This window comes from Phodopus roborovskii, unplaced genomic scaffold (assembly GCF_943737965.1).
Source record: "Phodopus roborovskii unplaced genomic scaffold, PHOROB, whole genome shotgun sequence".
Taxonomy (NCBI): Eukaryota; Metazoa; Chordata; class Mammalia; order Rodentia; family Cricetidae; genus Phodopus; species Phodopus roborovskii.
In genome coordinates this window covers 34,024,580-34,078,141 of record NW_026126517.1, presented here as the reverse complement: position 1 = coordinate 34,078,141, position 53,562 = coordinate 34,024,580, and the positions used below count along the sequence as shown (strand labels likewise).

Genomic DNA, 53,562 nt, shown 5'->3' with positions numbered 1-53,562 from the left:
TTCTGTTTACTAGGAACCTCCCTTAATCAGCCCCAAAGGTCGGCTACCTCAGCAAGAACATCTAGTTCCCAGTCAGTCCTAATAGCTTAAAGACCTCTGCCCTATTGACTCATAAAATCTGCTTGCTTTTCCACCATTTTGCTCTCCTTTCTGACCCTACCCCATGGCCTTGGTAGCTTGATTCCCCAAGGAACCTTTCTTTCTATTCATGAAGCAGTCTAGTTCAGTGGTTTCACCGAGTCCTCACTTACACTGTATAAGTGGTAGTTACACTGTGCTTAGGGAGAACGACAATAAAGAGTTCTGTACATTTACAGTGCATATGCACACTATAGTCCTCAATATAGCTTTGTTTGGTTGTGTTTTGTTGTTCTGTTCTGAGACAGTCTCATTATGCATCCCAGATGGGCCTAAAACTCATAACTTTTAGATCTGGTGTAGAGAGCCACCGGTGCCATTTCTGAAGATGGTGCCGGTTTCCTGTCCATAAGCCAGCAAGGTGCGGATGTGCGATCCACATCATGGGGTGACTGTTACGACCGTTGCAGGCTGCAACTGTCAGTAACGGACACAGCTCCTCTGTAACTGTCAGTAATGGACACAGCTCCTCTATATAAGCAGAGCCCTTTTTCCTCCTCGGGGTCTTCCCTCAACTTGCTGTAATGAGCCGCACAATAAACATAGCTGCAGAAGAATCCTGTTGTTGAGTGTCGTTCTTGCAGGCAAGGCGATAGCGCTTGACAATCTGGGTGCTGGGATTGGCCATGTGCACTACCACACCCAGCTCCTAATTACTACATTAAAAATTGTTAAGCTGGCATGGTGGCACATGTGTTTAATCCTAGCACTTGGGAGGCAGAGGTAGGAAGGTCTCCACTAGGCCAGTGGGAGCTACACAGTGATATCTTGTTTTATTTTGTGTGTGTGTGTGTGTGTGTGTGTTATCACATGTATTTGAGTGTGCCTGTGTGTACAAATGTGGGGGCCAGAAGAAGGTGTTATGAATTCTTCCCTATTACTCTCCTTATTCCTTTGAGGCAAGGTCTCTCTCTAAACCTGGAGCTCACATTCTTTGGCTTTACTGGTAGTTAGTAAACCCTAGAGATCCTCTTGTCTATGCCCTACACAGTGTTAGAGTTAAAGATGTACAAGAGATTATACCTGGCTGGGATTGAATTTGGGTACTCATGGCTGCACAGCAAGTATTCTTAACCAGTAAGCCATCTTTTCAGCTGTTAATCTCACTGGGCAAGAATAAGGCCACGACATTTTTTTTTTTTTTTTTTGCAAAATACAAAGCAAACTTCATATTTATTTATTTATTTATTGGTTTTTTTGAGTCAGGGTTTCTCTTTGTAACTTTGGAGCCTGTCCTGGAACTCACTTTGTAGACCAGGCTGGCCTGGATTGGACTCACAAAGATCCACCTGCCTCTCACTCCCAAGTGCTAGGATTAAAAGGTGTGCACCACCACTGCCTGGCTTGCAGAAAGCTTTTAAAACACTGGTCAGGATGATGGGCACTGGCCAGGCCCATACTCAAGATTCCCAGAGAATGGTCATGAATTATATTAGTTAGAAACTTATAAGGCAACCATAAAGGCAAAACCCTTCCTGCCTCCATCCAATCAGGGGCAAGCATACATCCTGACATTCTTCCTGCCCACAACTAACAGGCACATCCTACATAGTTGGTGCAACCAATTTTGTTTACAAAAGTAAAAACGTGGTTCATTTTCTTACATGAACAGCCCCCCAGCATTCCAGGACGCTATCTGTTCTTGGGCAAGTGAGGCTTACAGGTTGCTCGATAGATCCCTTAAGCACAGTGATTTAAGCTTAAAATATAACCAGCTCTCATATAGCCCCTCAAGTTTTGATTCAATAGGCAGTTGAATCCTTGATTGCACAATTTGTAGAAATGGAAAGCCAACTTCTAGGCTGATGTCCTTTTGGCCTCAGAACTAAAGCCCAGGGCTGTCTATTAAAATCTGTCCTACCCAGGCCTGGCCACCAGATCTTCCCTGCATACCCCCAGCCCCTACACCTCTGTACTGCTCGGTTTCTGAAGGCTCTACCCAGCAGCCCAGAGTCTCAATAGCTGTTCATGGGTTATCAATCTGGTAAGGAATCAAGTAAAGGGGTGTGTGTGTGTGTGTGTGTGTGTGTGTGTGTGTGTGTGTTTTGAGACAGGATCTCACTATATAACCCTTGTTGGTCTGTGACTCAATATGTCCACCAGGCCGGCCTAGAATTTAAAGAGATATGCCTATCTCTGCCTGGGGAGTGCCAGAATTCAAGTCATGTGCCACCACGCCCAACCTTTACACAGCTGTTCATAGCTGCATTTCAACCCAATCACAGCTATCTTTTTTGTTTTCTTCCCACAAGACTACTGTCACTTCCTGCTTGGTGCACCTCCCTGTGCCTCAGCTTAGGAAATGTGCTGAGAGAGAAAGCAGGGTGAGTGTGTGCTCAGCCCTGGTGCAGGCCTCCTCCTGAGAGTCATGGTGCTGCCTTGGCTGCTGGCCAACACAATGTATCTTTGTATATACTGTACGTGTTTGCCTAGGATTCATAGTTGTTCACGTGGAAGGGGAAACCTAAAGTTGGTGACTCCATCATGACTGCAGTCAGGTCACTCACTTAGAGATTTAAGTAGGAGCCAAGTTAAAAGGGTGGGTGTGGATCGGGGAGGCCTGGCGATGTCTGGACTCTGAGGTCATGACCAGCAAGCAAAAGCTGAGGAAATGGAAACAATGAGTTTGCGGAAGCCGTGAGGAAGAGAAAAACCAAGATGCAAGGAGGGGGTGTGAGAAAAGGGAACAGATCCCCAGGAAACACATGAGGCGTCTGCTGCAAAGCTAACTGCCATGTCCTATTGTTCTGACCCCCGCAGTGCCCTACACCCAGTGCCACTCACCAGCCCAGGCTTCATGCCTGGAAAATTCAGCTGTCACTCAAAGTTCTGTGCTTGCTTCCCACACTGACCATAACACTCCCCAACTCTGCCCTGCCCCGGAGTCTAAGGGAGCTAGTGGGAGCCTTGAATTAAAATAGATTCAACTTCCCACTGCCCCGACAGGTAAAGACACCAAGGCACAGGGAGGTAAGGGCACATTCTAGGGCTACACAGTAACAGTCTTTAAAGCCAAGATGAGCATGTAGGCAGTCTAACTCCAGAGTCTGGGCTCTTAGCTGCGGCATCTCCTCTCATCCAGGGGTCTGCTACCAGACAGAACATGTACCATGCCCATCTCCTCTGGTAAGGTGCCTCCTGGACTCAGCCCCACAGGCTGTCTCTGAAAGACACAGTTTCCTAGGGGCCAAACAGGGAAGGGAGGGACCTATCTAGGTAGCAGCAGGCAGGGTTAGGATCCCTGCTCTGTTGAAGATTCACTGGGCACTCTGCTGTATTTCTTTGAGTCTTACTTTGTTCACATACCTGCAAGCCTATTGTGATTTGCTGAAAAACTAATGTGAGCAACAAGCTGGGGGTTCCAGGTGTGCAGCAGCTCAGGGCCTGCCCATTGGCATTGCCCTGGGATGATTACACAAGGGCATGGTGGTCACTAGGAGGTCCCTGGTCTACATAAGGGACAGCCAAGTGGCTTCACAGAAGCAGGGTCATGGCTGCCAAGCCTGGAGGATCCGGTGGCCAGTAAGGGCATCTATAGGTGTCTAGAAAGAAGCAAGGCAGCTGGAGGAAGATGGAGGAGATGCTGGGAGGAAGGCGGTGTACCTTCAGTTGAGCAACTAGAACCCCATATGTACCCAGGGGAGCCAGGTTCTTCAGTGTCTTTCTCACTTATTCATATTTGCATCCTTTTGCATATCATTTGTTATTTGAGTGAGGTATCATCAAAAGACAAAAATACTAAGACAATAAGAATGATACATCTCTTGGGTGAGTGATGCAAGTGTAATATTAATTCACACTGTTTTACCATCCTTGGGTTTTTTTTTTGGGGGGGGGGTTAGGTTTTTTTCTCCTTTGTCCAAAGCTGGAGATCATCTTCCAAAAAAAAAAGGGGGTGGGGAGGGGTAAAATAAGCTTAAGGATGTTCTTTTTTTTGTAATTAATTGTATTCAGAATTTTTCATTTTCCTACAGAGGTGAAAGGAGAAGACAGACATCTGGTCCCAGATTGTAGCGATGAAGGTTGAGGTGTGTGAGATAAGCAATCTCACGACTGAATTTTCCCTTCATGGTATCTGTGGTAGTTTGAATGTAATTAGCCCCCATAATCTCATAGGGAGTGGCACTGTTAGGAGGTGTGGCTTTGTTGGAATGGGTGTGGCCTTGTTAGAGGAAGTGTGTCACTGTGGGGGTGGGCTTTGAGGTTTCCTATGCTCAGGATACCGCCCAGTGTCTCAGTTGACTTCCTGTTTCCTGCAAGTGGTAGAATTCTTAGCTCTTCTCCAGCACCATGTCTGCCTGCATGCTGCCATGCTCTCTCTCATGATAATAGACTGAACCTCTGGAACTGTAAGTGAACCCCCTCAATTAAATGTTTTCCTTATAAGAATTGTCATGATCATGGTGTCTCTTCACAGCAATAAAAAGCCTAGACAGTATCATGCCTGTATTTTCTAAATCAAATACCAATTATGGCATCATGTGTGTATTTTCTAATTCAAATTCCAACCATGGTTACATACATGTATTTTCTAAATAGAAGAAGCATCCTTGAGCCAAGCCTGGTGGTCCACAACTGTAATTCTTGCTACTCAGAAGGCCGAGACAGGAAGATCCTAACTTCAAGTCCTACATGGTCTCCAGAGTGAGTTCAAGGCCAACTTGAGCAAGTTGGTATCCAAAGGATAAAGTAAAGAAAGATCTGAGGAATATAGCTCAATGGTAGAGCATTTGTCAATTGTGTGGATTTGATCCTCACCACTGGGGGAATATTAAAAATAATAATTAATTGCCCTCCATCTTCCCAGTGGATGGGGTAGGGGAGCAGGGATGTGTAGCTGGATCTTGAGATGAGGAGGCTGACCAAATCTTCATTCTTGAGACTAACTCTAGGCCCAACATACCTGCCTCCCTTCTTTGGGTCTGGAGCTCCTAAAGCTGTGGTTTTCCTCTGGGTGATGACTCAGTGCCCACAGCCTACCCAGCATGCCATTTCCCCCTATCCTGGCTAACTGCTCTGAGTAAGAGGTGGCTGTGGTTTCTCTGAAGCAATAACCACAAACTGCCAAGCCCACCTTACCCATCCTCCACTCCCCACCCTGTCTTTTAGTGTCCTAGTCCCAGCCTCAGGTTGTCAACTGAAAAAGAAATAGGGTGGTTTTTTTTTTAATGTGCGTGGACTTGGTAATTATGCACGAGAGTGGAGGAGATCCTCATTTAATAGCTAGGGAGACTGGGCTGAGGACACAGCTCAGTGAGAGCATGCCTGCAGACCTCTGCATATGTTTGATCCCTGTTACCCACCCAGTCCCTACCCACACACAGGCCAGGTATGGGAGAGGAGGGAGAGAGAGATGGAGTGAGGCAGCATATTTCCTTTGGGATAACCTATTCACTCATTTACATGTATTCCTCAAAATCTTATTAAAACCATGACAGTAGACAAGAAGACATGATACTCTGGCACCCCTCCAGTGAAGACCGGTCAATGGGGGATGTCCTCCTGTATATATGTTTCTCTTATTGGTTGATGAATAAAACACTGATTAGCCAGTTGTCAGGCAGGAAGCACAGACGGGGCTGCCAGACCAGGAGAAGGCTGGGGAGAGAAGGCAGAGAGAAGGCCCCCAGGGAGAGGCGTCATGTAGTCATTAAAGGAATAACATGCTGGAGCCTTCTCCGGTAAGATAAGGGCATGTAGAAATACATACATTAGTAGTTCTAAGTTAATAATTAAGAGAAAGCTAGCCAGTAAGAAGCCTAAGCCATTGACCAAACAGTTTATAAATTAATGTAAGTCTTTGTGTGTTTATTTGGGGGTAATCGGCTGGGGGACCAGTCAGAAAAGAAATTTTCATCTACAACTGTCCTCCTAGAAGCAAGAGTTTTACTGGCTCTTAGCCCTCTATGACTGTCTGAGTGAGGGGACCTTTCTGACTCAACTTCACACTCTTCTCTAGGGAGTATGTATCCAGGGCCTAATTGAATTGGCATGTAGAAGGTCCATGTGGGGCTATGACAGGCAAAGAGCTGGGCCTGGAGATGGCCTGACCAGGAAGCTTATGTCTCCCTCCACCTATCTTTACCTCTTCCTCTCTCCAGGCTCTGATGGCAAGAGCCTCCCTGCCTGATGAGCATCCTGCATACTAACACTGAGTGAGTTGGCTTCCCAGAGTTGGCTTGATTTCCAAAGATCTGCCAGCTCCAACTGTGGCAGAGAAGTACATAAATAATTCGTAACAGGAGAGAATGGGCCTGGGGTGACAGAGCCCACCAGAGTTTCCCAAAGAAAGCTCTGTCACATGTCGTGGGTGAGTCACAGATATTAGCACCAGGGAACAGCATCAAGGCAAGAGGCTGTGTGCCTCTTTGCACCTGAACACTGCAGGTTACCACTCTTGGCTTGGAGGAAGAACTGTCTTCCACCTGTCCATCATGATTGATTTAGACCCATTGGTTCTTACAAGTGGCCCAATGTTGCAGACCATTCTTTTACACTGTGTGAAGATATGCCATTGTGATTGGCTTAATAAAAAGCTAAAGGACCAATAGCTAGTCAGGATGTTGGGGGCAGAGAGAATGCTGGAAAGAAGGGCAGAGAAATCAGTCAGACCAAGTTGGACACACAAAATGGGATAGAGCTACATGGTAGAATGTAGATTAATAAAAATAGGGGCTAATTTAAGTTATAAGAGCTAGTTAGAAACAAAGAGGTTTCATGAAACCCCAACTCTGGCCAGGCAGTGGTGGTGCACACCTTTAATCCCAGCACTTAGGAGGCAGAGAGGCATGTGAATCTCTGTGAGTTTGAGGCCAGCCTGGTCTACAGAGTGAGTTCTAGAACAGCCAAGACTGCTTCACAGAAAACCCCTGACATGGAAAAACAACAACAACAAAAAGAAACAAGTTGAGGCTATTGGCCAAGATTTCATAATTAGTAAGAAGTCTCCATGTGGTGGTTATTTTGGAGCTGGCTAGTGAGACAGAAAAATCCGCCTACAGCCCAGCAAGGCTGTACTCTTCCTGGCTTTTTCCTAAGACTCAAATGCTGACTGGAAATGGATGCCTCTGCCTGCCAGAGGCTGCTGCAGAATTCGGTGACTCAAGGGAGTTTCTCTGGATCCAAAGACTCAGGAAGGAGTGGGCCTGTCTTGGCTACTGTCCTACTGCTGTGCTAAGATACCATGATCAAAGCATCTTACAAAACAAAGAGTTTCATTTGGGGCTCACGGTTGCAGATGGTTAGAGTCCTTAACCATCATGGTGAGGAGTATGGCAGCAGACAGGCATGGCACCAGAGCATAGCCAAGAGCTCACATCCCTATCCAAAAGTCGAAGGCAGAGACAGTGACACTGGGAATGCTGTGAGCTTTGACACCTAAAGGCTATCCCCGGTGACACACCTTCTCCAGCAAGGCCATACCCCCTCATCCCTAATGTTCCACCAACTAGAGCCATGCATTCAAGTATACAAGCCCATGGGGACCATTTTATTCAGACCACCACAGAATTATGTGAGTCTTTACTGTGAGTGACCCCACCCTCACCCCCAACTTCATACTCACCTAGGGGATCCCAGTCTCTAGCCGCAGTGGGCTGGACGTCATCCCCCTCCCAGCTCGAGTCCTCTGGGTGCCTGGAGATGAGGACACAGTGACTCTCTGCCTCTTCCACCAGGAGGTCCAGGCTGGGTATTGGGGAATTAGGAAAAGGCCTACGCTCTGTCTCCCTGGCCTGGCCTGGCCTGGAGGGTCTTCTCTGGCTCTGCACAGCCTGCTCCCATTGCCCCAATGCTATCCTTCAGCACCAAGTTCCTGGTCACTAGACCTTCCTTTTACTCCAAAGTCATTACAGGGTCTTGGGAGGGTTCCTTTGTTGGGGTCTTACTTCTGCAACCTTCTAATGGGAGGAGAGTAGGAAGGGTCTTTAAATTTCCTCCCACTCTGACATTTTAGGCCCATGAAGTGTTGGTACCATGATCCTATACCCACTCCTTACTCCCCCTTTCCACCCTTGTCCCTTCTTTGTAGCTCCGCCCTAGTACCTGCCTCTCCTGGGCTGGTGAGAGATGAGAGGTTAGATGTGAGGCTGTTCCTCTCACCTTGTGTGAGAGGCCTACCCAAAGCAGATGCTGCTCACTAAGAGCCAGTCTGGCAGTGTCTGGGGATCACACTGGCAAGCAGCAGGGGTGAAGGGTCTAGTTTGGGGAACAGCCAGGTCAATGTTATGCTTAGGTGTTTGGATTGGAAGAGTTAGTCACTGCAGCCAAGAAGCCAGAACAAGTGCCATCCACACTGACTGCTGCATTGTGAGCAAGGGGAACTCTTCACAGACAGCCTCTAGTCAGAGTGGCTAGTACCATGGGCTATAAAAACCCCTACCAGCATGAAGAAGGGTAGTGGGAGGGACAGGCATAGTCTAGGCACAGGATACAGCTTTCAGTTGCGTCCAGGATGGAGAGAAACCATGTCAGGGGGTTTGGAGAGGCTACAACTGTGCTGCCTGAGACATTGCAGCACGGGACAGCACCCAGCTGGCTACATCTGCTGGACCAGACCCAACCTGTGTTCAATTGTGTTAAGGAGTTGGTAGTAAGAGGTTGAGGATCAGCCAATAATCAAGTTCATCGCTGTTCATCCAGGAACAAAACCAGTGCTCAGTCCAGCTCACATTAATGATCACTCTTTGTGTGAGGACCATGCATTAGGTTTGTTCTTACAAATACCCATGAGAAACAATTTAAAGGCAACAAGATTTATTCTGGCTAGTGGCTTCAGGGGTTTTAGTCCACAGTAAATTCCATTGTTTTTAGGGCTGTGGCAAGGCTAAAACATGGAAGAAAAGGACCACTCTGCCGTCACCTCATGGCAGCCAGGAAGCAGAGAGGATAACAGGAAGGGGTCAGGGTCAAAGGCACAGCCACAGTGACCCACTTAATGCAGCCAGACCTCCCACAGTTTCACACGAATCTCACAGGTATCTCTCAATCCAATCAAGTGAACAGTCGGGATTAAGCATTATAAGCATGGACAAGGAGACTGAAAACAGCATGAAGCAGGGTGGGGCCAGCAAGGGAGAGCCAAGGGACACATGGAAGCTGAGCAGATTACAGGTCTGAAGCTGGCCAAGTGGAGGCAAGACAGGAAGTGTGAGCTCCAGCTCTATCATTAACTGCCTGTGTATAAAATGAGAATATTGACTTGCTCCCTCCTGATGACAACTGTACCACAACATCCAACTTCATATTTTATAACTTACCATGTCTTTGTCCCTCACAAAACCCCACCACAATAGGGTTTCATGTAATCCATGCTGTCCTTGAACTCCTCCTGATCTGAGATTATAGGAGTACAACATCATGCTTGGCATATGAAGTTTATCTCAGAAAGTTTGATAAGCTGAGTGCCACATGCCTATAATGCCAGCACTTGAGAATACAGACTTGAGGATCGGAGGTTCAGAGTCAGCCTCTGCTGCATATGGAGCTTGAGGTAAACTGAGAATACAAGAGATCCTGTCCCAAAACAAACAAACAAAAACTCTAGGTATAGGGTTAGAGAGAAGACTCATGGGTGTGATGGCTCATCTTGGTTTGTTGTGGAGTATTCACCACAGAAGACTGCTTGGACATGGGCTTAAGCCAATAGAAAATCTTCATTAGGGAGCTGTTGACTACTAGGTGTTTGGAATCCTAGTGTAGCTCAAGCCGTTCTCAGGGTGAGCTTTTAAGCACAAAAACCATGTTCTGGGTGGACATACTTCAGTAAACAAGAACAGTTAGCTAGAAGCAGAACTGCAGAAGCTGAAAAACAAGGTTAGGACATTTAGAGACTTTCCCAGAACTATGGACTTTGATGGATTAGGCCTTTGTCTTAGTTTTTGGCAGGTGGTATGTGCTGAGTTTTACAGCCTGAATGGTATTTCCATCATGGAGTCCATTGTGGTAAGGTCTAGGGCCCTGATATAGGTTGTTGACTTTATTAAATATGGAATCAACTAACAGGCAAGATGCTGGGCACACCTGTGAAACATTTTCTTCATTTTATTTTTTTTACTGAAACAGGTTTTCACTATTTAGCCTTGAACTGGCCATGTAGACCTGGGTATCCTGAGCTTATGGGATCCACCTGCTTCCTGAGTGCAGGGATTAGAGGCATGCACCATCACATCTGGCTGTGAAGTATTTTCTTGATTAACTGAATTGAACGGGGAAGACCCCTCCCCACCCCCCAAACGCTGGTGGCATTCTCTCCGTGGCTGTCTATAAAAGGACTGCCAACCAAAAACATTTTGCCAGCTTGCCTTCATTCATACTGCACTGGCAATTTCATCTACTCTGTGTCTTTCTTTCTTTTCTTTTCTTTTTTTTTTCTTTCTTTTTTTTTTTTTAACAGGGCTTCTCTGTCCTGGCTGTCCTGGAACTCACTCTATAGACCAGGCTGACCTCAAACTTGGCGATCTGCCTGCTTCTGCCTCCCAAGTGCTGGGACTAAAGGTGTATGCCACTGCCCTGCCCTGTCTGTGTTTTGCTATTGAATTCCTCTGAGCTGTTGCTGCCTATGCCGATGCTTGACACCATTTTCTGTTAACATTAGGTCCCAGATTCTCTGGCCTTCCACATGGATTGAGGACCAGTGGCTCTCCAGAAATCTGCCAGGTTTTTAAGTGCTAGGAGATGAACCTAGAAACTGAACTTTCTAAAAGAGCAGCCAGTGCTTTTAACTGTGGAACTAAACCTCTAGTCTCAATTTTTGATTAAAAATATTTATTTTTATTTTTAATTTATGCTCATTCCACATGAATGCCTGCTGAGTCCAGAAGAGGGAATTGGATCTGTTGTGGTTGTGAGCTGCCTGACGTGGGTTCTGGGAACTGAATTCTGGTCCTCTGGAGGAGCCGCAAGTACTCTGAACAGCTGAGCCATCTCTATAATCCCAGACATATTTTTACTTTTTTAAACCTTGTATATGCATTTAGGAATGGACTTGCAGGCTAGCAGGTAACTCAATGTTAAACCTTTTGAGGAAAAGTGAGATTGTTTTCCAAAGCAAGTGTACCATTACATTTCCAGCCTTGAGGTGTGAGGGTTTCTGTTTCTCCATATTTTCACAATCATTTATTATGGCTATGATCTGCCATTGATTATAGATACCCAAGTGGAAGTGTACTGGTTTCTCACTGTGGTTTGGATTTGGATTTTCCACTTTTTCTTGCTGTTTGAGTTCCTGTCCTGGCTTCCATCAATGATGAACAGCAATATGGACGTGTAAGCCAACAAACCACTTCCTCCCCAGCTTGCTTTTTGGTAATGGTGTTTCATTACATCAATAGAAACCCTAGCTAAGACACTACAGTGGAAGGAAAAAAATGACTCCTAAAAGTTGTCCTCTGGTCTCCACAGGCATATCACAGCATCTATCTAATGGGAGGAGAGTAGGGAGGGTCTTTAAATTTCCTCCCACTCTGACATTTTAGGCCCATGAATGTGTTGGCACCATGATCCTATACCCTATACCACAGCATATGCTGTTGTGACGATGTTCCTGGGGAGACATGAACACATGTCTACTCACCCCAGCTTGAAACAGCAACAGACCAAAGTAAGGGTATCATCAAAGTCCAACCTGGTGAACCAATGAGTTTTATTAGGGTTACTTGACAGAGCACAAATGACTCAAAGACAGCTGCATCACCAAAAGCCCACCCCTAACATGACTGATTGACAGCTCCCAAAAGCTGGAAACCTGGAACACACTGCACAGCTTGCAGGAAGCTCAGCATATTGGAGAGCATCTCTGCCAGGCAGCTTGTCTCATTTGAAAAAGTGTCTCAGCTTAGATAGATAGGCTTGGGAAGGGAGAGGCCTACTGAAGCTGGTCAGTTTCAGGGACTTCCTGAAGCTACTTTGAGCTGTTTAATTCCGGAGCTTAAGGAGGTTCCCTGTAGGATGGTCTGTTTCTTCTCCCTTAGCATGCCCTGCCCTGTTGTTTCACCTCCCTTTTAACATCTTGTGTGTGTGTTGTTTTTTTTTTCAAACCATTTTTCTTTTGTTTTTATTTTTAAGCTCCTGAACATGCATGACTTTCATGAAATGGTCTTTATTTAATGCCCTTGATTTTTCTTAACTCTCTTTTTATTTATTCTTTGTGTCTTTCACATCATACATCTCGATCCCATTCATCTCCCCGTCCCTTTGTATCCACCCTCTACCCCTCCAAATAAAAATAAAATTTAAGAGGAAAGAAAGATCTTGTTGTGGAAGCTGTAGTGTGCCACGGTCACTGCTTTTATCCATTTATCTTAACTTGCAAATGTTCAATAAAAGAGTCAGTGGTCTGGTTTGAGGCCTCTGGCTTCTGCTACACTATCAGTACTGGGCCTTCAATGGGACTCCTTGGATATCCTGTTGATGTCCTGAATCATGGAAACCCTGCAGCTTTGGATCTGCCGGACCAGGCCCTTCACATACTCCAACAGATCACAGATGGGATGGGCCAACTCAACCCTGGCTCTAGGCCTGGGTAGATGCAGGGTTTGTCAGCTCACCAACTCTTCCCTGTCCTCACCACCAGGGTGAGCCCTCGGGCAGCCTAGCTAGATCGCTCCTTGCAGCAATGAGCAAGGGTCGGGCCAGTTCTACTTTCATGCCCTCAGGGTCAGCTGACCCACACCTATGCCACCATGACCAGCTCTATTGTTTTGCCCAGGCAAGGTGCAGGGGCAGCTTTCTCAAGGGCCGCAGCTGGCGAGGGGCAGGAACAACTCTCGGTTCTCATGACCAGTTTTCCCACCCACCACAGGCAGTGAAGGGCAGGGCGGGAAATCCCCCCCTTCCCCACCACATACTACCTTGTATCAGGCTGCTGCATGACAGAGGAGTAGTGTGTGTGTGTGTGTGTGTGTGTGTGTGTGTGTGTGTGTATGGCGGGGGGGGGGGGTCCTCCCACTCGTTCAACTTCAGGGCTGGCTCACCTGTGCATCCTGTCAGCAGGCTCTGCTCCACTGTGCTGCCCAGATGAAGTGCAGGCTCTGCTCTCCTGAGTGTTCCAGCTGGTGAGGAGGAGGGTCAGCTCGCCCACCTGCCACACGTGGTGTGGGGTGAGGGGAGGAGGGCAACTTTCTGCCACCCATGCCACCACCTGGCAGATGAGAGGGGCCTTCTCTCCCAATCTCATGCCCTCAGGGCCAGCTCACCCCACTGACCTGGGTTAGCTCTATGGTGTTGCCCAGGTGAGGTGTAGAGACCTCTTTCTCTCCTGAGAGCTTCAGCCCATGAGGGGAAGGACCAGTTCTCCTTAATGTTACAGCCGGTGAGGGGCAGGGCCAACTCTATACAGCCCTATCCTCTGGGCCTTGGGTGTATCCGGAGCCATGGACATCAACACAGACCACAGCTGAAACAGGGCCATGATCCTAGACATAGGGCCTGGTGGCAGCCCAGGTCCAGCCATCACCATGGCAATACAGCCACACACCTCAGTTCACTCCTCATCACTTTCACCTCTTCAGAGATGACTCTATTCACAGGAAGTAAACCATTCTATCTCTCTCTCCTATACCTCTTCATGAATATTCATCATAATTGTGCCCGACTGCCTGGTACCACAGGGCACCAGGTAAGCCTATGTTTTCTCCTCACCAGGCATGTGTGTGGGTCTCCTTGTCCTGCTCAGTCCATCATGGCAGTGAGCAGGACTATGCTTTCTCCTTGGCATCAACATCTTGTGTCTTAATAAGCTTTCCTCCAAAATGGAAGATTTTAATCTCAGGGCATGCATACACACACACACACACACACACACACACACACACACACACACACACACCATATACATAGTAATAATAAAATTATAAATGAAAAACATGGGGTTGAGGAGATGGCTCAGTTATTAAGAGTGCTTCCTGCTCTTCCAGAGGACCAAATTCAATTTCCAGCGTCCATGTCAGGTGTCTCACAACTGCCTATAACTCCACCCTCAGGACATCTGATGCCATCTCTGGCCTCCATGAGCACCTGTATATATGGTATACAGTCATAAAGCACATACATATATACATGAATAAAAATAATTTATAAAAAACAAAAACAAACAACCCAACAAGAACGAAGGGTTGGTGAAAGAGCTCTCTTTGATAGAGCATTTTCTTACTGTGTGTAGGTCTCTAGCTTCAAATACACAGCACTGCCCAAAAGAAGAAAAAGAGGTGCTAAATAAAAGGCAATAAATCTCTGTTGAGGTCATTCAGTGTAGACAAATCCATGAGAGCTTGTTCAAAGGGTATCAAGGATTTATTAGGACACACTCTTGGATACCCAACAAGGTAGATAGCTACAGCGGCTTTCTGTTCTGCCTTGGAGGTGAATTGAACCAGTAGTTCAATCTCCAACCACTGGGGAGAGAGAGAGAGAGGGAGAGAGTGAGGAAGAGGGAGAGGAGGGAGAGGGAGAGGAGAGAGAGGGAGAGGGAAAGCACGCGCAGTCCACCCTCACCTTTTGAGAAGTCACATTGGCAGACAAGAAGCACCACCTCTACTGGGCCAGATAACCCGGGTCACGGGCGGAGTGAATACCCACTACATTTTCCCCCTTTTGTCTAAATAAGAAGGTTCTAACCCTAACACAAAACCAGATACAATAAGAACAATTATCAAGTATAGTTCAGGAGAAAGAAAGGGTATTAACATACACAAATGGAACTACAACCAACAAGGACAACATCAAGCAAGAAACACATACTAAATGTCCAGGCTATAGGTAATTGGCAAATAACAGTGATTATACCAATAGCTGCCCTATCCAGAAGAGTCTAAGTCAAGATATACCTTAGCTAAGATATGAGAGGATAGTAACTGTGGCTATCTAGAATTCAACCTCATCAAAGACCTGAGAAGGAAAATAATATTACCTGAACAAGCAGGAAGCAAGGGACTTCCAGCTGTTTTGGGGGCAATGGTATCTTTATGGGATCCTGTGTGTGTGTGTTGGGGGGGGGTTAAGTCTCAGTAGGACCAGATGTTAGGACCAGATGTAACATTTGTAGCCAGACTCTGAGTAGTGGGTGAGGCTTATGTGAAGTTCTTGTCTGAAGTTTTGGCTACAGTGTTGTAAGATGGTGGTACTGTCTCAACTAGCCTGTTGGAGTTGTCTTGAGCAGTTTGTAGTCCAAAGCTGATCTCAGAGTGATGTTTATCAGCTCAATGGCATCATCATGAACCAGGTGGAATTGTTGTGGGGCCCCATCTTCCTTCTAGAGATTTCAGAGATTGCTGTTAGGAATTTTTTTGTTCACTGTGTAAACTTAAACATTATTAATATCAAAATGGAAAGTTTAAATTTTTATATAGGTATTTAACTAAATAAAAGTACCCACATGAGACTGTTCACAGTTGCCTAAAACTGCAATTGAGGACTTCTGACTCTCTCTGGCCTCTGAGGACATTTGTACACACGTGTACACATAAATAAAAATAAAAAATTAAAAGGAAAAAATTGTCATTAACTATTACAGTTAGATCCTTGACCCATTGTAGGCTAATCTAACAGAGGACAATGAAATAGCATTCATATCATTTCAGCTGGAAAGGGTAAAAAAATTCTGGAGATGGATGATAGGGATGGTTACACAGTAAGGAAAATGCATTTAATGACACGGAATTATACCCCCCAAATGGTTGAAATGTTCATTCTTATAATCCCAATATGAAAGAGATGGAGGCAGAAGTATCTCAACGCTAGCCTGTGCAACATAAGGAGATACTCTTTCAAACAAGCAAACATATTTAAATGTTAAATGATGCAATTTTAAAATTGTGTATTTATTTATTTTGAGTCCATGAATTTTTACCTGCATGTATGTCTGGTATAGAGTATTATTTTAACTAGCAAAGATGTGTTACACTTGTTTTTGCTGTGGAGAATTATCTGTGTATCTGTGACTTTGGTTTATGATGCATTTGTTTAATTATATAAAGATGTGTTTTGTTTGTTTCATTTTGCCCGCCTACGGCATTTTATTAGTCTAATAAAGAGACGAATGGTCAATAGCTAGGCAGTAGAAAGGGTAGGCGGGGCTGGCAGGGAAATAGAATAAATAGGAGAAGAAATCTATGCTCAGAGAAGAGGGAAGAATGAGAGAAGGAGGAGAGAACAGGGAACATGCCCGGGGCAGAACCCAGACAGACGCCAGCCAGCAGATGTGAGAAGCAGTAAAAGTAAGATATACAAAAGTTAAAAAGGTAATAATCCCTGAGGCAAAAGATAGAGGAAGAGAAACAGGTTAATTTAAGTTAAAAAAGCTAGCCAGAAAAGAGCTAAGCTAAGGCCAAGCATTCATAGCTATAATAGGTCTCTGTGTCATGATTTGGGAGCTGGTTGGTGGCCCAAAGTAAAATATATCTGTTCACCATGTTCCTACCTGGTATTCACAGAGGCCAGAAGGCACTACATTCCCTTGGACTGGAGTTTAGGACTCACATAAACATATGGGTGTAGGGAATCTAACCTGGGTCCTCTAGAAGAACACCCAATGCTCTTGCTTTTTAATTGTTTGTTTGTTTATTTTTTGTTTGAAACAAGATCTCTTTCTATATAGCCCTTGCTGTCCAGGAACTCATTATATAGATGAGGTTGTCCTAGAACTCAAAGAAATCCACCTGCCTCTGTCTCCCAAGTGCTGAGATTAAGGGTGTGTGCCACCACACCAGGCCAGTCAGTGCTCCTAACTGCTGAGCCATCTCTTCAACTCCCTACTTATTTACTTATTTATTAAATTTATATTTTATTATATTGGTATTTTATGTGTATACATTTGTGTATCACTTGCATGCCTGATGCCCATGGAAACCAGAAGAGGGTATCAGATTCCCTGGAACTGGAGGTACAGATGGTTGTGAACTGCCATGTGGATTTTGGGAATTGAACCTGGCTCCTCTGGAAGAACAGCCAGTGCTCTTAACCGCTGAGCCACCTTTCCATGCCCTTATTTTTATTTTTAATTATGGACATATGCATGTGGGTTTTTGCTTATGAGAGCCATGCCCTTGGAGGCTAAAGAGGACATCAGATCTCTTGGAGATGGAATCACAGGCAATTGTAAGTTGTTGCTGGAATTTCTTGTCCCACCTGGTCCCATAGCCACCTTGCCCCAAATAAGCAAATGGACACTACATTAATTATAAAACTGTTGGCCGATGGCTAGAGCTCCTTACTGGCTAGCTCTGTCTTAATTATTAATCCATGTCTATTAATGTATGTATTTCCACATGTTCTTGGCTTACTGGAGAATGTGTGGACCTGTTTCTCCTTTGGTGGCTACATGGTGTCCCTTCTGCCTCTCTCCCCAGCGTTCTCCTCATCTCCTAGCCCCACCCGACTTCCTGCCTCTACTGGCTATTGGTCACACAGTGTTTTGTTCATCAACCAATAAGAGAAACATGCACAGAAGGACAACCCCCATCAATAAGTCATCTGACATGGGTGTTGGACACTGAATTTAGGTCCTCTGCAAGAGTAGAACACACATGCTGGCCCTGTCTGCTTCTCTTCTGAGAGCTCAATTATGTGTATATAAGTATTCAGGGTGAGGTCCCATGGATCTCGGACACTCTTCCTAGCTCTCCAGTCTCTTTCTTTTCTAGCTCTCCAGTCTCTTTCTTTTCTCTGAGTTCTTAAGACTGGATCATTTTATTAATTTATCTTCACATTCATTGTTTTGTCCTGCTATTGTAAATATCCCATTTATCCTTTAAAATGGGTCTTACATTTTCCAGTTGTTGTGCTCTTAAACTTTAGATTTTCTGTTTAACTTTCTATTTTTCTATTGATTCTATATGCTAAATTATTGTCTTCATACTTTCCTTTAGTTCTTTGAACAGCTATACCAATAGCAGCTTTAGTTTTATTGTCAACTAAATCCAACCCCTGCATCCAATCAGTCAATTTCTAGCAATTCCTTTTTTTCAGTGTTAGACATGCTTTCTTTTCTTTGTATACCTTATTTTTGATATTATGTAGAAACATGGGTTATGATTATTTTCCTCTAGTATCTTAGTTGGGGTTTTTATTGCTGTGAAGAGACACCATGACCATGACAACTCTTATAAAAACATTTATTTGGGACTGGCTTCCAGATTCAGAGGTTTTTAGTCCATTGTCATCATGGCAGGAAGCATGCAGGCATGCAGGCAGACATGGTGCTGGAGAAGGAGCTGAAAATTCTACATCCAGATCTGCAGGCAGCAGAAGAGAGAGTCCACACTGAGTCTGGCTCGAGGATCTGAACCCTCAAAGCCTGCTCCCAGTGACACACTTCCTCCAACAAGGCCACACCTCCTAATAGTGCCACTCCCTATGAGTCTATGGAGGCCATTTTTACTCAAACTACCATGTATAGTTTATTTTTGTTTGTTTCGGTTTGCAGGGGCATTGCCATTGTTGGGACTGGATCTCATGTTGCCTAGGCTGGCCTTGAACTCAGTATGTAAAGGAAATCTTGAACTTCTGCCTCTACCCTCCAAATGTTGGGATGATAGGCATGTACACTACACCTGACTATAGTTGTTGTTTTTTTGTTTGTTTTAATTGACCAAGACAAAAATGTCAGATATTGTCTTCTCTATGGCACAATCAACTAGTGTTTTGTTCTTTTTTTTTTTTTTTTTGTGAAAGAGTTCATGTATCCCTGGCTGGTCTGGAACTCAATATGTAGCCCAGGCTAGCCTTAAATTCACAGAGATCATCCTGCCTCTACCTTCTGAGTGCTGTGATTACAAATATCAGCTCCTACTGCAGGTTCTAATAAAATATTTGTCTGGGGGATACAGAGGGCTCAGCTGTTAAGAGAACTTACTGCTCTGCAGAGAACTCAGGTTTTGTTCATAGCACCCTATAGTGGCTCAAAAATCACATGCAACTCCAGTTCTAGGGGATCTGGTGCCCTCTTCTGACCTGTGAGGGCTCCTGCATGCATGTGGTGCACTTAAACTCATGAAGTTGTGTACGCACGAAACACACACACACACACACACACACACAATCTGCTTTAAAAATATGCTGGTTTGTTTGTTTTTGAAACTAAGTCTCACTGTGTAACCCAGGCTGATGTATAATCTATCTCAGTCTCTGGAGTGTTGGGTTAATAGTCATACTCTTCACTGCCTGCTTTCCTTTACTATTTTGGTTTTTAATACTAGCTTCTTGGGGAGTCCCCCTAGTCTCCATAGCTCAGTGGTCAAGTCAGTCCTTTGGGCAGAGGATGTTTTCAAAACCTTGAACTTTTAAGATGTTCACTCTTAGCAAAATGACCCGTATGTGAGCTGTCATGTTCTCTGGGGTGTGGCTTTTGTGGATCCTTCATTCTGCAGCCAGGCCTGCAGAGGAAACTGAGCCAGCCTTTTCATAGCTCCAGGTCATTTCCATCTTTTACTGATTTTGTTTTTGATTTAATTTTCAACTTCCACCCCAGTTCAAGTCAAGTTCTTGTGAACGTGCTTCTGTGTTTTACTGGGAACCTCATTCTTTATCAGTAGCCAAGGTAGTAGGTAATGATGTAAAAAGTTTGTAAATTGCCACTCTTTGTGCTCTGATTTCGAGTTCTAGTTTTTCAGAAATAGATGCTTCTCTGTGTTGTTTGTCTTTGGTTATCTTGAGAACCCTGCAAGCATGATTTCTATTCTGGTTTTCAGGCCATTAGCCAAGAAGTAGAAGAGGCCTGACCAGAAGGAAAAAGGTTCAGGTGAGGTGACCAGAGGGAACATGGAGAAGGTGGCTTGAGAGGACACATGATGTAACTGAAGCATTTTATTGCTCACAGATTCAGGAGAGCCACCAGGAAGCAGGAACAATGGAAGGTTTCCCTCTAGGAATTATAACTGGTGCCAACAGGCAGAGATTTCACAGGATCATAGCTGTGGCAGAGATGGTTACTGTATCACACGTGAATAGTCTGTACATGATTGTTTCTATCAGTGGAGCAAGTAACATAGGTTGAATGTATCTGTCCTGTGATCACTACATTCAGTTGGGTAAATCATATAAATGAATGAACCATATTGTGAAGCTAGGGAAAAGGAGAGAACAAAATATCATGTCAGCCAGGCAGTGGTGTGTATGTTCCATTAATCCCAGTGGATCTCTGTGAGTTTGAGGTCAGCCTAGTCTACAGATTGTGTTCCAGGATAGTCAAGGCTGTTTCACAAAGAGACCCTGTCTCAGAAAACAAACAAAAAAGATATTGTTCCAAGGGTGACAAACTGCAGATGAGAGAAAGTCCAACTCTATTCAAAGTACATTTGGAAACAACATAAGATGTAATTAAGCATTTGCTAGACATGGTGGCACCTGGCTTTAGACCGAGCACTAAGAGGAGGATAGATCACTAAGAGCTCAAGATCAACCTGGTCTACACAGAGAAAGGCAGGCCAGCCAGGGCTACATACTGAGACCCTTCAAAAAAAGAACCCACTATCACTGTTTTTGGAAAATGTGTCCAATTTTTTAAACCATATATTCTTTTGTTGTTAAGTCAAAATTAAATTTGTAATTAAAAGCAAATTTTACAAAGTAAGATTTAGCACTAAAGATCACCAAAGGAAGTGAAAATATAACAAGAAGCAAGACAGCTATGAATTAATGAATGCAGGAAGGACAAGAGAGAGAGAGAGAGAGAGAGAGAGAGAGAGAGAGAGAGAGAGAGAGAAGTGAGGATGTCCTGAAGGTACTTGGGAGAGGACCTGATTGTCATTTTGATTTCTAACAGTGCCTAGGTAAAGAAATAAGGGATAAGATTCATTTTTAATTAAAAACTCTATTATTGTGTGTGTGTGTGTGTGTGTGTGTGTGTGTGTGTGTGTGTGTTGTGTGTGTGTGCCCATGCCTTGTGCCCAGAAGAGGGCAGCCCCGGTTTCTTTTTCTGTCATCTTTGATCAATGCAGCTGGTTGCCCCCATCTTCATTACCATCACTCCATTGTCTCTTTCCTGAGGACAGTCATCTGTATCTGCTTCAGACCCTGCCTTCACATTGGTTTCACCTTTCTCCACAGAGGGACTGCTCTGCTTATATGTGACACCGCTCCTAGGGAGACTCACCCCAATAGGAAACTGACGATGGAACAAAGCAAGGACACCACGATAGCCCAGCTTGGTGAACCAATGCGTTTTACTGTGGTTACTTACAGGAATATGGGTAAATGGTTATTTATAGGAGCGGAAATGACTGTGAGACAGCTGTATCAGCAAAGCCCACCCCAGCACGGGTGACAGCTCACAAAAGCTGGGAACCTAGAACATATTGCACTGCCTGCAGAAGGCTCAACAGGTTGGAGCCGGTCCTTTCCAGTAGCTCAGTTGGTATTAGCCTCTCCCAGGCAGTCCCATTGGTCTCTATTGGTCTGGGAGGTTCTTAGCAGTTCTTACAGCTTCCTGTATGCTTGGGGACAGAGGGCTCTAGTGAATCCCATCCTTTTCAGGGACTCCCTCAAGCTATTTTGAGTTGTTCAGTGAGCTTAATAGTCTTCCATGCAGGGTGGAAGTTTTCATCTTCCTTTAGAACATCCTGCATTTTACCGAGCTTTGCCCAAAAAGACAGCTTTACTTTGGAGGAAATGGCTGCACAACAGCTCTTCTTTCAACTTAACTCTCCTTATCTCTACTGTGTGCTTTGTTCTTTGTCAATTTTTCCAGACTGTCCAGTAGAGAATCCATTTTATCTGAGTCAGCTCCTCCTTACTGCCTGAAGATCATGACCCAAAACTTGGTCAACTCCTGGAACTGAAGCCACTTTTGTCCCTTCATGAGGTGTTTCCTGATATGTGCTGAGGTTCAAAGAGAGTCTTACCAGCAACAGGAGGAGGAATGCATGTTGAGGAACTGTATGTCCTGGAGAACTATATGTCCTGTCATAACTGTCCCATTCAAAGTTGGTTGAGTCAAATAAGGGACTGCACATTCCTGCTGCAAATCTTTTTGTACAGCTTCCCCTCCCATCAGTACAGAGCCTTCTGACCATTGACAGGCTCAGGCCCTGAAAGTTGCCTACATCACTGCTGACACAAACACAAAGAGTGAATTAAGTATTGGGAGAAACAGACCTTAGACCTGACTATAAACCCTTAACTACTTTGTTGTTTGTTTTGTTTTGTTTGTTTCAAGACAGGGTTTCTCTGAGTAGCCCTGGGTGCCTTAGAACTCTGTAAATCAGGCTGATCCTAGAAGTGGAGATGATAAGAGGATCCTGAAGGTTGTAGTTGGAGATACTGGATATATAATTTTTTTTTGAAATTAAAATGGTGAGAGTCCTTGCTCAGTATAGGCCAGGCTGGCCTCAAACTCAGAGATCCACCTGCCTCTGCCTCCCAAGTGCTGGGATTAAAGGTGGGATTGAGATAATTATCACCAGGAAACTTTCCCCCAAAGTTGTACCATACTTAAATATGTATAAAATAAACTTCCTGAGATTTATTATAATGACTTATAGGCTGTGGTCCCGCTAATCCAACAATGGCTGGCTGTGAACAGAAAGTCTAAGAATCAAGTAGTTAGTTGTTCAGTCCATGAAGCTGGGTGTCTCAACTGGTCTCCAGTGTATGCTGGAATCCCAAAGAAGTAGGCTCTAATGCCAGGGAAGGAATGGACTTGCTAGCAAGGTGAGGTCAAGCAGACAAAGAGTAAACAAGCTTCCTTCTTCCATGTCCATATATAAGCCTCCAGCAGGTGTGGTCCAGATTAGAGGTGTGCCTTCCTGCCTCAAAGATCTGGATAGAACGGTATCTTCCGCCTTCATATGAAGCAAAAATCCCTCAAAGGTGTGCCTTCCACTTCTGAGATTTATTTAATTCCAGATGTGGTCAAGTTGACAACCAAGAGCAGCCATCGCAGCAGTAGAACAAAGACAGAAACAAACACGTCTTAGTGTAAAACACTTGACATTTTTAGGGAGAGGTTTTCTATTCATCTACTCTACAAATTATCCGATACGGGGAAATGCTATTTTCAAAACTCTTATACATGTGCTTTAATATTCTTTTTATTTTTTTTTCTTTTTAAAGAATTTTAAACTGGACAATGGTGGCACACGCCAGTACTAGGAACACAGAGGCAGGCAGATCTCTGTGAATTCAAGGCCAGAGAGAATTCCAGGACAGCCAGGGATACCCAGAGAAATCCTGTCTTGAACAACAAAACAAACAAACAAAAAATTAAGACTTATTTTATGTGAATGGGCGTTTTGCCTGCATCTGTATCTGTGGGCTACAAGCATGCAGTGCCTGTGGAGGCCAGAAGGGGGCATTAGATCTCCTGGTACTGGAGTGACAGAAGGTTGTTAGATACCACATGAGTGGTGGGAATTGAACCCAGATCCTCTAGAGGAGCAGTCAGCCTTATTAAGCATCTTTCCAACTCCTTTCAAAATTTTCTGAGTCCCTTTCAGAAGTTCCTAAAGTTCACCTTTATCCCCTGTTTTGGAAATTTAAAATAAAAAAACAAACATTTAGTCATTCATAGTGGAATCAGTAGTGACAGACCAGTTTCTGAACATCTACTTCTGTATGTCAGACTCTTGTCCTATGCTTGATTTTAGTTGGTCCTCAAGACCATCTCAGGACAGCCATTCTCGGTTACAGATGATGCAACTATGGCTTAGGAAGGTGTCTCAAGGCCACAGCATGTTTTAAGTCATTAAGCCAAGATTTAATCCAAAGCTTCCTCATTTTATATACAGTGAACTTCTTCTGGAGCTTTCCCTTCCTTCTCTCTCTCTCTCTCTCTCTCTCTCTCTCTCTCTCTCTCTCTCTCTCTCTCTCTCTCTCTCTCTCTCTCTCTCTCTCCTCTCTGGTCTTGTTTTGTTTTGAGACAGGGTTTCTCTGTGCAGCTTTGGGGCCTGTCCTGGAACTTGCTCTATAGCATAGGCTAGTCTGGAACTCACAAAGATCTGCCTGCCTCTGCCTCCAGAGTGCTGGGATTAAAAACATGCAACACCACTGCCTGGTTTCCCTCTCCTTCTTTACTCCAGCAGGGTGGTTACTGTTCCTGCTGAAACCCTTTGAAAATTGTAGGGACCCCTGCAGGAGCTGCCCCTACATTATAGCTTAGGCCACTCAGTAGGCTTTTCATTCTCTTGGGCCATGTAGGAAAAAGCAGGTTTCAGTCTGAGGGTTGAGTATTCAGAAGGTCCTGGGCCCTTTCTACTGTAAATGTATGAGGATGGGGGTCAGATTGGGGGTGGGGTTAAAGCGCATCCTCCACCACATAGTGAGTTTGAAGCCAGCCTGGGCTACAGCCAGCATCTTATCTTACTGAGGTGTGGATGATTGTAAGAGAATCAAGATTGCAATGCAGGTCTTGTTATTCTTAGTCCAAGGCCAAGTCTCTTGTGTGTTCTCTATGTAAGTATGTGTTGGTGGCTAGCAATGCACGAATGTATATACCAATGTGTTTGTGCATTCAAGTGCAGATAATTTGTTCTCTGAGTGAGGGTACAAGTACGCACTTACACAAGGACTTAGGCTAAGAGACTGAAGTAAGAGGATGCACACACCTCTTTTGCGCTCAGTCCATGTTTGGAACTTCCTCATGCAAGAGGTATCCAAGGAGGATAATGATCCTCTGTTTACTGATCCCATGAACTTGTCCCATGACCTGTGCGGAAGCTGAGGCTTACTGGACTTTAATAGTACCATTACTTTTAACCACTTAAGACTATCTGCCCTCTCTTTCTCAGGTACGAATCAGTCAGCTGGACTGAACATTGTCATAGGCCCGTTATCCTCTCTCCAGAGACCTGGGTTCAATTCCCAGCACCTACCTATCAGCTCACAACCTCATTGTAACTCCAGTTCCAGGGGATCCAGTGCCCTCTTGTGGCCTTCATGAACACTGTGCTCACGTGGTAAGCAGACATATATGAAGACTAGGCATCCACATACATAAAATAAAAATAGAAACAGGCTATTTGAAATAGTCATTGGCCTGTGACAGACCGAGTGTTTGCTGCATGTAAGTCTGTGCACACTCATACACATAAAATAATTTTTAAAGGTAACCTAACATGGTGAAGGCATACTTCTGCTGCAGAGGAAAAAGATCTGGGTGACGAACTCGATCTGTCACAGCCTTTTTAGATGCATGCCACTTCATTGTTAGGACACTAGGAGTATCCTGCTAGAAGATCTCCCTATGCCTACTTTGGTCCCTCTAAATGTCCATAAAGCCATAATGTTCTATGCAGCCCAAGACAGCCTTGAAATCTCCACCCTCCTATGTGCTAAGATTATAGACATTCAGCAACACTCCTGGATTGGGTATACTATGTCTCTTAAAATCATCCCATTGATTGTGTGTGTGCTGTGTGTATATGTGAAGGTAGAGGACAACTTGCAGGAGTCTGTTTTCTCCTTTCATCCTGTGGGTCTCAGGTCATCAAGCTTAGGGGCAAATGCCTTACTCTGTGTGTGTGTGTGTGTGTGTGTGTGTGTGTGTGTGTGTGTGTGTGTGTGTGTGTGATGCAAGTGTTTGTTTGTGCTCCCTAATACTGGGGTTGCAGGCATACACAGCCATGCTAGCTTTGGACATGGGTTCTGGGGATTCAAACTCAGGTCCTCATGCTTGCACAGCATGCACTCTCCTGTGCTGAGCCCTCTCCTAGCCCTCCCTGAACTACCTCTAAGTTTGCATTTATCACTGTTAAGATTATTCACATTGTCGCACTACAGATCTCCAGAACTTATCCACCTTGCCAAACAGAAACCCCATCCATACAGACTGCCCATTCCTCCTCCCCGCCCCCTGGCAACCCCTGTCCTACTTTCTGTTTCCAGTTTACTTTGTCATAATGGATTCATATACTATTTGTCTTTTTGTGACTGACTGGCTTATTTCACTTAGGAAAATGTCTCCAAAGGTCATAGATTGTAGCATGTGTCAATTTCTTTCCTTTCTGACACTGAATATTCCATTGTTTGGTGTGACACATTTGTTTATTCACTTATCCCTTGATGGACACTTGGATTATGTTCTGCCTCCTGGCTATTGTGGATAGTACTGCTGGGAACATGGTGTGAACAGGATCTGCTGGGGATCCTGTGTTCATTTCTGTGGTGACATTTTGTTTACAATCTAACAAATAATGCTTGTCTGAAGATCAGAATGCAGAGCTAAGTCACTAGTTAGTCACAGAGGCCAGGCAGTGGTGGTACACGCCTTTAACCCCAGCACTGAGGAGACAGAGGCAGGCAGATCTCTGTGAGTTCAAGGCCACCCTGGGCTACAGGAGATGGAATCAGTTTAAAAAAGAAACAGAGCTCACACTTTTGTTCCCAGCACTTGGGATCACATGCCTTTAATCCCAGGACTACAGACAGGAATGATATGGCTGGGCTGAAGGAGGAATATAAGGTGGGAGGAGACAGGAGCTCAGAGCATTCAGTCTGAGGATTCATGGAGACAGGTTCTTGCTCACTTTGGTCTGAAGATAGGGTAGAATTAAAAGGTCTCTAGTGGCTGGCTGCTTTACTTCTCTCATCTTTCAGCTTTTACCCCCAATATTTGACTCTGGGATTTTATTAGTAAGACCAATTAGAATTCGAATTACACATTTCTGTCAGATATAGATCCAGAAGTGAGACGGATACTTGGATCATATGCTCGTTCTGTATTTAGCATTTAAAATTTTTAAAAAGACTTTATTTATTTATTTATTATACAGTGTTCTGCCCATGTGAATGCCTTCACGCCAGAAGAGGGCACCAGATCTCATTACAGATGGTTGTGAGCCACCATGTAGTTTCTGGGAATTGAACTCAGGACCTCTGGAATAGCAGCCAATGGGTGTAACCTCTGAGCCATTTCTCCAGAACCAGCTTTTAAATTTTTATTGGATACTGGTTTTCAGTCAAGTCTCACTGCGTAACCCAGGGTGGTCTAGAACTGAGATCCTTCTGCCTCAGACTCCTGAGTGCTAGGGCAATAGGATAGGCATGTGACACAGCACCCAGCTGTGCATTTAAATCTGGGAAAACACATTGTTTCCCACAGCAGCTGAGAAGTTAAGAGCCCCATAGGAGACACAGGAGGACTCCTGTCTTCACTCCTTAACAGCACTTGCTATTTTCTGTTATTTTGATAGTGACCATCACAAAGGGTGTTTGCTTTTGTTTTAAGATTTATTTATTATGTATACAGAGTTCTGCCTGCAGGTATGCCTGAAGGTCAGAAGAGGGCACCAGATCTCATTACAGATGGTTGTGAGCCACCATGTGGTTGCTGGGAATTGTTGAACTCAGGACCTCTGGAAAAATCTCTTAACCGATGAGGCATCTCTCCAGCCTGGGTTTTTGTTTTAACCTTTTTAAAAAGAAAACAAAACATTTCACTATGGAACATTGGCTGGCCTGGAACTTGCTATGTAGACCAGGCTGGCCTAGAATTTATAACAATAGAAGTCTCTGTTTGTGCCCTGCCCTCCCCCATCCCTCCCCTGTCCCAGTGCTGAGATTATAGGTTACATTACAGTGTATGGTCTGTGTGTTCATATTCAGATTTGATTCATATATTACTATTAGTGTGTGTGTATGCACATGAAATGCCATAGTGCCTGTGTGGAAGTCAGGGGACAACTCTAGGGAGTTGGTCTCTCCTACACTGAGTTCTAGGCAATAGGCCCACTCATTAGGCCTATTGCATGATGACCACTTTTACTTGATGAGTCATCTCCCCAGCCCTTGGGTGTTTCTTTAAAAAGAATCAACCTTTTTATTTTGTGATAACTATAGATCATTCCCATGCAGTGACAAGGAAGAACACAGAAAGGCCCTGGCATCCTTTACCTGCTTTCCCTCTTATTCTCTGAGATGGCAACATCCTGCAATTGTACAGTGTCATTATCAGGAAATTGACACTGTCACAAGTCTTGTTCGAATTTCAGCACTGCATGTTTTCAGAGTGACCCTTTGAACAAATAGACTTGGTCACATCATGAATCTGCTTACACTTTTCCAAGGATGTCAGTTGCATCATTGTTTGAATTAGAAACAAATGTTCATCAATAGAAGAATGGCTTAATAGATTACATTGTACTCATATAATAGGCACAGGTGCTGCCCTTGAAGAGAATGCAGGTGGTAGTAGTCCTGGAGAACTAGGAATGAGAAAGAGGCTGAGGCAGGAGGATTGTAAGTTCAAGGCTATCCTGGGCTACAAAAGGAAACTATCTCAGAGATCGGGGATGAGTAGCTATATATACTGCCATGAGCTGGATTCCATAGTCCACTCTGTTCCCCCCACTGAGTATACTGAATTACCTTTCTCATTCCTGTGACAAGATTTCTGACAAAAGCAAGTTAAACAAGAGAGGATTTTTGCTTTTGGGGGAGAGGGAAGGAGTTGGGGTTTCATTTTTTTTTGAGAGCTTTTTTTGTTTGTTTGTTTGTTTGTTTTGTTGCAACAGGATTTCGCTGTAGCTTTGGAGCCTGTCCTGGAACTCACTCTGTAGATCAGGCTGGTCTGGAATTCACAGAGATCCACCTGTCTCTGCTTCCCAAAGTGCTGGGACTAAATAAATAAATGACATAGTTTTCCTAACCACTGAGCCATCACTCCAATCCCTAAAACATTTTGCTTTTTTGTTGTTTGGTAATAGGAAACATCTTGATTTTCATATGGTCTTCTATATCAATCTGTCACAATGGTTTTTTTTTTTTTTTTTTTTTTTTTTTTTTTTTTTTTGGATGTTGTTGCTGTTGATTTTTTTCTAAACACAGGATACCACTTTGTAGCCCAAGTTGGCCTGAACTAAAGTCAATCTTCGTGTTTTAGGCTCTCAAGTGCTGGTATTACAGACCTGTACTACCAGACCCAACAGAATATATTGTTTTGGTTAAAGTGTATGAAGAAAATTCATTGTCACTAATAGATGTTGCAAGAGAAAGAGGCTGTGTTTTATTATTCTTTGTGGAATTCTTCTTTGATAGTACAGCAACAATGAACAAGAGGCCATTTATTAAGGGTTAGCTACATTATAGTCTGAAGTAATAGAAACTCATATCCTGAGATTAAAACTATATCTTCTGGAGGCCTCCTGAAGAAGATCACAAATTCAAGGCCATTCTGGGTTGCACAACAAGGCCAAACAAACAGGCACATATTGTCCAGCAGCCGGGGGTGTAGTTCAATGGCAGAGTGCTTGCCTAGTATGTGCAAGGCTCTGGGCCATCTGCAGATTGAAAACAAACCCAACCCGAGTCCACAAGCCTATTGACAGTCTAGTCTTTGAAAGAGTGTTTTATGTGTGTGATTGGACTAAGGGATGCATATAGTATTTAGCAAAGGAAAGAGAGTTTAGGCTTCAAGGGTAATGAATTCTAAGGAAATTTGAAGGAAAAATATGGGAGGAATGAATGAAAGATAAGGACTATTCTAGCAAAACATGTGTTCTCACTTCTCTCTTCTTATCATGGGTTCTGGGGATTGAACTTAAGTTGCCTGGCAAGTACTTTTACCCTGTGAGCTCTTTCAATAGCCACAGATCACAAATTTGAGGCCAGCCTATAGAGTAGGATGCTTTTTTAACAAAACAAATGCCTAACCAAAAGTAAAAATTAAATCCATAGACCTTTAAACTTTCCATCGCTCTTTCATTACATTATGCTGGGCAAAACTTCACGAAGAGAAAATTCTGCCCAGTGTTGTGGCACATAAGGAGAGCACACAGGCAGGCATGGTGACTCATGCCTGTAAACCCAAATCTTGAAAGGAGGAAGCAGGAGAATTACTATAAGTTGTGCCCAGTCTAGGCAATATAGTGAATTCTAGATAGCCTGGGCTGCAGTATAAAATCTTGTCTAAAATATATGTTTGGAAGAAAGTGTGGATGGATGGATAGATGGATGGATGGATGGATGGATGGGAAGAAAAACATGCTGAACCCATCCACAGGCAAGACTACATGAGAATCACGACCTGAGCCTACCCAAAACCTCAGAACCATGAGATAAGAAATGTCACTTTACAGCATTAAATTTGGGAGTGTTTTGTTACATAGTAACTGAAACATCTACAAGCTACACCCTTGCCTTGAAAGGTCCTCCTGTGTAGTCACCCTAGAGCATCTACATGAATTTCCTGTATTTTCTGAGGTTCTTTTGCACAAAGCACCATCATTGGCCAAGAGTTTGGTTAGTAGGATATTTACTTAGCATTCAGGAAACCCTGGGTTTGATACACTTGTAATCTTAGTTCTTAGAAGGAATAGAAGTTCAAGGTTAATTTTGGCTATCCATGAGTTCAAGACTAGCCTGGGCCACGGAAGACCCTTTCTCAAAATACATAGAAAATAGTAAGTATCAAAGCTGCTAGACTTGATGACACATTTGGGAGACTGAGGCAGGAAGGTCATAGATTCTCAAAAGAGCTAGTCCTCCTGTGTGCACATGCTCTGTGTGTGCATCCAGGCAGGCACATGCCATAGCATTCATCTGGAGATCAGAGAACGATTTTCAAGGGTTGCTTTTCACCAGGTGTTGGTGGCGCATGTCTTTAATCCCAGCTCTCGGGAGGCAGAGGCGGGCAGATCTCTGTGAGTTTGAGGTCAGCCTGGTCTACAGAGCTACTTTCAGGGCAGCCAAGGCTACACAGAGAAACCCTGTCTCAAAAATAAAATAAAATAAAATAAACAAAAGTAAAACACAAACAACAAGAACAAAAAGAGTCTTCTCTCTTCTTATCATGGGGGTTCTGGGGATTGAACTTAAGTTGCCTGGCAAGTACCTTTACCCTGTGAGCTACAGATCACAAATTTGAGGCCAGCCTATAGAGCAGGATGCTCTTTCAACAAAACAAATGCCTAACCAAAAGTAAAGATCAAATCCATGAGCATGACAGGCCTGGCTGTGTCATTGCAGGATGAGAGAATTTCATGTCTTTCTAGGCAGGAGCCCATCAGAGGTCACCAAACCAAACTGGAGCCTCACTTATCTCTCCAGCTCCCCACCAAGGGAGCTCTTTATCGGGTTCCCAGTCTGTAATCTACGTCCACAGCAGAGTCTCTCTTCAGATCTCTTGGCCTTGAGAGTGGCCACTAGCCCCTTATCCCCCGTTTTGTTCTGTGTTGACTTCCTGCAGGGTTATCAAAGGAGCCTTTGGTTTCTCTGTCTCCTGTTATCTCCTCAGTGGGTTTCAAAAGGCTGGCCCTCTCAGCGCCTCTTAGCCTGGCTGAGTCTTACCCTGCAGGCACAGATTTGGAACAGGTCAGGCCACCCAGTCTTCCCTTCCGGCCAGCTGCTCCTGAGTGCCCACTGCTGCTGCTCCTTTGCCCTGGGAGACCATTTCTATTCACCTCAGCTAGAGAAAGGAAGGATTTCACCCAAGTCTGAACCAATGAACTTGTTATTTTTGTTTGTTTGTTTTACAGGAGAGTGATTTAGGCAGCTGATCCTCAAGAGTCCCACTCCAGAACAAGTCAGAAAAATTCCCCTGTGCATCTCACAGGCAGCTAAACCAATGGAAGACTCTCCTGCCAACATTTGTTTGCCTCTTAGGTAACCTCAAGGAAGGGCCTTGCTAGTAGGTCTCCTCCATCCTCCAAGTAGCTTGTGAGTTTCAAGAGACTCAGAAGGGAGTGTTTCAATTCAAGGGAAACAGATGAGTAGCTGTTTCCCAACTCCTAGAACTTGCCGGACCCCCTCCTGCCTGACCGACAAGACAACATTCTAAAAGGATTCCCGCTCTCTTTTCTCCTATCAGAGTATTGTACAATGGACCTCCAAATTGGACTTTTACCCAGAAGTCTTTTATATGAGAGGCAAAAGGCTGGCAGCCCTGGAACCAGGGAGAGAGGGAACTTGTATCCCTTCAGAAATTCTACACAGTTGCAACATTGTCAGGTCACCTTGCACTAGAGACTGGTGCTAAGACAGTGATGGGTCAGAAATGGTCAGGATCGTTCCTAGACCAGATATACATTCCTCTTGCCCTCTACTCCTCAACTTCTTGTCAGGACCCTGAAGATGAACTGCAGGCTGGGCTGGGGAGGGCATATGCCGCTGGACTACTTTGTTCCTCTTCGAAATATGGTCACGTTGAATAAGTCCCCTTTCTCAGTTTTTTCACCATGATTTTTCACATGGGCTATTGAGGATGGATGGCTGAGCCTACTTTATTATACCGTTTAGGGTCCAGGCTCTGACCCTAAAATCTCCGATGACGACAGAACCTAATCTGGGGTGTATACCCACTCTTTTAAATTAGAGACACTGGTTGGTCAAAGTAACACACACCTTTAATTCCAGAACTGGAAAAGCAGAGGTAGATGGAATGCCATGAGCCTGAGGCTAGCCTAGGCTTCAAAGCAAGAGCTTGTCTCAAAATCAGACAGACAAACAAAACCAGTATGTGTGGGTGAGTATACCAACTTCTGAAAGCCTGGCCTGTGAAGGACCCCTCCCCCCAATGTCTTAGAACCACGGGAATGACGGCATCTTCCCCCGATGAACATGGAGGCTGACTGTACAGAAAGTGGCAACATCCTCTGGTGACTACAGCCTGGAACTGCTCCCCTGCAGACACCCCCACAGTTTGCTTTATGTACTTAATAGCTGAGTTTCTGAGCAGCTGATGCATCTTCTCAGGGTGCTACGAACTTCTTTGGAGACAGGGCAGCATGGCTTAGCAGGAGGCAGGGAGGGCCACTTTGGTTGGAGCACTAGGCAGAATTCCCCTGCTCTGCCTGCTTTGTGCTGCCCCTCTCTTTCCCTTAAACACCTGTCTCCCTCCCATCAGTCTTCCCTCCTCATGCCTGTAGCTTCATCCTATGCCTGCCTCCCCTCCCCCACCCCATGCAAACCCCAAAGACGACAATTTGCATAGCATTTTGCCTATCTTTGCCTGATGTCTCCTCACCCCCTTTGAGCTGGTTGGGGGCCCACTGCTTGGATTCTGGTTCCAAGGAGCTTGGCACCACCTTGAAGGCAGAAGGACAAGTTTGGGAAGCAATGGCTTCCCTTGAGAGCCCCTTAAGATCAGGGTGTCAGTGTGAGGCAGAGTGTCTGTGAAGGGACTCTGGCCAGCGAGAGCTTGGCAAACATGGCTCTGGCAGGCCTTGCCCTTCTCCCCATTCTGCCTTGCAAAAACAAACAAAACAACAACAAAAAGAAAACATTAGATGACATTCCTAATGCTAGCCACCAAGGTCTATTCTCTTATTTGGCCACTTCCTCCTCTTAAAGCTGACTACTAAGGTCCAGCTATCAAAGTATTGAAGTCCAGCAACCAAAAGCCCCCTTTGACTCAACTGATTAACACGCCCGATTTTATATTACACACCTCATCGTAACTCGGGGTTTCCCTTTTACCTTTGTAAACACCATTTGCCTATGGGCCATGTCTGTCTCTCTATGCAGAGGCAGGCCTTTGTCACTCTGGGACAAATACCCCTCTTCTCACTCTCTTATTCCCTTTCTCTTCTCCCTCATCCTCTGTATCCTGTCTTCGTCTCTCATCTCTGCCCTCTGTCCCTCTGGGATAAATAAATCTCCTTTGTGCTGAGCCAATACCATTGGTCCTGAGCCAATACCATTCCTTTCTATCAGGTCTGGGTGGATGAGAACAGTAGGAACACCAGAGGGGTTGTCCTTGTCTCATCCCAGAACCTGAAACCCATTGTTGGTGTGGGCTAAAAAAACATGTTGGTATGAAGTTTAGTTTTCTGGGCTTTCTTATGGGAGTATGAGTGAGGGGTTACCTAAAGGAACACTGATGACTCAAAGGCAATTACAGTGCCAAAAAGTCCACCCCAGCATGGGTGACTCACAGGTGACATCCCGGGGGCTAGCTTCGTTCTTCAGCTATTGTTTATATAAGTTTAGGGAAAGGCCTTGTGAGCCTCGGTTCAGGAGCTTCCTGCAACTTTTAAATTTCTTTCCCTTCCTGAACCTTGTGTTGCAGGAATCCCTTTCAGCTTGCATCCAGGCAGCACAGAGGCTGCTGTGGCCCTCAGAATCCTGAACTGAAAGTGACCGAGCTTCATTTGGAGACTGCTCTAAGAGAGGTCTGAATGCCAAATAACACTCCCCCTCCACACACACACCAAAACAAGACAAGACACTTCCAAACCAAGCCAAAGAAAGAAAAACAAAAGCCAGGCATGGTGCTGCACACCTTTTATCTTAGGGAGGCAGACAGGGTAGATTTCTGTGAGCTTGAGAAAAACAGAAAACAAATAAGGTCTGAGTGGCTCTGGGAAATGCCAGGCCTGAGTAGGGGTTTAAATTCAGGTATCTGACAGGACTCGGTGGTGAAAGGAGCCAGTGTTTTCCATAGTACCAGGTTCAAGACAGACAAAGGGACAGAGAGCGGTGTGGTGTGGTGTGGTGTGGTGTGGTGTGGTGTGGTGTGGTGTGGTGTGGTGTCTGTAAGTGTTACAGCTCTGAAGGGAAAGGGTTCCCCAGTGCAGGTCTTGAAGCTCTAAAGGAGAAGGTATCCTGGCAGCTAAGGAATACCACAAAGTCACACCACACAACAAACCTCACACCAGAGATTTATTAGGAAAGACACAAGAGGATGGCTGCCTCTGCTTGGAGGAGATGGGTTTGTGTAGGGTTTTTTAGGGGTAGAGTTTTCCAGGGTGGGGAGTGGTAGGATTTCAAGTGTTGAGATTACAGCAAGCCCAAGGATTGGTGGGATTTCAGGCTCAGGGTTTAGTGGGTTTTTAACACAGAAGTGAGTTCTGGCCTTTTACCCTACAGTATGTTGTTTTGGTCTAAGTTGTTCTGTTTACCAATAAAGACCCAGGAATCAAATAAGGGGTGAAACCCTGCTAGATCAAAGAAGCCCAGAGGCAACCAGGTGACCTTCCTTTTTGTCTGGAGACCCAGCAGGAGATCATCTCTCCTTCCTTCCATCTCAAGCCAAACTGGGCCATGAATCTTTAAGTCCCTCCATACTCCTTCCTCTGTGTCTTTATCCATATCCCTGGTTCCTCTGTATTCTGTATGGCTAATTTCTGTCAACCCCTGACTCAAGGTTAATTTTATTAACACAGTCTCAGAGTTCACAGTGCAATCAAATATCCCATAATAGTATCTCCCACAGCTCTTTGCTCAAGCCTCAGTGTTCTTGGTGACATGGGCTATCTTGTCCCTATCCTGCCATCCTTCCTGGGCCCTGGGTCATCTTTCTTGTCCCTCTTTACAGAGAAGTGGCTTTACTATGCCTAACTCCTTGAACATCCTTCCTGAAAAGATAGGTATTGGCACAGGACCCCCAAGACCAAGTTCTCAGCACAACGAAGATTTATTTATCCCATAGAAACAGAGAGTAGGGAATAAGAGAAACACAGGAGATAGAGGATGAGGGAGAAGGGGAAAAGAACAAGGGATAAAGGGAAGGGATATTTGCCCCAGAGGGACAAAGGATTGCTTCTGGATAGAGAAGAGACAGACGTAGCCCATAGGCAAATGGTTTATAAAGGTAAAGGGGGAAACCCTGTGTTAGGGCAAGGCATTTAATTTAATTGGGCATGTTAATTAGGTGAGCCAAAGGGGGCTTTTGATCGCTGGATTTCAATACTTTGATAGCTGGACCTTGGTGGTCAGCCTCAAAAGGAGGGAGTTGCCAAATAAGGGAGTAGGCCTTGGTGGCTAGCTGTAGGCATGAAATCTAATGGGTTTTTAACAAGGCAAGGGGATGGGGGGGAGGGCAAAGCCTGCCAGAGCCATGTGTGCCATGCTCGGGCCTGTTAGAGCCCCTTGACTCCTTGCTCTCAAGATTAATACTGAGACTCCTTACAATGTATTTATTTTTCTAATTCGGTCTTGGAGTCTGGAGTGTAGTAAGTAAGAAGGAAGAGTTTCCAACACACGAGTGCTCGGTTCCTGGTGGTGGATCAGGTATGACATGGAGGAGACTGCTGGACAGACTGTTTATTCTTCCAGCTCCAGGAAGAAAGAGGGGTGCCTTAAGGGTGCAGAAGTTGGCTTCGTATTGCTACGATAAAGACTTTCAAAGAACAGGGATACTTTGGTTTACACATCCCCATCACAGCCTATCATTAAGAGAAGCCAAGGGAGGAACTCAAGCAAGACAGGAACCTGGAATTGAGAAGTGAAGCAGAGACCAAGGGGGAACACTGCTTACTGGTTTGCTTGATTTATTGTCTATTATTACATATATATATGGGGGTGTACTACACTGAATCTCCTGAAATCGGGGTTCACAAACAATGATCAGCCACAGTGTGGGTACTAGGAACGTGGGCCTCTGGAAGAGTGGCCACTCCTCTTAGTCACTGAGCCATTTCTCCTGCCTCTCAGCTTACTCGTTTTTATACAACCCAAGACCACATATCCAGGGCTGGTACCGCCCACAGTGGACTGGGTCCTTCCACATCAATCATTAATCAAGGAAACGCCTCCACGAATTGCCAGTCTGGTGGAGGCATTTTCTCAGTGGAGGTTTCCTCTGCCCAGAGGACTGTAGCTCAGCCAAGTTGACAAAACATTAAACAGTGCATTCAAAGATAGCACCGGTGCTGAAGAGCCAGTGAGGAGACAGTGCCAGCAAGCAAAGCCTTTGGGGGCCCAGGGTAGAACCCAAACGGTTTTCCTGAGCTCTAATTGGTGAGTTTACAGCAAGCAGCTGAATCATGTGGGGTCACGGTGTCACCGAAAGGAGTCACCAGCTTATCTGTGCAGTCCATTCAGGGTGTGAGGTCAGCGGGGCGGTCCGTTGACTTGCATCTGTTTGCCTCTCAGGGAAGTGCCTGGTGGGAAGAAGTTATATAAGGGAGATAGCTGAATGGGCCACTCTGAGGATGTAGTTGGGAGGAGACAGAGGAACAGAAACTGTATTGCAGTTGAGCAAGTCCAAATGCTATTCAAATGGGCAACGGGACAGGATCACCCCCTTCTACCTGCTCCTGGGTGGCTGTGCTCCTCAAGCAAGTGTTATCTACACAGACAGGCGAAGAAGACAAGGAAGAGGAGGAGGAAGAGGAAGGGGAGGGAGAGGAAGAAGCAAAGAAAGAAAAGAAAAAAATCCCCCACTCTCTGGCAGACAGACCCTAATGAAGTCGCGCCTGACCCAGTGATTTATGATGCCTAACGCCTAATGGCCCTGGCGCCTCACCCCAAATGGCCAGGCTCAGGCTGGGAGAAGTGCCGGGAGATTTACTACCTCAGGGTATATTGTTGCAGAGATGGACACCTTAAGGCCCTGCTCTGTCCAGTTTTAGTCGCTCAGGAGGCTGAGGCAGTCCCCAGGTACACGTGGAGGGGACTGGAGTAAGCCCAGCGCTGGCAGGCCAGTTCTTCCCCCTTGCATGACAGCCTGTGTGTGCTGGTTGGAGTGGTTGCAGGAGGCTCCTGAACCCTCCAGACTGGGCCTGCTTCACTACAATAGACCCCTCTGGGGCAGCTGGCAGGCGGCTATCTGACAAGAGGGCTGTTTGGGAACTCTTACTTTCTTCATTTCTCTTTGGGAAAGCAAAAGCAAACAAAAAGACAACATAGCTTAGTTGACGTTATCTCACCACCCAGGGTGAGAAGAGGGCCCACTTTCCCTGCCTCCTTGTCTCTTCTATCCCTGCCCCTCATCCCCCCCCCCCCCCGGGGCTGGGGGATTTCCTTGTCCCACTCCCATCTGCCTCTGAGGAGCAAGGGTGGTTTCCACCCGAACTTGTAGAACTCTGACAGGCAGGCCTTCTAGCCTTAGCTTATACCCCTCCCATGGCACTGTTCCTTAGAGACTATGAAATGATTAATAAACAGCAGACTTTGGATACAGGTCCAAGAGGTAGTGCCCAAGGGAGGATGGAGGGATTTGATAGTAATCTGGAACTGGTCGGGCAGACATCATGCCATTAATCCCACAGCCGTGACAGTTTTTTAGGGTTCTGCCAGCTAACAAGTTGTATTCCAGGGAGGTAGATTCCTGCTCAAGGATTTCCCCCTAGAACAAGCTTTGTGGGGCATGGAGGAGTACAAGTAGAGAGTTGTCTGCCAGGGATATGAGTGCTTCCAGAAAACCTTAGATGTATGCTCAGGAGGGTAGCTGGGAAGTCAGCCCTGCATCTGTCTACATCACTTGGCTTGTCTTCCCATTCAGGTGAAGGCAGGAAGGAGGTCTGTAGCACACACCATCTGTGTGAGCACCCTGCCTTTCCCCCAGGTTCTTCAGGGTGGAACTGCATCTGTCTTCGGCCTCTTGGACCCAGGTGAGTGAAGACTGGCCCTTCCCGGAGTCCACACTTGTGTCTGGTAAAGATAAGAGTTTAAAACCGAGAACTTCCCCTCTCAGGGGTATCTGCTTCTCAGCAGGGCTAAAGAAGGCCAGGCTGTTGCACAGATGAAACACTGAGAGCCCTTTGGAGTTTGTGACACTGCATGGGGTGAGGGTAGGGGGTGCGTGAGGACCAGAAGGAATCTTCCTGAGTTCTGGGATCCTATAGGTCTGTCTACCCTTACTTAGTATGAGGCATCAGAGGCCTAGTCAAATGAGCTGCAAATAAACCCTTCCCAGGCTCAGCCTGCCCCTGCCTCCCCGTACTCTGTCTGTCCAGTGGGCCCTGAGGAAGCTGTTGTGAACAGTCATCCTCAAGTGGCTGTCCTTCCCTTTCACACCTTGGGTTTTCCCATTCAAATCCTCTTTATAGACTAGACTTCTCATGTGGACTGAGGTCTAGGAGACCAGAGAAAGGAGGAAGCAATCTTCAGCTATGTGTTACTCAGCCTCAGGCCCAAGGGTGACAGATTTTATTCTAATGAAGTACAGCAGTGCCTTTCTGCCTTTTATTCTTACCATCTACCAGCAATTCTGAACAATGATAGTGCTAAAATGCTCCTCTCTGAAAAAGTCTGTCTTGGCTGAAATTGGAAACAACTGCTATATGTGCTGCTTAATACTAATAATAAACGAGCTTCAGACTGGCATCTTTAGTGCTTATTGTTGAACGATATAGCATTTTGCATGAAAGTAATTTAAGTTCTTTTTTTCTTTATATGAAAGAAAGTAATTTCCTGCTGTCCACCTGCAGCTTGAGCTGCAAGCACATAATTGTAATTTGTAATTCCTAATGGTCTCTCCATCATGTTAGCTGCTATCCACCCCCTCTTTTTTATATAAGCCCTATTGTAGCCCAGGAATTACATGTATATGTAGATGATCTTGTGATTTTCATTCTGCCTCTACCTCCTAGATGCTGTCAAGACCATGTGCACAAACCACCATGAGTTCTAAATTATGGACTACAGCACAGTGAGTGCAGATGCAAAGGAATGTAACTTGGAAAAAACACAAAAACAAACAAAAAAACAAACAAACAAAAGAAAAAATAAACCAGAAAATGCAATAAGACACACAGAGAGCAACAAAGAAAAAAAAGAAATATAATTTTGAACTGCTTCAGTCTATTACTTTCTGTGTTAACAGGGTTTTATTTGTGTGTGTGTGTGTGTGTGTGTGTGTGTGTGTGTGCATGCGCGCGTGCGTTTAACGGTGGTTGAGGGCATAGCTGAGTGGAAGAGCACAAACTACCATGTGTCATGGTTCATCTTGATCATCAACTTGATTGGATCGAGCCACAGCCCAGATGTTAGGGCCACACCTCGGGACATGTCAGTGATAGGTTCTCCAGTCATGATTAAGTCAGGGGGACCCCACTGGGGGAGGGCTGGTAGGAGCAAGAGAGAAAAGGAGAAAGAAAAGTACATGCATTCTTTCTGAAGAAGAAGCAGAGAAAGAGTTGCAGTATAGGCCCAGGAGTATAGAGAAACCTCCGAACTCAGCAGGAAACCCCCTAGGGGGTGAGGAAATTCCAGGAAGATGCTGAGAGAGAGCCACAAGGGAGAAGAGAGGATAAATTCTGTGGTGACAAGAATGTTTCTCCTTATAGCAGTCCTAGCTGTCCTAGAACTTGATTTGTGGACTGGGCTGGCCTCGAACTCACAGAGATCCACCTGCCTTGCCTTCCAAGTGCTGGGATTAAAGGCATGCACCACCACCACCCAGCTGGTGCAAGAATTTTAATCGTGGGTATTCCCAAACAGACTGAGAGATTTGCCAGAGGGAAATGTTCCAAATCGCAGAGGGGAGACGTCCCTTTCTACATGATGTGGGCCCAGTAGGATGAGAAGAGCATCCGGGCACACCAGTGTGGCTTTGTAGTAAAAGCATTCAAAGCAGTTAGCTCCATGGTGACACTTAACCTAATCTAGGAGAGATGAGTGGTCCAAGCATGAGGGGAGAAAACAGCTGAAGAGGTGGACTGGGAGAGGCTTTTGGGAAAGGGAGGGAAGAGAGTGAGTAGGAATGTAAACAGAGTTGCCCATGTGTGGGGCACACGTGGTGGGAACTCCAGAGGGCATGATAGTGAGACATGGTGGGTACTCTGGATACGGTAGTAGGGTGATGACCATGCATGCATTGGGCACCCCAAAGGGCATAGCGGGTTCTAGGAACCAGAGAGAGGACACTTACGGTGTAAGTGAGGAGAGATGGATGCCTAGAGCAGGTGGAAGAAAGAGGCAGCTGAAGAGGCGGACTCTAGAATCTGGAATCAGATGTGGGGGATGTCCTTCTGCATATGTGTCTCTGTTATTAGTTAGTGAATAAAACACTGATTGCTGATAGTCCTAGCCTCGGCCAACAGTTTTATAAATAATAGAAGCCTCTGTGTATTTATTTGGGACTAAGAGGCCAGGCAGAACAGAAACTTTAGTGTACACCTCAGCTTGGTTCAGAGAGGCTGAGCCTGTTGGAAAGAAACTCATACATGCCTATCCCAGATTTCTGCACCAGATGAGTTAAAAAGAAAGAAAGGAAGGAAGAAAGAAAGGGAGGGAGGGAGGCAGATATGACTTCTCCCAAAGTATGGACAAGATTTTTATTGTAGCTATAAGGGAGAAGTCAGGCAAAGTGGAGAGTTCAGGCTGAACATGGCTGCCAGATTAAACTGGACCTGGCAAGAGAGAGGGTGAGAGAGAACAAGAGAGGGGCCGCCAAGGGCCAAGAGACCAGTGGAGCCAAAATGGCTGAGTTATCTAGGGATCAGGCTTTGTGAAAGGAAGAAGGGAAGGGAAGCTCAGCCTCTGGGAAGGAGAGGTTTAGGGGACGGGGAAGGGTGGGGGGAATGCTGGAAGGAGCCACAGGTACTGAGTGAGTCTTGTCCCAGGTTTCTTTGAGACTTAACAAAGAGTTAAGCAGAGCTGTCCTGGCTTAATCACCTCTCCAATGCCTGTTATTGGGAAAGAATATTCTTGCTGTTGCACAAAATGCACCCAAACAGAACAAATGTAACCTGGCAAAGGCAATTTCTTTTTGCAAAAAGGGTGCACCACAGCCCAAACTGTGCTGGCAAGCAGCATGCATGACCACAATGGCCTTTATCTTTTACCTCTAATACAAGAGGAGCTGTTTGTCATTGAATGAATAAAGTTCAACTTTCATGGTGTACTGATTAGCTATTTGGAAATTGGAGGGAGGAAATGAAAGGAAGAATGAGGGGGTTGGCTGATCTGGTTCATCAAGTTCCTGAAATGCAATAGGGCCTTTGAGTAAATAAAAGTCTTAGTGGGGAGATTAAAATATTTCATGAAGCCTGGCAGTGAAGGGTCATGACTTTAATTGAAGCAGAGACAGGAGGATCTTTGTGAGTTTGAGGCCAGCCTGGTCTACAGAGCAAGTTCCATGACAGGCAGCTACAGAGAAACCCTGTCTTAGAAAAATTGCATGGAAAATTTAAAAGGTGATTTATGGAATATTGGCTGTTGGTGAGTTACCCACCTTTGATAGACAAAAAGAGTTTCTCACACTATCTCTTAATATTATCACTTTGGGAATTAGGTTTCAACATATGGATCTGTGAGGACACGCCCACATTCAGGCCACAGCAATTATGAAATCTATGTGTTTAGTTTCATGATCTTTACTGTGTAACCATGTAGAGGAGAGATGTTTAAATAATGACTCATGCGAGTCACATTTGTTGGGTGTACTACTGGCTTGACTTTAGCTCTACCATGAAGACTCAGAGAGTGACAGAGGAATGGGTTGACTAGATCTTTAATCATGGGCCTCCCAGCCCAGCAATGCTCCCTGGCCCAGCTCAGATCCTATGATGAGTGCTTCTGTGGTAGCCTGAAGCAACCACATTGCCTCAGAGTGGAGGAGATGTAATGGTTTTCTGCCCCGCAGCACACTCTGATAAGAAGCTGAGGCCCTACCTAGTGCTGGACTTCTTCCAGGTACCATGTTCTGGACAGTGGCTGGGAAACTGACAGGTATCCCTTCTTTCCTACCCTACTCTTTCCCCACAGAGACGTGAAAGTACAAAATGTGCCACTGTGGCACAAGGATTATTTGAACTGAGGACATTTGCAAGTCAATAAATAAAAACTTCCTCCTAACCCCTCTCAAAGCAGAGCCTCCCAAAAGAATGTAGATGCCATGAATCTACTCCCTGGGGGCACTGGAGTTTCCCAACCAGGGCAGATCGACTTTTGTCATGAGGTTGTTAGAGGAATAATCTACCAAGATAAGCAGTTGCCTAAACGGGCTTGACAAAGCTATCGTATCACCCATCTGTCTCCCAGGGCTCCCTCTGCCTTTACTAAGATGATTGTTTTTTAGTCACATCTGTGAACACCAGCTTTTGCAAGTACAAGAAGGAAGGCCTGGAGAGGTAAAGTAAGCAGATATGGGGAACCAGTAGAGCTGCAAGCTGACCCCAGCTGATCCAGAGCTCAATGTATGAGTTTGGGGTAGGCTGAAACCTCTGGAGTCTTAATTCGAGCTCTGTCTCTAGGGGCAAACCTTGGTCTGGTCCAGTTTCTGTCTTCAGTGTGGAGTAGATCTCTCATGGGTCTCATTCCCAAGGCTGAGGTGCCATGGAGGAGGATACCAGCTTGAGCAGAATCATGTAAATGGCCAACAGAAAGAATATACCATAGGAAGAAACTGTTTGCTACAGGGGAAGTTGGACTGCGGTCTTGTGTATTTCACCTACCTCCAACACCATGTTGCTGTGTGACTCTGGGCCAGTTGCTTAGCCTTTCTGACTCTCCTTGCCTTTTTCTGTCATCTTCCTGGCCCTTATTCTGGATATTTAGAGGCAAGGTATGAATGAACATGTGACAGCAGAATTGTGAGTCTGAAGTCCTGGTGATATGATGACCACAAACAGTATCTTATCAGCTTCCCAGGGGGAGTGTTGCCTAATCTGTATTTATCTAACTTAGAACCAGATTTGAGGATCTGTGTAGCAACATGTGTTCTAATCCTATCACTACCGATAGTTTAGCTAACTTGTATATAAGCAACTATGGTGAAAAAAAAATGGTAAAAGTGTGGTATAATTAAAATATTGCATAAATATATATTTCACATATATGATATCACACACAGAGCTCCTAAAATCTTGGACTTTCCACGGTCAGTCATGTGTTTTACTTAAAAAATCCCCTTTCCATCATATCTGAGTCTATGCTAATAAGGCAGTTCGGGTGGATCCCATAGATAACTACAGGACAGGGCTGATTACCAGGAAGGCTGGGAAGAGGAGGAGCCTAGATATTGGGTTATAAAAACTTGACAAAGCAGCCAGGAGTTGGTGGCACACACCTTTAATCCCAGCAGAGGCAGAGGCAAGTGGATCTCTGTGAGTTTGAGGCCAGCCTGGTCTACAGAGTTCTAGGACAGCCTGGGCGATCACACAGAGAAACCCTGTCTTGGAAGGAAGGAAGGAAGGAAGGAAGGAAGGAAGGAAGGAAGGAAGGAAGGAAGGAAAGAAAGAAGGAAGGAAGGAAGGAAGGAATGCAGACTTGACCAAGCAAGGTGGTTTACACACAATCCCAGGCACTCAGAGACCATCTAGACAATGATAGCCACTAGATAAAACTCTTGAACCATGACTTTCTCAGGCCTTCTAGGTCACTAAACACTTGGGTGGTGCAGTGTGCCCAGTGAAGCTTCACCCTTCTCCCCAACTGCTGCTCTCTAACCACCTCTCCCATCTGGCTACACAGTTGTGTGTTCTTTATATCCATTTACTGGTAAATGTCAGAACAGTGTTTATACAAATTCTGTGAATTGTTCTAGTACATTTGCTGGATCTGAAGATTATGGAAAACTTCAATGTGTAGGTGGCTTAGCAGAAATATGAGTAACCCAAAAGTAGCATGTTGTGCCCAAATTCTGAACCCCAAAACCACCAATAAACTCATTCCAATGCAAAAGCAAAGAGTCTTCCATTATTTAACAAGTTAAATGTGTTAACTCGGGTCTTCCATCCCTCTGACCTGGCAGGTGTGAGTGAGAAGGATCCGGAGAAACTGCGAGGCAGAGTATTTACCTGGTAGAGCAAGGGGAGTGTCTAGAGGTACACAACAGTCCCAGGCTTGGGCAACCTGTCCTGTGTTGATTGGTTAACTGGTTGCTATGGCCTATAGACCCGCCCAGGGTAGTTGCTATGCTCTGCACATCACTTTGACCATAAAGCAAGTCCAGAGCTGGCCAGCTAACTTCTGATTGGTTCCTTGCCACATGGAGTATCTGATCTCCTAGTGACTAGGGCAGGACCAAGGAAACTCAGCAACACGTGCTGAGTCAGAGGTCTATATCTTGCTGGATCTTTTCTGCAGCCTGTCATGGCTGCTAAAGCAGGGCGCTGGATGAGGGTCTGGTCCCTTCAAGCATACTCCTGTAATCCCAGCATTCAGAATGCTGAGGCAGGAGGATTACCCATGAGTTCAAGGCCAGCCTGGAATACATATTCAGACCTTATCACAAAACAAAACACAGTATCCCAAGGACTGGAGAACTGGCTCAGCAGTTAAAATCACTACCTTCTAGAAGACCTGGGTTCAATTCCCAGCATTCAGGTGTAGCTCACAACCATCTATAACTCGAGTTCCAGGAATTCTGTGACCTTTTCTGGCTGCAGAGGGCCCTGTTCACATGGGGTTACACTTAGATGCATGCAGAAAAACACTCAAACCCATAATTCTACCAACCAGACATGGTGGCACATCACTCTAATCCCATCACTCAGGAGACAGCCAGACTGGTCTACATAACAAGTTCCAGGATAGCCAAGGTTGCATAAACTCCCCCAAAACTAAATAAATAAAATATGGGTAACCAATCGAATTTGTAGCTGGTATCCTTTATATCTGTGTTATTGAGGCAGGGTCTTTATGTGCAGCTGTGCCAAGTTTATATTTTACAACCTTCTTGCTGTGTGCTGGTGTACACCTTTATTCCTAGCACTTAGGAGGTAGAGGCAGGGGGACCTCTGAGTTTGAGGACAGTGTGATCTACAGAGTTGAGTTACAGGACAGCCAGGGCTACACAGAGAAACCATGTCTCGGAAAAAACAAAAACAGAAACAAAACCAAAAAGATATTTACAACCTCCCAAAGATCACTGAAGTATGGAAGCACACCTGGCTGTGGCTAGCATCTTAGGTGAGACAATTCTGTGAGACCCGATTCTAGCTTCAGGTAGACAGTTTCTGAACTGGATTCTTGAATACCATTCGGCTTATCAGAATTGACTGTTGATACAAAATACCACCCCTACCATAGGAATTGATAACAAAAAGAGAGTTAGGTCCTGCCTTAGTCTAGTCAGGCTGTGATAATACAGTACCTCAGACTGGTATTTATAAAGAACAGAGATGGGTGAGGTATTGTTTTCTTGTAACCCCAGGACTTGGGAGGCAGAGACAGGAGGGTCAAGAACATAAGGCCTGTGCGACCTCCAAGGTGAGTTTCAGGTCAACCACAGTTACAGAATAAGATCTTGTCTCAGAAAAGCAAAACAAAAATAACAACGGTAGCCAAAACCAGAAACATATCTGGCAGTTCTGGAGTCCAGGAAGTGTAATGTCAAGACTGCAGCAGAGACCCAGAGATGTGTGGTACAGCACTTGCAGGGCCTGGAAGCCCTAGGTTTGGTCCCCAGCACCACATTAACTGGGCATAGTGCTGTGTGCCTCTAATCCCAGAATTTGGGAGGTGGAGGCAGGTAGATCAGACAGACAAGGTCATCATCAAGCCTGGGTTATGTGATACTCTGTCTCAAAAACAAACACAGGTAGCACATTCTGTGTCCTCACAGACCTGAAAAAGCAAACATGCTCCCCAGAGCTGATAAGGAAACTGTCATGTTAATCTTGATGTCTGTTTGATTAGCTTGTTATGCCTAGGGGATTAGGAAAGAACTCTGGGTACCTATTGGATTCTGAGAGCTCTGCCTTAAATGAATGGTTTAATACACTATGAATTCTAGATTTGAATGCACTGTTGGGAAAGGGCGGGACCATGGGAGATGGAGCCTGGTTGGAGGAAGGGGAGGCTGGGAGTGTGCCTCTGAAAAGCGTATTTTATCCTGGCTTCTTTCTGTCTGCACTTTGGTCCTCACCATGATGCTCCTTCTGCCTCATATGAACCTCAAACAATGGAGCCTGATGACCATGAACTAAGACCTTTGAAAATGTGAGTTGAAGCCAGACGTGGTAGTGCATGCCTTTAACCCTAGCACTTGAGAGGCAGGGTGAGTTCCAGGCCAGTCAGGGCTACAGAGTGAGACCCTGCCTCAAAAACAAAACTAAACACCATCAACAAAAAAAAAAAAAAAAAAAAAAAAAAAAGAAAGAGAATATGAACCAAGTAAATAAATCTGCCCCCCCTGCTTTTTTTATTTTGTTTGTTTTCCTTTTGATATTCTGAGATCATGTAGCTCATATAGCCTAAGCCAGGACTTGAGCTCAAGAAGTAGCCTGGACTGACCTTGGACTCCTAATCCTCCTGTGTCCACCTTCCAACTGCTGAAATTATAGCATGTTCTACCATACCCAGCTCCTTTCCTCCTTTTAAGTATTTAAGGAATTTGTCACAGCCAGAAAAGCTAACTAGCACAGGTATCAATCCTCCTCAAGAGTGATTTTCTATCAACCACCTCCTGCAGGCCCTACCTCTTCAAGTCTTCAGGCCGTTGCAGCCAGGATTAGGTTTCAATGTATCAATTTGAGGGAGACTCCAATATTCAAACCACACCAGGTCCCCACTGTGGAGGCCAGCACTTGCTCCCACATAGGATACATGCTGTTCCTCAGCAGTCCTAAAGCTTGGCATAAATTATGACTCAAGCCAATGTGGCTGCCCACACCTGCAATCCTGGCACCCAGAAGGTGGGGAAGATCAAGTGTTTAAGATCATTCTCAGCTACACACTGAGTTTGAGGACAGCCTGGGCTATGTGAGGCTGAGACTATTACACACACACACACACACACACACACACACACACACACACACACACCCCTACCTAAATAATAATAAGACACATGTGTCTGGGAGGAGGCTGTGAGGAAGAGTCTCAATTCAGATGTGAGGCAAAAGGCACAGTGAGTGGTGTGGGGGAGGAGTAATGATGTCAGTCAGATGTGTCACTGTCCTCTAGGCAACAGCTTGGTGTAAGGATGAAGATGCTAGTGTTTCTGGGCAGTGAAGCATATGCATGCTGAGGGTAAGGGAAAGAGGAAGGAAGGCAGGGAAGGTGGAACACAAGTGGCCATATGTGTTGCAGTCCCCAGCAATCCTTGGGGACACAGCAGGCTCTATGGCCTGTGGCTCTGTATAGGCATGTGTCCAGAAGTCAAAAACAAAAACTGTCTCTTGAAGTCTAAGAATTTACCTACTTAATCCCTTTCTGCCTTTTGGCCAATTTCACCTCCTAGGGCTAAGGGGAGACTAGTTTACCTGTACCACTTGCATCTGTGAATGTGGGCGGAGTCCAGAGAGTGTATCCTTGATCCCTTGGTGATCGAGTTAATAGGCAGTGGTGAGCTATCTACCTAGGTGCTGGGAATCAAACTCAGGGTCTCTGAAAGAGCACCAAGCGTTCTTGTCTGTTCTTTTTCTTCTTTTGGTTTTCCGAGATAGAGTTTCTCTGTGTAACAGCCCTGGCTGTCCTGGAACTCACTCTGTAGACCAGGCTGCCTCAGCCTCCTGAGTGCTGGGTTTAAAGGAGTGATCCACCGCCCAGCTACAGCAGCAAGCATTCTTAACCACTAAGATATCTCTAGCTCTTCCTCTTATTTTGTATGTTTGTTTTCTGTCCAGTCCTGCTGACTAGTCTGGCTTGTACCTGAGAATGGGATTGAGGAAAGAAACAGGCTGAAGACAGAAGATAGAGTCAGGGGGGTATCCAGTGAATACTGGGATCTGTCCTGGTTTATTTATTGCTCAAAGTTCTTATATACCCCAACCAAAGTGGGAGGAAGGACAAAAGAAACAAACAGATGTAATTACTTCCTTAATTCTCAAAGCATCCAGTGACCATACCTTCGATCAAGTATTCTGTTATCTATGCAAGACATCCAGTGATCACACCTTAGGTCAAACATCCTTCAGTAGCCATACCTTAGACCTTTATGTCTTAGACCTTTAACCTTGAAAGGGCAAGGATAGATTTGAACTCTCTGACCTTAAGTCAGTATGGGATCGAGCCATGTCTATGGGCCAAGACAGTTTTCATTCCTTCATTTATTCACTCCTTTCTTTCTTCCTCTCTTCCATTATTATTATTATTATTATTATTATTATTATTATTATTATTATGTGGAGATAGGGTTTCACTAATAGCTGAAGCAGGCCTTGTTCTTAGTGTTATTTCCAAGAATAATCAAGTTGAAATTCTCCTGCCTCAGTGTTCTAGTTCTGGGACTGGAAATGGTACATCTGTGCTAGGGATGTAACTCAGTTGGATGTAGCTTGCTTAGCTTGAAAGAAGACAGTCTGTGGTGGTGCACAGGCCTGTTATCTCAGCACTCAAGAGGTGGAGTAGTGGGGGAGTGTCAGAATCAGAACTTCAGGGTTATTCTTATCTATATGGAGTTCCAGGCCCATCTGGGCTACAAGGGACTTTGTTGCAAAATTAGCAATAATAGCCCAGTGATGGTGCTGTGTGCCTTTAGTCTAGCACTTAAGAGAGAGTTGGGAAGATCTCTGAGTCTGAAGCCAGCTTGTCTACAGAGTGAGTTCCAGGACAGCCAGTGAAACCCTGTCTCAAAAGCAAAAAAGCAAAACAAACAAAAACCCTAATAATAATAACAGAAGCTAGAGAGATGAATCAGGAATTGAGAATATCTGTTGCTCTTGCAAAAGACCCAGGTTTGAGACTCAGATGGCTCACAACATTCTGTAACTCCAACTCCAAGGGACCTAACACCTTCTGACTTCCATGGGCAATAGGCACACACATTACATTCATGTAGACGAAACACTCATGCACATAAAGTAAAGTAAAATAAAATAAATAAGCTGGGTGTAGTGGTATGTGCTTTTAATCTCAATATCTAGGAGGCTGAGTTTGAGGCCTCCTGACTGGTCTATGTAATGAGTTCCAGGCCACTAAGGCTACATAGTAAGGCCCTAGGGAAAACAAAACAAAACAAATACCATTTTCCCCCTAAAAACAAAACAAACAAACAAACAAACAAACAAAAAACCCAAAAAACCAACCCACTGAGACCAATTAGTGGAGCTCATATATGTATGGGTATGGGGCCACCCATGACCATATTTCTAAAGAAGAAACTGATTCTCCCTCCCCTAGCAGCCATCAACTGTGCACAGCACTTCTGATAGGCTGAGGGTTCATACATCCATGTGGGAATGCTGATTGGTTTGATCATGCCCAGGGGACATTGATTCTCTCCAGGTCTATTTATTATATTTTAAGCTTTTTCTTTCTCTCTCTCTCTCTCTCTCTCTCTCTCTCTCTCTCTCTCTCTCTCTCTCTCATGCATGCACACACACACAGAGACACATGAGAGAGAGAGAGAGAGAGAGAGAGAGAGAGAGAGAATCATATGTATTGAGGTCAGAGGACAACTTTCAGGAAATCAGTTCTCTCCTATCACTATATACATGGGTCCTGAGGATCAAATTCAGGTCTTCAGGCTTAGTAGAAGAGCTTTTACCACTGAGACATCTTGCTGAATTGTATGCCATTCTCATGGTACTTATGGATTTTACAGAACCCCTCAATATAGTTACTGACTCTAAATACGCAGAGAGAGTCGTTTTACACATTGAGACTACAGAATTTATTCCTGACAATACAGAATTAACTTCATTGTTTATACAGTTACAAGATACTATCAGAAAGAGGACTCATCCTATATATATAACACACATCAGATCCCATACGGGTCTGCCAGATCCTCTAGCACAAGGCAATGATAAAATTGATCGTTTATTGATAGGAAGTATTCTAGAAGCCTCAGAGTTTCATAAGAAACACCACGTGAACAGCAAAGGTTTAAAAAAGGATTTTTCTATCACTTGGGAACAAGCCAAGGAAATAGTAAGGAAATGTCCTACTTGCTCATTCTATAACCAAACTCCTTTACCACCAGGCAGTAACCCTAAAGGTATAAATAGGAATGAAATATGGCAAATGGATGTGTTCCACTTTACAGATTTTGGAAAATTAAAATATGTACATCACACTATAGATACATTTTCAGGGTTTCAGTGGGCTACTGCTCTGAGCTCTGAAAAGGCTGATTCTGTTATAACGCACCTTTTAGAGGTAATGGCCATTATGGGCATACCTGCACAAATAAAAACTGACAATGCTCCAGCATATGTCTCCAACAAATTGAAACAGTTTTTTGAGTATTATAACATAAAGCACATAACTGGTATACCACACAATCTTACAGGACAAGCAGTGGTTGAGAAACCCAATCGTACTTTAAAAGAAATGCTCCATAAACAGGCAGGAGGAACCAAGACACCCAAACACAGATTACATAATGCTTTATTAACATTAAACTTTCTTAATGCTGATGAAAAAGGAAAAACAGCTGCAGAAAGACACTGGGCAATAGAAAAAACTTCTGAACTAAATCAGCCAGTGTACTTCAAGGATGTATTGACCTCAGAATGGAAAGCAGGATATGTGTTACGTTGGGGTAGGGGTTTTGCATTTGTATCTACAGGAGAAGAAAAACTATGGATACCATCTAAGTTAATCAAGATCCGAGTTAAACAAGAGAAACATCTTAATGAAGAGAAATGACAAGTCATCCAACAAATTAGGTCCCATGAGGTGTGCGGAGGCCTCTCAAAGGTAGGGGAAGTGTTCTGTTCTTGTTCTTACAGGAAAACAGAGAAAACCTATCATCAAACAGCCAAAAGACACTGAACATGTAGGTACCTACAGAAGAGAAGACAACTCTTCAAAAACAATCACTTAATAAAGCAAAATCTGATATATGGTAAAAATATTTAATTGTAGTAAACTATTTCTATACAGAAATCTATTTCTCTCTACTATCTAGTATTCTTAAAGTCCCAATTCATGTAAACCAATGCTGGCTTTGGAGTTGGACTTGGCTTTCCTTCTCTAAATTCAAGCATGTTGTTAAGATTAAATTCATGGTTTCTGCCTTAAATCAAGAAGCCAATTGGTGTAAGGCAGAAGAAAACAAAATCTGGGGACTCATTTCTTACACAATTTTCTCTCTGAAATCCTAATTTTCTCACATACGTTTTATTGCACATTGTTGTCTTTCCCTAATGCATACCTTAAAACTTGAAAATTTTACTTTAATATTGGTGTGTAACTTTTCCACAAGGAATAATAACAATTCCTAACAGCAGTCTTTGAACTCTCCGGAAAGAAGATGGGGCCCCACATCATCATTTCCACTTGACTCAACCTGATGCATCTGAACTACAAACATCACCCTAAAACCGGTTTGAGACTGCTTTGCTCCAGACAACTCATGACTAGCTAGCTGTAATGGTGCACCTTTTTATTACACCCTGGCCAGAGTTTCAAATAAAACTACAGTCAAGCATTTTCTGCCACACAGTGACTAGCTACATATGGCACAGCCAGTTCTGTTGAGAAATTTAGTTACTAAAAATTTTCTTCCTACAAAATCCATTGGAGCAATCATCGTCCCATTTCAGCAAAAAGTAACCTTAAGATAACGATGCCCCCTTTCCCTACCCTTGGAATTTTGGGATAATAGTCATCGTCTTTGGGTTGGTTTTAGTTATTTAGGGTTGGGTATGGAAGGTGGTACTTACACTCGGGTTTATCTTTTAGACAGGAATAGGGAATGGTTGGGAAAGGTATGGTTTAGATGGGATATAGGTAGATTAGCCTATTTTCTTGTAAATTTGAGTAAGAATGAGATAGTATTTTACAGCTTACATTGTTATGTATTCTTATATGTGGTAAGCTATGTAAAACTAAGTTTATATTTTGTTATATTGTGTGAAATCTTTCCACTTATGATGTTTTATGCACATTATTTTTTACCATATTCTATGTATGTATACTTTTCTTGTATTCAAGACATTTTGTATATTGATACAATTTGGGATATTTATCATGCTGCCTTTTATAGTTCTACCTCTTGTCTTGACATTTCTACTCTACCTCTATTTTAGGGATTTATATGTATGTATATGTATATAGTTACATTGTTTAAGTATTTGTTCCTGCTTTACTCAGGGAAGTTTTAATCAGTTTTTTAGCTAAGTTCCTGAGTATTACAGATTATCTTCACTCATGTTTCCTGTACCTATGAGCTTAGTCAGATATAGATGCTTAATCTTCAATCACTTCATAAACATGCAGAATATGGCATTTAAATATTTTAATATTAGTACTCCGTTGACATGAGACACTGTTGCTCCTGACAGCACCGTGCACTTTCCCGAAAATATGTTGGACACTGTTGTTGCTCCTGCTGGAGTTCATTCTTGCCTCAGCTAATGGCCAGTTGGGCAAAGAACTGCCCCCACCTTGACCACTGATTTGGACATGCAGTCCTATGTGCTTGCAGGAAACAAATATAGAAAACTGCTGGACCTTGCCAAGTCAGGGTAAGACAGCCATTCTACCTCCCTGCTGTTGTTGTGGTCTGTCAAGTTCTCTTGGCCTTAGCCAAAACTGGGTGTACCAACGTTGCTGTGAGAACTAGGGTGACTGTCCAGGTGGCTTGCTGTTTCTGTCCTTGCTGCACCTTTTGGAAGTTGTCCATCCGCACTTCCTGTCTACCCTAGTATCATTATTTTCCTTCTCAGGTCTTGATGAGGTTGAAGATTAAACTATCACAACTATTATTCTCTCTTCCTAGTTAGATATATTAGGTACTAGACTTAAGTTTTCCAGCTTAGGACAACTCTATTGTAAACTCCTTTATGCCTTCCCCCTAGGACTAGATATGTAGGTCATTTTGTTCTCGATTTTCCTTTTCTTAGAACATACTTGTTATTCACTGTTTTGTATATAGTTTAGTATTAAGCCAAAATCTTTTCTTTAGACTAAAAGGGGAATTGTAGTGAGATAGTCATTCTGTGGCACTGACCATGCCCATTGGGAGGTGGAGCCATGGGCAGAAGTGACCTGTGG

General features: G+C 44.6%; 1 long non-coding RNA gene across 1 annotated transcript; it reads left to right on the top strand.

Moving 5' to 3' along the window:
* Window positions 1-38,230: 38,230 nt before the first annotated feature.
* Window positions 38,231-39,522, top strand: LOC127231659 (uncharacterized). Its single transcript, XR_007835293.1, has 2 exons — window positions 38,231-38,336; window positions 39,318-39,522. It is a non-coding gene; the product is annotated as an uncharacterized LOC127231659 (long non-coding RNA).
* Window positions 39,523-53,562: the final 14,040 nt, after the last annotated feature.